Raw genomic sequence first — 60,948 nt, 5'->3', positions numbered from 1 at the left:
AATATCCAAAGACAAAGAAATTTATTTACTCAGTATTTTAAGTAAGGAACCCTCAGTATATCATCTTTAACTAGCCCCAACTCGTGCATAACCGGTTTTTCTTATCACAAGTCCTTAAGTACATACAATGCCAATAACTAAATTGGGCTATTTATTTTCAAACGTCCTTCAGCATAAACAAATATGTACATGTAGTTTAAATGCTTTTATGTTATTTAATACCTAATTAAGGTTGTTAAGAGCCACACATAATATTATTGATATTGCAGGTCATTGTTAGTGTATAATCAAATTCCACACGACTATGAAACTAAGCATGAAAGAACTTGCAGTCTTTAAATGGTAGCCACTGAACGCGCTCGCGTTTCACGTACCTTACTCTATACAAAACGTTATCGCGGCAATATAATTCTGCGAACAAAACGATATTTTAAATAAATATTATACATAGTGTTTTAGTAAAAACTTTTGTGTTAATAGTTATCAATTAAAATGACTAGTGTACTGAAAACACTGCAGGGTGTAAGAAGGAAGATGAAAGAGTCTGATAATCAATGCAGGACGCTGCAGGTGACCATGCCAAATCTTTCGCATACCCCAGCAGATATAGAGTTCAACATTACTCTGAAAGTGTCTCAAGGGATGATGTCTAAAAGTAAGTCGGTATATTTTTCCATTTTATTATTATATTCCTTGAATAGATTTCCTGCATGATCAAGTTTGATATAATGTGCAGTAGTTTTTTTTATATGCGCAATAATGCACATGCCTCTTTATAAGAACCCGTGTTTAGTAGGTATATTACGCATATTGTTTACTCGTGTAAGTTATATTCCATTCAAAAAAATTAATATTGTCCCTAAAATCCATAACAAAACAAAATTACTAAACACATACTTTCTATATATTAGAAACATATACTGATAAATATAGGAAAAGGCCTAAAATGTTTATAATTTATTTTTGAACTCCTCAAATCTGGTACATTTGTCGAAGTTTAGTGACACAGCAATTTTTATAATATTTTCGAGCAGGGTATTGTAGAAAATCAAAATGATAATTAAACAGGTCTACAAAATCTAACAATATAGATACTCTTGAATAAAACTATGACATAGAGTTTGTGTTCATTTTGAGTTCTTTCCATCGGTGATAGATAATAATCTTAATGAACGGGTTTAGGTAGCGAACTCTGAAAAAGGGCGAGCATAATAGATCTATATAGTTAGCATTGCTACAGGTCTAAGCACATGACAATAGCCCAAACACCCCAATAAAAAAATGAAGTTATTTATACAAAAAATATAATAATGACGGACATTTTAGTTATTTCTGCAAGCCAAGATCTCTGTATTAATATTTTTTTCCTTGCCGACGTAGAGTACAGTTATGTGTTCAAAACATGTTTGTAAAATTGTTTTCAAGATTCTTTATTTGTTTTAAATTTTATTTAGCGTTTTGGACAAAGGCTGTAAACAATGCATAAAACCTTTCCAAATTTATAACAACACCATTTGTTAATTGCTGTAATAATAGAACCCTGATAGATTAACGTTCGTACGTGCTTTCTAATAACAATTTTTTTGTTCTTAAGATTACGTATTGAAACCCTAAAAACACAGAATTAACTCTGTAATTGTAGTTGTAGTTGTTGTAACATAATTCTGAATGTATCCTTGAACATTAAAATTTATCTAATCTATTCATCTATTTTATCTGTTTGAAAATTTTTCCAGATTTTGTTTTTATTTGATGCATAGCAGGACTTTGATAAGATTACCTATCTCCCGATATATATATATATATACTAACCTATATGTATGATAATTGTAATTAAAATATAAATTTCGTATGTCCATACATTGTCATGTATAGAAGATAAAAAGAACTAAAATGAGGATGTTTTGTCGCAAAATACTATATATACATATATGTTTATAATTAATAATATTTATAAGGATAAATAAATATATATATATATATATATTAAGTGCATACATACAATACTTGCTGAATTATAACGCTATGAAAGAGACGAATCAGCACATCGAGATAGAGACACCGCGCCGGTTCCACCCACATACAAGTTTTTTTACTACAGACTTTTTTATACATAACAAATTTACTTTTAGTAATCAAAACAACATTCCGTAATTCACAGTCAATGATAATGATAAGCCGACAGGAACATTGTAGCTAATAAACCTGATGTCATCCGAAGGAACCGGTTGAATACAAGGATAGGGATGTTAATACAAAAAAATACTCGATACTGACGTTCCAAGTATTTTTGACTTCAAATCCATATTGCGATACTAAGAATATTAAGTAAAAAGAAACTTCATTATTTCGGAATAAAAAAATAAACCTTGTGTTTATTTTTTGTACTACTACCTAAAAAGTCATTGAAAATATAGTTAACCGGGTCTTAACAGATATATCGAGACCACGGCTACTGTAACCTAGTTGATATGTCGAGAGAGGTAATCTTTATTTACCATAAAATTATTTGTGTTCAGAGCGGCTTCTTTATATCAATAATTTATTAAGAACACGAAAGTTAATAATGATAGGACTCAATACCCAATTACGTAGACAGAGGTCATTCAAAATGCAAAATGACAGGATAATTGGATACCGTTTAATTCTTTTTATATTCCTATAAAGCAGTTCAAAAGGCATAGATATGAGTAAGTTATCGATACTTTCGGTGTACTCATCGAAATGTACTCATGTATTATCGAAAGATGATTTTAATACTACTTAAATACTTAATTACGGTACCGATACCTAGTATCGATACATCCCTAACACCAGACGGCGCTCGTCGATTTTACCGTTCTGTTTTACCAGAATCTCGTGCAAAAAAAAGGACGAATTCAGTACCTTGACCTTCAGGTAATTACGAGATTCGCGCCATGTGTATTATATTAATTGTAATCGATTGTTAAATTGACGATCATTGTCTCGATAATTGTATCAGTTAATGATCTTAACAAGTTGTTCGTTAACAACTAATGATTTGAGTCGTGGAGTGCATTCAGAAGACAGAATTCCTTAACACAGTGTGTAATTGCCAGTATATTCCTGATTCTGTGTTGTTAATGTATATCCTTATTTTGGGAAGGAACTGACTCCTGGTATACGGCTTATGTTAGCTTGTGAGTTAGGACTATACACTGTTGAAGGTTTAAATAAATAAATAACGGAATAGCCCGCCAGCGTAAACCGTTAATGCAAGCGGTGCATGTGCACTTGCACTAACGGTTTTGCTGGAGGGGCTGGACACCAGTGGAGGATGATAAGATGAACATGAGATCAGATCAGTTAGGTCATCGTAACAAATTCACCAGAATTTTCTCATTGATGAAGTATGGATTTGAAAGTATGGTGCTATCCGTATACGCATATGCGAGAACGCCATTGCCTTTTCCTGATACTAAGGATTATTGTCCCATAAGGTCAGTTATAAGACTACAGTAATTAAGAGAATTTGGACCCATGGGGAATTTTTTATAGATGATAATGGTGCACCCGACTGCGCTAACGGTTTACGCTAGCAGGTCACCAGTGGAGGATGTTAAGATCAATATGAAGTCAGTTAGGCCAAATTCACCAGAAAATCTAATAGGATGATTTCCAGAGGGAACCGCGTGGAAGTCAACCTGACATAACACATTGCTAGCATTGGACTCATCAGTCCACATCACTCAACAACCCCCTTCCCCCACCACACTAATATTATAAATTTGTGTGTACGTTTGTCAACTGGTTACCTTTTACCTACTAAACGGCTGAATGGATCTTATTGATATATGGCATGAAAATAGATCTATGAAAATACATGTATTACGGGGATGGACATAGGCAATCTTTTATCTCTAATATAAAAGGTATGCAATTTTGAAAAATCCTGATTTGATGGCAGACAATATTAATAAATCAATGAAATATATCGACAAACAAGTCGTAATATAACTTGTAAATACACAGGTATATTGTGTACAATATAGGTATAAAATTTTATTTATTGCAATACAAACAATGCAACGCAAGCAATTCTTTTAAGGTAATCAATTTTTGTTAGGTAATCTGTAATATACACCACATTACAGCGAATTACCTAACAGTAATTGATTAAATATAAAGAATTGATTATACGTTTTAGGTTTTACACAAATTTGAATACCTAATTCTTATTAATAATCATAATTAAATTTATTTATAATTATAATGATGTACCCGCGGTTTCACCCACGCGAAATTTATAGCCTATATTTTATTCTGATGTATAAGCTATATTATAGCAAAGTTTCATTAAAATCTATTCGGTGATTTTTACATGAATGAGTAACAAACATCCATCCGCACACAAACTTTCTCGTGTATAATATTAGTAAGTTTTTTCTCAATAACATAAAAGAAAAGATTGTGTGAACACACAGAACTGACCTTTTCGTTTTATTCTGGTAGGGACCCCTAAAAATTACTTGACGGAACAATATTTCTGATAATTATGTTAATATATCTAATCTGTACATTTTTCTGTCCGTCCGCGAATTTTCCGGATTTAGGTATGTTGATGAGCAAACAATGGATAAGATTACCTATCTGGTAATCTATTTACTTATACAAAAAAGTATGTTTTGTTTGTCGGTACATTATTTAATTTGCAAGAAAAACCAAGAATATATAATTAAAATAGTGCGCATTGTTTGTTAGGAATGTGGTATGCTTGTTGACATTGAACCTAAGGTAAATTTTTACTTGTATATTATATAGAGGAAAATTTGTAAGTTTGGATGTTCGGTCTATACTCCAGAACTCAGTAGTACCGGAGACGACCGATCCAATTGTCAAAATTCGTGTTCCTTAACACATTTATCCAAGGAAGTCTATAGGCTATACAACATCACGCTATGGTCAATAGGAGCGGAGCTGCAAAGAAAAATATTGTAGTAATTAGAAAATGTGACGAATAGTTAAGGTAGTAAATGTAAATTATACTAAAATCATATATAAAAAACTATCTATCTGTGTTATATGAAACAAACATACAAAAATGTTATGAAAAGCATTTGCTTTTATCGCCATCGTAATTATAAATACAAGTTAAATGATACGTACGATGACTAATATTATTAATAAATACTTTGTTATTTTTATGACTAAAAAAACTAATTATCGATCGTGATATATATTATTATATAATTTAGATATCGATCACCTTGACTTATGTTGAATGCAGCTCCTTATATAACTCGTAGTATTTTATGTTTATTTTTATTTGTATCGAAAAATCTGTCTCAGGTGATAACATCTTTTTTTAATAATTATAGGTGCTAGAAGTTCGTAAAATATAGAGAACAACACTATTTAATTCAATTTTTTTATTTCGTGGTATCTCTATTTACTTTGAAAATAATACTAATTCATTTTCGTGGGATTATGGTCTCTCTATTTATTTTGATTTTGTTACACTAATCGTTTCAGAATAAAATTGTTATTAAATGAAGTAGGTATATTATGTCACGCGATTCCTTGTGAGCAGTAAAATAAAGATTATTATAATATATTACTTACTAATTTGTCAGTAACATATTGTTAACACACACAGCCGATAATGAGGATATCAATATTATGTTTTAAAATTTGGAACTGGACTGCAAACCGGATGGTAGAACAAATCCTTCAGAATAAACTTCAACCAATGAGTGCCTGAAAACATTGTTTTGAGATTGCATTCTACATTAAACCGATCTCTAGGATTACAAAACCTATTAAACAATAGGTACTCAATATATCTAAATGATTTACTTCAATAATGCCCTTGTAACTATACTAGTTAAAGCGTACAATATTTGTGCAATGTAAATGCTCTTACTAATTAATATAAATATGTTATATATAATAATTATTAAATAATACGCATAAATTAATTTGTGCGTATTATTTATTGTATAATTTTATACTACCAAGATATCTTCATATTACTTCACATTTGTCTATATGACAAAGTTCATATTTCTATATTTATATAATACATAAACTGTATAAAAGAAATTAATTACTATCAAAATACAAAATAATATCAGTACAGTTATTGCAGGAGTACATTTCTATATACTTGTATACTTTTAAAATAATTACGCAGATATTTTTAGAACTTTAGATCAAGTATGTAGGTCACTAGAAGAAAACAGACTAATAAAAAATGCTGTCAGTAGAGGTCAAATTTAACGGCCTCGTTGGTTTAGCGATTTTGCACACCTCTTTATTCTCAATGGTCGCGGGTTCGATTCCTCGCACGGTACGAACATTTGAATTCATAAGTACGATTGTTTGTATTGGTCGGGGTATATTTAAAAAATATATATTTTGTGTATTTGTATCAGTTGTCTATACCTATAGTACCAATAAAAAAAAACTGTAGGTACTTGTCTAGATAACTCTGTATTTAATTATTATTATATTATATGAATTACTTTTCAGACCATGGAAACATCATATTTCCAATATATATATATATATATATATATATATATATATATATATATATATGATTTTATAGGTAGGTAATTGTTTAAAAAATGGACAGGATATTACGAAAATGTGATATGTGTATCCACATAATATGATAAAATATTATTTAAATACTAAAGTGAATTAATTTACTCTCATTATTATCAGCCCATTGCTGGACATGTGCTCAAGGCACGCTGGGCCCTTCAGCCGTTCTCGTCCAGTTACATGCAAACCTACGTATGTGTCGCCCCACCGAGCTGCAGGGCGTGTTTGTCAATTTGCCAACTTACTTTAGTCTGCACTTATTATCTATTTGTAGCTAACTGCGTTTCAGTTCGAATAATAAAAAAACCCTTAAAGTTCGTAGATTTAGAAATAAAACCGTCATTGACTTATAATGTTGTATTCGTTATCATAAAAAAATAATTATGTCTCAAGGACCTTTATGATTCCGGGTGTCAATATCAAATACGCCACGGTCATAATAAATAGGTAAATTATTTATTCTGATGCCAAGGCACTTTAATATTAAGAGCAATATGCCACAGGTAAATCTTTGAATATTCATTATTTGCTATGCTATAATCATCATACCTAATATTGATTATTTGGCATCGTTATCTAATAATTTCGTGGTAGATTTCAAAATAAGTCCATTTTTAATCCACATTTACCCGAATATCTAAATTTAATGATATTTTCTTTGAAAGTCTAGATACCAAAATAATGTTATGCTAATAATGAACACATTTATTATATTTTTGCAAAGTCGGATGACTCACAAGAACACGTGTAGAGTTAGTTCGCGCCACAACATTCGTATAGACGCGGCGCCACAGACGTTTTAATTTAATTAAAAACATGTTGCTAGTATACAACACAACATATTTACTATCATTATGACAGCATAAAATTCTATTTTTTCCGCAAAACGGCCAAGTGTGATCTGTATATATTTTAAATAGACCTCTGTCCGATATTTTTTTAAAAGATATGAATACGGATAATTTAAATAAACATGATTATTATTTTCTTTTTCAAGAATTCCATAAATTGCAATCTAAGAACGAAAATAATAACGTTTATTTCATAAAAACTGTAAATCAAAACATAAAATTAGTGTAGATTAAAAAAGCATTTCGAGAAATGCCGCGCTTTTTTACTTATAAGGTACTTATGATACGACGATATTTATAAAATTGGTAGCAACACTAAAATTCATAGTAGTCGATTAACGTAAAAAAATATTCTACATTTCTCAGTGTTTGCCGTTATGGTCTTATCTATAGATATTCTCATCTTCTACAATAAACCAGCAATGTATTATCCTTACAAATAATTTATTAATGCAGGGTAGGAAGGCAATTGTTAGTAATGTCACAGGTAAGATAATATTACATAGTAATGTGGACTAATAACACCAATATTAGCAATGCAGCATGTCAGATTGAACTCCACGCAGTCCCGCTAGGAAATCATCGTGCCAAATTACTGGTGAATTTACCTGGATGCAACAGCTCTTACCTCAACTTATCATCCTCCATTGTTGCCCTACCAGCATAAACCGCAGGCGGGTGCAATATTACATAGTTAATTTAAAATATATGTATATATATGTAGATGTCCTTGGTGTTGTTTATGTATATAGATGATATATTTATAAGCGACGTTCAATACTTTTCATCCAGGTGGGCCGTCAGCTTATTTATCAATCTCCGATAAGTATATCTACATTATTAATAAAACCGGTTAAGTGCTAGTTGTACTCACATACTAAGCTATGTATATTAAATTAATTCTTTATTGCACCTTACATGCTCGTAAAATTAGATGTAAAGACAATTAAACATTCGTTTATTTACATATACAATCATAAAGGACCATCCATAAATCAACGTCTTATATTAAAAGGAGCAAGAAGTCGACCGCGTGTGACTTTGTATGACAAGTGGTCAGAGCGTCACATTTCAAAATATGTGATGTCATACTCACTCCCGATTTAATTAAATGGGAAACTCTCTCAAAAAAGTCATATTTGTGACAAAGTTTGGGGGACGGGTCTAACGATCACGAGTGCCACAGTAAAAAGTTTTTTTTTAATTTTGGAGACGATTTCATACATGAAGGGCGCGAGTTCTACTCGCCCTTGACGAAATATTGTCTATTTTCGGTTGTAAGGTTACTAAATTGATTATTATACAAACAGCATGATCATAATATATTTAATCATAATCCATAATCACAGCTAATAACGGCTACTAGAAATGTAAATAATTATGACCAAACGATAACCTTTGACGTTAATGTATGAAACCAAGGGCGTAAAACTGTACTTACCCACCCAGGCTGTTTTGGACTTTAAATACCCATTTTATTCTTGATAACATTTATTCTTGTAAATTATCTGCGTACTAGTTATTTACTTTGTAAGCTGTGTTTCAATTAGAAGGACGCGATATTAAAATTACTAAACACGGAGGTAACATCTTAGACAGCAATGACAACAGGGAACATCTCCTCCGATTGATTTGCTGTCCATTCAAACGGGGATTGAAGTTACGATGGCCTGAGCCGAGGTTCGAAGCTTTAGTGGTACGCTCAGATTAATGTCATATCAGTTAGGCAAGAGTTGTCCTTCAGCCGGTCCATAAATCCTTCCGCGGGTTTGGAGCGCTATTCGCACTCGCACCCTACGCTAACATTATTAGAATAAAAAAGTCTCGTGATGAAATTTTAGTGGTGCTGTTTATATATCGGTTTCCATATTCCATTATCGACGATTCCAAGTTGATGATTTCTTTGTCGTATAAGTATATATAAAAGCGGGATGTAAAAATCCCGATTTACTTAGTTCGTGTAACCGGGAAAAAAAATCGACTTACGTACAAAGAAAATCTGTAGGGCACAGAGCACATACATCTTAGATTTTACCAGGACTATTTGACAGTACCAAAATAGTACTAGTATAATTTATTTCATCCATGCTGATAGGTATTATTATTGAGAAAGTACGTCTATCAGTCTACAAGAAACTGACTGAACAGACTGAAGAGTCTTTGTCGTGAAAAAAGCTTGTACATAACGAAAAGTACGTAGGCTATCTTTTCTCTCATAAAAAAGGCAACTTAGACAGGTAGTTAATAAATAAATATATATAAAAAAACGTAACAAAACCATTAGCGTATTGTTCACAGTTATATAAAAAAATGTCATATTCTAAATAGAGCCATTTGTTTATTTTTATACTTTTGCGAGGAATTTATACCTACAACCACGGTAGATGACCATTTTAAATACAACAACATTCACGGTTGATTTATTATTAAGGTTCCGTACTAAAAGAGTAAACAGAAACCCTTATGATGCGATTTTGTCCTTATGATGGTTTTGTTGTTGATTCATTAATTTATTACAACATAATTTTTCTTATTAAATTTTAGAAATAGAATAGATATATATATATATATATATATATATATATATATATATATATATATATAGATAAAGAGATAAAATACCTACTTTCGGTATCAAAACTTTTCGCATTGTCGTTGTTTATAGAAAAGTATGTCCTTTCAAAACGGAACAATTTAGCAACCTGAAAATTTACCAATAGTAAAATTTTCAGGACTCTTATACAACGCAGTTGCAATGGTATATTATTATAAATCAATTGAAATTAAAAGTATAGTGATTTTATACGAACGATTAGACGAATATATATTACGAATTGGAGTTGCAAAAGGTCCTTGCGGTACAAATTGTACTAAAACACTCTTTGCATCTGTTATCATCTGTGGTTCGAACATACCGGTCTATTTCCGATGGTCGCGAGTTCGGTTCTTCACAAGGTTCTTACATTTGTATTCAAAAATATGATTGTTTGTTTTCGTCGGGGTGTTTCTATGTATAATATGTATTACAAAAAAGTATATTTGTATCAGTTGTCGTGAACCCATAACACAAACTCTGCTTGTCTTGGGATTAGATGGCGCTGTGTGAGCTGTCCTGGGTTATTATAATTATTTATTTAATAATAATAATCTCAAGACAATTAACACAGCATCATCTAGACCCAAGTTAAGCTAGATAAAGCTTGTGTTATAGGTACTAGATAATTGTTACAAATACATAGATATATATTTTTTTCGTAAGTACATACATATTATGCATAGAAAACACCCAGACCGATGCAAATGATCATACTCATGAATAAAAATGTATGTGCCGTGCGAGGAATCGAACCCGCGACAATGTGTGCTAAACCGTTAGGTCACCGAGGCCGTCGAAATTTAGATACATATTATCCCTGTTGTAACTTTCGCTGTCTACACTTTAGTCTTTCTCTTGTCTTTACCTTCTCTACTCAAAGGTTATCTGGATTTCTATAGCGATAAGACCGTCTTTTGTACTAATTCATTTAAATTGATTGAATGCTTTTGTACTGTATCTAGTACAGAAAAGTGTATAAATAAAAGACTACATTTTACCACGGATAAAAGAATGTTTTAATATTATCTACGGTACCCTATAATTTGTACCTACCAGATAAAGTATGTCTGATATACTAACATTTTTTTGCTCGCAATCTGAGTCGACAAACTGGTTGGACGACAACATTGTATGCCTATAATTGTTTGTACTTTAATTATTATCACTAAGGTATGTAACTATACTAGTGCTTGTAGTAGTCATATTACAAACACTGAAGGTGTAAGTCAATGAAGGTATTATATTCATTGACTCTATGATACTATGAACATAATAACAGCACAAACGAGGGATAAGGTCTGATCTACTGAGATACAGGCTTCCTGTCTAGTTCAATTCCCAGACTATATATATATAGATACTTTTAAGACCCGCATATTGATTGTGGCCTAACAAAAAATATTAATCAACCTAGTAAAGATTATTAGGTTACATAATATTTTTTTTCAAAGATTTGAGGCCAATCAAAGGGGTACTTGTGGGGTTGAATTATTTATTTCCAAGATCCAATGGCGTTCTTTCCATCCACTATCAGACTAGATTGATGATTCCATGACAGTGAATTCACAAATCACGTTACAGATTATTTTTGTGTTAAATAACAATTAAATGGGATACCAGTGACAATTTTAAAATATTCGACCTAGTTTCAACCAAGCAATTAAGAAATACATTGTTTTCGTAGACAATCGAAGTTCAATAAAATCTGTGTTTGCGCCACAACTAGTTTAAATGCACATCTCGTGTAATAGACAAGGACAGACATACTCACGATCTAGGGCCGAAAGGAGCCGAGTACGCCCGCGCCATCGATGGAAAGAAAGATGGCGTTTCTTCTTCGTTTCCCGCTCGTGTCTGAGAAACGCCGCTCGCACATAATTACGTTTTATAATAATTGAATCACTACGATTTAATAAACTATTGAATTGTCAAGGTGTATATAGATAGTGTGCAATATTCAAGGTGTATATACACTAATTTCCGCCGCGCGTGTTGTGTGTGTGATCAGTTCATCGATCATCATCGTCGTCGATCATCGATTCCTGCACCAAGACGCCATAGCAGAAAGCCAGGTACGCTCGTAACTCCTTACTTTGCCCGTGATCTGTGACGACAGTCTTATCGAAGGAATATATCTCTCGGGATACATATCCCTAGGGAACCGCTTTAACATTTTTTGGCCCGTTGCGAACCGGATATTTTGCTATTTTTAAATTGAGTTATATTTAATAACGTACCCCTTTTGCTATTTATTCGCAAGGTCCTTCGTTTAATATTATTATTAAGAAACCGCTTTCAAAATTGATAATATAAAATCCGCTTATTTAGTCTTATATTACTTATTTGTTTCTCAGACATACCCGCGTAGCCATATAGGATTGCCTTGTTATTTCTTTATATTATACCGCAACCAAGCACCTATATGTGTAATAGTTTATTATTTATAAACATATTTATTATATACCGCTATAGAATACCATATGATATCCCGCATTCCTCTGTATTATCTCTTTAGATAATAAATATTTATATCACCGCATTTATAGTATAGTCTTAAAATTGTATCCTATAACTATATTATACATAATATACTTGTACATCCCGCACACCTATAATATACAAATATAAATGTCTATATCCCGCATTCCATTATATTTTATATAGTAATCTACGCAACACTTAACCGTGTTCTCGCTACATACCTACATATAATTTTTATTTTCGTTACTGTCCGCTTACGCTGTCTATTGACAGATCACTGTATAATTACCTATAGTTATATTGCGTTAAATCATTAGATATGTCACGTAAAGATAAAGATGCGCCTACCTTTTCACCTAGTCGTCAACTTATTATGTTAGAAGCTAAACGTAATGCTTTATTTCAACGAATACAAAGTATTTACGATAAGTCGAAGTCGGCTACGGAATCGGAAGAAAAAGACGTATGTTTCTTAGTTCATGTATAACCATCGATGACGTTCGTAATAAGTTTCAAGATGTACTTGATGAATATAATAGTAGGATGCTTGATGAGAATCCTTCTGCCGTACCTAATTTTCATGTATATGACTCATTTGAAGATTTGTTTTGTTCAATTAAACAGACATTTTCTGATCTTTCTTCTGCGCCCACGGGTGGGAATTCGTGTGGGATAGATGCACCTGTATCTAGGCCCAGGCTCCCCCCTGGAATTAGTCTCCTTCAGCGGCAATTATCAAGATTGGAATTTATTTTACGCTAGTTACAAATCTACTGTCCATGACAACTCCTCACTTACAAACTCAGAAAAACTGTATTATTTACTGGGTAAGTTATCACCCAAAGTACAATCGGTATTTGCAGGTATTACACCCTGCGCCGAAAACTATGAAATTATATTTAAGTCTCTGCTTGATAAGTATCAAGATTCACGTTCTCGGTTCTAATTACTTAGACCAGATTTTAAATCTTAAATTAGGCAAAATGCCTTCCGCCGCAAGTTTTCAATTATTTATAGATAAGTATGTCACCGCCGCTATGTCATTAAAGGGCTTAGGTATAAAACAATTATCTGATTTCATTTTATTATATATTGCAAAACGTAAATTCGATTCAGAAACATTACGCGCGTTCGAATTACACTCTTCTATAACAAAATCACGTGATTTTGACGGATTTATTAATTTTATAAAAACACAATGCCGCATATATGAAAATACACAACCCGCGCCCGCCACCAGTACAGAGTCAAATAAATACCGCCCGCCTACTAATAAATACCGCCCGCCTGCTAAGTACCCGGACCCGCAGTCTTATGTTTCAAGTGTAACACCTATAAAATGTTCACTTTGTAATAGTAATATGCATGATCATTTTTATAAATGTAGTGCATTCGAAAAATTGTCACCTCTCGATCGTTATAAACATATTAAAGCTAACAATTCATGCGTAAATTGTTTAAGTACCAAGCATAAGTCAGGTGTTTGTAGATCAAAATCTTCGTGTCGTGCATGTCAAAAGCGCCATCATTCTTTGCTACATTTTGTTACGGATCGGGGCTCGCTGCCCGCGCGCGATGCGCCCGCGCCCCGTAGTAGCATGGCCTCACCCCCGCTCCCGTCACACAGTGGCGAGGCCGTGGCCAAGCAGAGTGGTCTGTCACTTTGCGCGCTCAGTAACAAAACTGTGCTACTAGCAACTGCACGCGTTATTGTGTATGACGCATTAGGTAAACAACACTTAGTTCGATGTTTATTGGACAGTGCGTCCCAAAGTAATTTTATTACTGATGAATGTTGTGACCGCTTAGGTTTATTAAATGAATTAAAATATTCATCTACGATGGTAAAGGGTATTGGTGGCTCACAAAAAAACGTTAAGGGTTCAGTAGAATTTAATATATTTTCTCGTTTTAATTTTAATGTTCGCTTTAATATTTCCGCGCTTGTTGTTGACCGTATTACGGACAGTTTGCCTTCCGTTCCTGTCAATACCGCCGCATTTTCACACATTAAAAACCTACCGCTGGCAGACGGCGAGTTTGCCATTCCTAGTAATATAGACGTACTTATAGGTAGTTCTATATTCCCGCACTTGCTATTGCCGGGTATTGTGCATAGCAAGCATCGTAATATTCCGCCTGCGATACAAACCGTATTAGGGTTTGTAATCATGGGTTCCGTACCCACTTTTAATTCCGCATCGCCTAATTCCGCATTATTAAATACCGCATATACAACGTCATGTTGTTCCGTGATTCATGATCGTATGGACACTCTCTTCCAAAGTTTTTGGGAATTGGAGGAGATATCCGCGCCGCCCGCTCAGAGTGCAGATGATCTCGAGTGTGAACATTATTTTCGCGCCACCACTACTCGTGATGATAGTGGTAGATATATCGTATCCCTGCCGTTTCGAGAGGACGTGTTCTCCTTAGGCGACTCTTTCGCTGCCGCACATAGACGTTATTTATGTCTAGAACGTAAGTTGGAAGCGTCACCTCATTTTCGTTTTTCTTATAACGAAGTAATTCGCGCATATATTGATAAGGGCTATTTAAGTCCAGTTAAATCGCATCAAGACAATTCACTTATACCCTCGTACTCGTACTACATTCCACATCACGGAGTGCTACGAGAGGATAAGGTCACCACTAAATTGCGCGTGGTTTTAGATGCCAGTTGTAAAACGACATCTGGTCGTTCGTTAAATGATATATTGCATAGTGGTACCAACCTACAGGGTGATTTATTTAGTATTTTAATTAACTTTCGTCTTTTTAAAGTTTGTATTTCCGCCGACTGTTTTCAAATGTTTCATCAAATAGTTGTACGCGAACCCGATCGTAGGTTTCAGCGAATTTTGTACCGCTTCAGCACCGATGATCCTGTGACTGAATATGAATTTAATCGTGTATGCTTCGGACTGAGGTCGAGTCCATTTCTCGCGCTCCGCGTTGTTCAACAACTAGTTGAAGGTGAAGGGGATAAATTCCCTGCTGCTGCCGCTGTTGCTTCGTCTGCACTATATATGGATGATATCGTATCTTCTGTTATGACAGATGAACAGGCTATTACCATTAGCAACGAACTTATTGCACTTTTTAAAATGGCACAGTTTGATCTCGTAAAGTGGACGAGCAGCTCCCGCGACGTGCTTGCTCACATCCCGGATACACACAAAACCCTCAGTGACAAATCATTCGATAATTCCACCCCGCACAAGATCTTAGGTCTATTTTGGGATAACTCTAATGATTCTTTTAAGTTCAAGGTAATCACGCCAGACGCTATATGTACTAAGCGCGCTATTCTCTCCGCTGTTGCCCGTTTATGGGACATTTTAGGTTTCGTGGCTCCCGCTATTTTGTACGCCAAGCTCCTTATTAAGGAACTCTGGTTGTTGAAATGTGATTGGGATGCTCAACCCCCGCATCATATCATCGCAGCCTGGAGACAGTTCTGTTTAGAACTGCCCTCGCTTAATAGGCTTCGCATACCGCGACACTTAGGTGTGGTTGAGGATTGTCAATTGAATATTTTAGGATTTGCTGACGCTAGTGAACGTGCTTATGGCGGTGTAGTCTACCTACACATTCAGGTTGATAATAAATATTTTGTTCAATTATTATGCGCCAAGTCAAAGGTCTCGCCTGTAAAAATTGTATCCATCGCGAGATTAGAATTGTGCGCAGCCGTATTACTCGCAAAACTACTTCGTAAGGTTGTTGATACTATCGCACCACGGTATCCTGTGAATAATATATACGCCTTTAGTGATTCAAAAGTGGCTCTTTGTTGGATCCACTCTTCTCCGCACCGCTGGCAAACTTTCGTTGCCAATCGGGTAGTACAAATTATCGATAACGTCCCGGCAGACTGTTTCTATCACGTTGCTGGTTCCGACAATCCTGCAGACTGCCTGTCTCGTGGACTCACACCAGACAAGCTAGTAAACCATCCGCTATGGTACACCGGACCTTCATGGGTATTAAGTAACCCGGCCGAGTGGCCACTTGTTGTCAATCACGACTTATCGAATGAAGACATTCGCGAACAACGGACTGTTATACACACATTAATTTCAAATACCTCTGAATCACTACTTTACGCGCTATCTCAACGCTTTTCTGTATATTCTAAATTATTACGGACTATTGTATATATATATAAATTTATTAAACGCCTTCCTCGTAATACTGTTATTACGAGTGAAGACTTAGATTTTGCTGAAATAAAGTTAATCCGCGCCGTGCAAGAAGTATATTTTGCACATGAGTTTAATAATTTAAAAAATAATAAATATTGTTCTTCCGCTTTAAACAAGCTCCGACCATTTATAGACAAGGACGATGTCATCCGCGTCGGTGGTCGCTTGTCAAGTTCCGCTGAGGATTACTGCACTAAGTATCCTCTACTTTTACCGCGCCGCGATCATGTTATCGATATTCTTATCGACTTTTATCATAAGAAGCATCTTCATGCAGGACCAGAGTTACTTATGTCCTTACTCAGGCAGAAGTACTGGATCCTGTCCGCTCGCCGCTTAATACGTTATCGCATTCATAAATGTAACGCTTGTTTTAAAATAAAACCGCGCCCTACGTTTCCACTCATGGCCGATCTACCGAGCCACCGCGTCACTCAAGTTGATAAGGCATTTACGCATGTAGGCTGTGACTATGCCGGTCCCTTACAGTACACACCTATTCGTGGTCGGGGGGTTAAAGGCCGCAAAGCATGGCTATGTATTTTCACTTGTCTGACAACCCGTGCTACTCATATTGAAGTTGCTACTGATTTAAGCACGGTTAGTTTCTTATCCGCACTTAAACGATTCTTATCTCGCCGAGGCCCGATAAACTGTTTATATACGGACAATGGAACATGTTTCGTGGGTGCTCGCAAGTATCTTCGCGATTTATATAAGTTTCTTGATGAATATCGCCCGCATTTAGAATTAGAACTTTCAGAAAATCGCATTAGTATGAAATTTATTCCTCCCGCTGCTCCCCACTTCGGTGGAAGTTGGGAAAGCATCGTAAAAATAGTTAAAAATAATTTATTTAAGGTGATAGGATCACAAATTCTCTCTTATGAGGAACTTATAACAGTGCTTTCTCAGGTTGAGGCACTTATTAATTCGCGTCCACTCACAGCTAGAAGTAGTGACCCCGCTGAGCCGTCTGCTCTTACGCCGGCTCATTTTTTAAATACTGTCCCTCTTTCATCCATTCCTGCGCCAGAAGCTAACACGCACGATTTAAATCAACGCCATTCCCTTCTGGATAGCATTGTACAGTCTTTCTGGCGCCGGTGGCGAATGGAGTATCTGCATCAATTGCAGACACGCGCTAAATGGAATCTTCCATCAGTTCCCATTAAGGAGGGTACTGTTGTAATTTTAGTAATAGATAACGCACCGCCCTTTTCATGGCCATTAGCTGTCGTTGAAAAGGTACATCCTTCCAAAGACGGAACTACGCGAGTGGTCACTGTTAGGACTTCAAAGGGTAGCTACCTTCGCCCGGTAGTTCGTTTGTGCCCATTGCCGCATCAATAGTTATATATTTAATATAAGTAAAATTTAGATTTAGCTTAGTTATATATAACCTCAGATAACTTCCCGCTTATGATTAATCTTATACGCATTAATATACCGCTCATTTTATTTATATATATCTTCCGCATACTGCTATTCATTTCCCAGTGGTATATATATGTATATTTTTTTTAAAGGCAACCCTTTAAGGCCGGGGGAATGTTTGCGCCACAACTAGTTTAAATGCACATCTCGTGTAATAGACAAGGACAGACATACTCACGATCTAGGGCCGAAAGGAGCCGAGTACGCCCGCGCCATCGATGGAAAGAAAGATGGCGTTTCTTCTTCGTTTCCCGCTCGTGTCTGAGAAACGCCGCTCGCACATAATTACGTTTTATAATAATTGAATCACTACGATTTAATAAACTATTGAATTGTCAAGGTGTATATAGATAGTGTGCAATATTCAAGGTGTATATACACTAATTTCCGCCGCGCGTGTTGTGTGTGTGATCAGTTCATCGATCATCATCGTCGTCGATCATCGATTCCTGCACCAAGACGCCATAGCAGAAAGCCAGGTACGCTCGTAACTCCTTACTTTGCCCGTGATCTGTGACGACAGTCTTATCGAAGGAATATATCTCTCGGGATACATATCCCTAGGGAACCGCTTTAACAATCTGCATGAAATAGAAACAATCTTTATTCAAACAAACTTTATATTCATATTTAATCACTTTTGAATAGTCATATTTTTTTATTCTACCACTCATTCGAACGCAGACTCATCAGAAGAATGAACAAATTAAAATAAATGTTGTTCTAAAAAAGGATTAGACATCTTACTAATATTACAACCGCAAAAGTATATGAGTATGGATGGAATGCAAAAATTGACGGATCACGAAAAAATTACTGAACGGATTTTGTTAAAATTTATAATAATATAGCTTTTACATCAGAATGATATAGGCTATAATTTAAAAAGATACTGGGCGAAACACAACGATAAATATCAAGTAAGTGTCATGCCTATAAAATGTATTCTATTTCCTTTTTCTTTAGTTTCTTTCTAGTCACTTTATAAGGTAACTCAATTTTCCCAATAAGTAAATAACTGAGTATTTAATTACAGGACAATACTTATTTATACTTCACTTACATTAGTTATTTTAATGGTTTTTTATTGCTAAAACTCTTGCACTAACGGTATACCCATTTAGGGCACCAGCACATAATATATTGATAATTACTTCAGTTAGTGCATCTTGGCAAATTTACCAAGAAGTGCTCATTAATAATAATCTTTTTCCTCATTGCATTGGTTATAAAGGTTGAATTAAAATAGAATGACAAAAGATTTATCGAGCAACAATGGATGTCAGTAGATGTTTAGGTACTAGGCGAACGGACGTAATTCTCAATAAAAAAAAAAAAGACTGAAAGGTTTCTTCCAACAATATTACGTAATACGGTGCGTAGGTATCGTGAAATCTTTAAAAAATAGTTCCATAAAATACAATAATAATAATACTTAAATATAATTACAGAATAAAATTTTACATAAATGTGCTAAACAAAAGGCGGGCTTATCGCTTAAAGCAAACACTAACAGTGGACTATAATAAAAATATGATTAAAAAATGTTTTTTAATAAATTTGGTGTAATATTTGACTATCATTTTTTATATTACAATGAATTTACAATTATATTCTATTGGGTGAGAAGTTTTTCTTTAAACTTGGCATTACTCGCCGCTGAGGTGTTGTATGAAAAAACCCTCACTTGTAAACATACATAAGTATCTACTTGATATACTAACTAGTGAAGGCCACAGTCTGTGGTGATAGAAAAAAATATTATTTGATTATTACTCATGTAATTCCGGGATTTTAACCGATCTAACAAAGGAAGTTATATCTATAGTGTATGTAGTGTGCAATTACTATTCGCTGCTTACGCGACATCTTCGCTAAAGTACTAAAGTAAAACAATTTTAATGATAAAATAAATAAATGTTTTCATAACTATTATCTGTGCTGGAGTAGTCAAAGGCATTGTCAACTGTCACATTCCAGTTCACATGTTCACAGTTCTCTGAAAATGTTTGACTCTATTGTAGCAGACAACACATGCATGTATGTAGCACCTGAAGGAAAAATACAGGAGAATATCGAGTTTTTTAGTATACTTATCTCTATAGACATATATACAAAAACAAAATGATATTCTCCGATAGTTGTGCCTGCGGTTTCACAGCGCTTGAATTTATAGCCTATGTTTTTCTGATCTGTAAGCTGCATGCTGTAAAATTTCATCAAAATTTTGAGTGAAAGATTAACAAACATCCATTCATATATACTCACAAACTTTCTCGCGTATACTATTAGTAAGATTTGTTTTCGTATACTTGTACCTTTATTGCTGATCTTTATTGATTGATAAGCGCTAATCTCGAGAACTACTGAACCGATTTCGATAATTCTTTTTTTAGGATATTCCTTGAGGTACGAGGATGGTTCCTACGGAGAGAAAATTTTTAAAAAATGCCTAAAAACAACACTTTTCTGTAATCCCATAAAAACGATTCTTAATGATACTTAAAAGTCAATTTGAACTTTAATACCATATCATAAAGTTCAAATGTTAGTGGAGAGGTTCCGGGAAGAATCCCATACAAACGATTCATAATAATATTTAAAAGTCAATTTCAACTTTAATACCATACCACAAAGTTCAAGTGGTATTAGAGAGGTTCCGGGAAGACATGTGTCAATATTAGTCAAAAACAGATTGTCAGTGATAAAATGTCACTTGAAATGTAAATGTCTCATTGATGTGCATCTATAATATTATTACAAATCTAAAAGTCAAAAATTTTAAAGTGTTGTGTGTTTGTAACTCATTTATACTCGACAAGCCTCTTATAAGATATTCCTCGATAATCTTCAGCTGTCAAGTCTAAGGTCTGGAAGTTCTATTAATAAGGCGGCGAAAAAATTTAGATAAATGCCGAAATGCAACGAATCAAATGAATCGTGCTGCCCAGGAATATGAAGATGAAAGAATTCGAGTAAGACAGACACGTGAAGCGCTATATTCGACTAATAATGGTGCAAGTTTGAATTGAGCTGCTTTCTTCTGCGATAGGTCAATTGACAGTGATACTATTGGGGCTATGAACTCAGTTTACAATATTGTAAGGCATTGATATACAAAACTGGAGCTAATGGATTGTGTTGCCCATATGGAAAGGTGAAATTGATACCATTGCTTCCACCTCCAGAACCATTGTACTCATTGGTTTTAGAAATAGGAACAGATTTCATACACTTTTTAAACAATATTCACAAATACAACAATTGCTTTCAAATAATTTTATTTGGAGCAACAAAAGTAGTTTGGAAAAACTTCATGCCAATTTTTTAGGGTTGTAATTGTAGTTGTAATAGTATTTGCTATTGTATGTTAATTAATCACAACTATTATAATCTATATATATTTTTACAATACATTTTTTTTCCTTTACAAGGCGATGCGACGCCATCGATTTTGAAGTAATAGTTTATACTTCAAAATCGGGCCCCGCGCTCTGCGCACCTCAAGCACCCCGATAGTTTTACGTGTCGCCGATCGACCGCCAGGGCTCGCTCGCTCTCTCTGTACCACGATATCACGAACACGCGGCCGTGTCGCAATGTAACGCGTGAAACAGGTGGACGAAGCTTCGGTCCCCAATTGAACAAAACTATTACGGAGTCTTCCTGTTTGTTTATATAATTTATATTTATGAAGGCACATTGATATTTTAGAATTTACAATACAGTGGAACTAACTACGATACGAATTAATTAAAAAGATTCTTAAAGTAAAGAATTAAATAGAACTATTGAGGTAGAGTTACATATTCTCGTGATTATAATTAACGTAAACTAGTGCTTTTATTACTATCTTTGAAAGAAACACCAAAAAACAATCTTTGTGTTTTCCGTATATATTGTAATTGGTAATTACGATGTTTATTTATTTGCCAACGACATTTTATTGAAACAGCTAGATATTTTAATGTATACTACATTAACTCACTTACGTTAAATGAAATGTGAAAATATACGATATAGTATCAATATATAAATAATATAGTATCAATTAAAAAATCTATATATATTATATATTTGATACAATAAACCTAAGTTTAGCAATAATGTATGTAATTTTAATTTTATTTATTTGATACGCGTAGTGGACATTATTTCTTTATGTTTTAGAAAGTATATTTTTAAAAATGCATAAGTAATTTAACATTATATGTAAATAAAGTACGTAAAGATATACACTTTATGACAATATAGTAAAACTTTTACAGTAATTTATAAATTATTATAATAAATATTAAGTTTTAATTACATGTAAAAAGGACGTGAACAATTACAACCTAATAATAAAAGATCTATTAACTTCATACAAATGAAATTATTCAATAATTATAAGTTTGAACATGATTATTTATATTTTTATGCATAATTTAAATAAAAAAATATGACTATTCTGCAAACTTTCTCTATATAAACTATAAGTACGCGAAATTTTATACTCATCCGTCCGCGCTGGTTTTCGTAAAAAGGATACAAAGTGATTACTTTGCATATTAATACATACGTTTTAAATATAATACTTTTCATTATTTCCCTTTTTTATTTATTTATTTCCTTGGACCTACCAAGGAATCTTAATTTTACGGCAATATAATAAGACATATGGATAGTGGACATGTTTGCCATGAGTGAGCGAGACAGATAGTGACGCCACTTTTACCAAAGTCAACAAAAGTAAGTAAAATAATTAAAATAAAGAAAAATCTAAACCTAGTTTAGGTTTATTTAAATAAAATCTGACGCCGAAACTACACGCCACACAATTTTTTGGATGAACTAGGGATTTTCATTATGCCTCAGTACCATTATTCTACAAAATGAAATCCTTTCAGGATAATCTCGAGGAAGAAGACTTTGAACTCGTTGTACGTGAAACGGATGCATTTCGGGTCTTTGTAAATACGATGTGCTGTGCTATTCCCGTTCTTTCTTATTACACAAACGAAAATACTTTGGTCATCTGCGACCTTTTGCAACACTTCTTCCTCGTAAGGAAAGCGAGTTCTACCTCCAGCCCGTATTTGATTCGGGAAATGGCCGCCCTCCGTGAGTGTGGCCGGTACACATAAGCAAAAAAACGCGGTGATCTGGATAGCGCTCTAAATTTGGATAGCGCTCTAAATTTGGATATCTTTCACGATAAAGCCTAGCGGCGGCACTTGCGTCGCATCTGCATTCTCCATAAATGAGGTGCTTGTTCGCAATTTTTTGTGAAGTGTAGTGCCAACACAAAAGTCCAATTCAAAAAGTATTGTACATTTACAATCCTGATTAAATGTCTGAACTTTTAATGGCACTTGCCAAAGCACTTTAGTACATTTTTTTAAAAGAGGGCCATTCAAACTCGACAAATTATGAAAATTTTAAATTCATAGTTTAACAAATAGTCTTAATTCTAGGACAATTGTGTCATTATTTTTTACTGTGATTCTAGAAATGTTATTTGGGTTTATGGTTCCAAAGTTTAAATGAACAAAAATAATAAAAATTAACCACAATGACCGAATAATGGTTATAGTTTGACCAAATTTCTAAGTTTTTCTTTAATTTTCAAACTGCATGAGATAGATTTTTTTCTGATTTTTCTCATGATGGTTACAATAAATCCTGTCACTGCTTGATATTGAGTTCTGGGACAGCCGATATAATCGAAGCCAAATATTTCACCATTACTTTGTTTTGCTTTCCATAGCCACAAAGACAAGTGCTCACCTAGACTTACTACAGATAAAAAGTACTTATCGGGGAAAATAAGGTTGAAAATATGTCACAAATTTTTATGTGATACTCCAACATATAGTCGGACAGACAACAATGATTAATTAAATAATATTTTTGTGAAATTATTGACAATCAATAAGTTTTTTGATTACACTAAATATGTAGTAACATTGAGAAAAAAATACTTTATTTTGGATTCAATATTATATATTAATAGTATTAGTACGTATAACATTTATTCGTATATAGTGTAAAAAAAATGTAAAAAGGGTAACTAAATGATTACATTACTTGAAATAATAAAAGAATTAAGTTACAGCAATATTTAATTTTTGTATAAATTCATAGACGACTCCACGATTTTACTTTGTTATAATGAGTCAGTCGATTCTTTCTTTAGGTGTAGGGTTGTCACTTCGCCAATCCTAATAGCCGGACAGACCATCCAGTTTGGCGGGACATATTGGTAAAAAGGCCGGATACCCTACATTATTGAGGGTTTTGTGTCTCAATATCATGTAAATATTTATTACAAATAAAATATTGTAAATTATTATTAATAAGTGTTACTTTAGGTGCGACCCGTCAAAATATTTAAAATTTAAATTGGCTCGTTGATGAAAAAGGTTGCTCACCCCTGTTCTAGATAAACAGTTATCAACATTTTAAAATTCTTCTTAACGTCTAATGAAAGGTAATTGCATAAATAAGTTTTATTTACCTGTACCTGTTACTTCAGCAAGTAACGAAATAAAAAAACATCTAAGCAAAACAAAAGTTCTTGAGTTAAGAAATAAAAAATAAAATTAGTTTTACAATAAAAATAATGTAAAAGCCTACCAAACGGCGTACAAGACTATTTATTTTAGCCAGATACCGATTTTAGATATATGTCGGCTTTATCCGGATGCCTGGCCACCCTATTTATAATGTTGTTGATTTTTCACGCATACATATTTGACGTAACTGTACAGTAATGTAAGTCATACGAGTATACCAGAATAACACAATGACTGCAATTTAGAAATATCTGTATTGTGTAAAACAAAATAAAATAAATTTGATAAAATATTTTTAAACATTAGGGAATAAAATAATATAATTTGGTAGTTTATTTACAATCCACATTTCGTAATAGGTACATATATAAGACAAGACAATTGTACGTAAAAAATAATAATTGGGTTTTTATTAGTAACTAGCTGCACCCGCGACTTTGTCCGCGTGAAATATAACTTTATTTTTTTTAAATAAAAGTAGCCTAAGTTATGATAGAGATATTGAGTGGATTACATATATAGTAGTAAATATAATTTATTTCGTTCCGATTGCAGTTGCACGTTACATACAAACTGTTACTTAGCAACAATACTTATTTTAAATGTGATGGATTATACTTTTTCTACTTCAATCAATGTGCCTAATACGGTCCCTTAATCCATTACATTTAAGACATTCTACATCTCTACATTTAAATAACATACATAATATAAAACAATATACAGAAGAGTAAACAATAGAACTACTAGCAAAAAACATATCCAAAATTAAATCTGTTAAAATACTAATAATTTCTGTTGGACCTTAGCAACAATACTTATTTTAAATGTGATGGATTATACTTTTTCTACTTCAATCAATGTGCCTAATAAGTTACTCCTTATTACATCAGCTACCTGCCTGTTCCGGCTAATCTCTGAAATGGTTGCACTGATTTTAACGGGACTTTTTTTGGCAGGTAGCTGATGTAATAAGGATGCATATAAATATAAATATGTTACATATGTAACATATTTATATTTATATGCATGTAGTAAAAAACGGTTATTTCAATATTACCAACAAACACTCCAATTTTAATTATATGTATAGATAATGGGAGTGCCCCATTTTTGTTTATAAATAACTACGAAATAAAAATAATGTAAAATTTGTTTATACTTTCTTAACCATTTCATTGCATTATTCACTCAAATAAGTTTTCTTTTTAAAAATACTGAAAGTTTTTTTTTATTTTTAACAATTAATTGTCACTACCATGTGCGTTGTAGCATGGTACGGATGAATTTCATAAATGTTACGTGTCACTCTTAAAAGTTGCCGCGATTTACAAATTATGACTTAGTATTACATTCGTAATATGTATAATAAATCATTACTAACTGTATTAACTTAAATACAGTAATTGTTAAATGTAAAATTAGTAACTGTCACCCGCACCATACTATAGCGTACGCAGTATAGTATGACGAAATAATTTACGATATGATAGCGCGCGTTCTCAGGCGGGCTATCCGCGCTAAGCACAGGTCCACTTTATTACAATACCTGCATATTATCTTCTCTCTTAATCTCTCCATCCGTTTTTACGTAAGGTCCAAATGTAGATACATTGTTTTCAAAAATTATTAGTTTAAACAATTAACTGATAAGTAGTTGTCCTTAGAAGAATTGCGGAAACGAAAAACATTATAATCACAACCTCTGAGTGAGGTTATGTTATAATTTAGTTGTTACCGCATAGCTAAGTACTCACGAATTGAATCGATGAGCACAGTGCTTATATGATAAAATAATGAAATATATATATATATGCTAGCATAATAGCCCAAGTGACTAAGAAGCAGATTGCCTAAAATGAATGCTTCGCTACTGAAATTATACGTAAAACTACAGTGTATTCATCATCATCATCATCATCTGGATAAGTGACAATTTCAGTAATTATCAGGACAATAATTACTGAAATTGCCACTTAATGGATGTATGATAGGGATCATACCATCCCATAGAGTATGATGTAATAAAGTTGCAGTTCATCATATATCTATAAATTGTCTCTAATTAGCCTCAGCTACATTATACTTATTCTTCGTCTATGATATGGTCTAAGGTACAATAAGTAGCTATATATTTAAAGGCATCCTAGGTCGATATTAAGTAATTTCGCCTTGGCCATCACGCTGAAGTAGGTTTAAGTATATATGTACGTATTTACCTATATTCCTATTACACCTGTATTTATTTAATAAAATGAGTAGTAATACCAGTATAAAGTGTTTTCAAATGCGTTAATGATGATGAAGTTAGGTCAGTTAACCCATTGTCTTGTATTTATTGGATTTTACATAATTGATTCTAGGGTAGACTGGGTGGTGGGCGACCTGACAGCAATAGAGTTGACCTAGCTAAGGTCGGATCTAAGTAAACCTATACTCAATATTAGAAGCAGATTAGATGTAGATAATTTCATACGACATGGCGTTACATAAAATATTAGATTAATGACATATTGTAGCAGACACCGTGAGGCGGTGGAATTCGATCGTCTGCCACACTCTGGTATCACTGCAGGAGCGATCACAATAAATAAGAAGGATACGTGCACTTACTTGGATGGAGTCTTGTGCGACGTTCTGGTTCCACCTTAATTTCAACGAGATGCTTCGAAGAGTATTCTCCTGGATTTATCCTGGTTATTCGGTAATATCACGATTTGCGAGACGACAGACCGCGCGTATGTCAAGCCAAGTGCATGCGTGGGTTCACCGCGCAAACCAACTTACGATTGTGACCGCTCCAAACATTACGCGCGGTAAGCGAATAAAAAATGCACAATTTATGATTGGGACGGTACATAATTCCGCCCACCGAAATCCGATAGGCATTTCTTTAAATAAAAATATACATATAAAACGATACTAATAAAAAAAAAAAAACCATTATTAGAAATACAGATGAACTACTCACTAATGCTATAACTATACCTACGATGTAAAACTACGATGGCTAAATATAAATATTAAATATTAAAACGGTTCATTGGGTAATGGGCATAATTTGACCAAAGGTCTCTTGATCAAATTATCCTTATCTGTTCGTACGGTAGCCACGCGAACCAGACCATCTGGTCCAGGGTGTAATTCTACAACTCTCCCTATTTGCCAATGTAAAGGTGGATGATTATCATCTTTGATAATGACCATTGAGTTTAATTCTAATGGCTTCGACTCTTTTGTCCATTTAGCTCGCAAATTTAACGAGTGGAGATATTCGTTTCTCCATCGATTCCAAAACGATCGTTGGAACGACTGAATCAGTTGCCAGCGATCTAGCCTGTTGACATTAAGGTGAGTTACATCCACATCTGGAACAGATGTCAATGGTTCCAGAGTTAAAAAATGTCCTGGTGTTAAGACTTGGTAATCATTGGGATCTGAACTCATAGGATACAAAGGCCGCGAGTTCAGGACTGCTTCAATTTGACTAAAAAGTGTAGCTAGTTCCTCGAATGTCAACACCTGATCACCTACAACTCGATATAAATGCGTTTTTGCAGCTCGTATTTGAATTTCCCATACACCTCCGAAATGAGGTGCAGAGGGTGGGTTAAATTTAAATTCGATCCGTTCTGTCTCAGACGCGATTTTAGTGAGAGACACGAGTTGATTACGAGCACCGATAAAGTTTGTACCACAATCTGCGTGTATTGTGGAACATCTGCCTCTCCGAGCAACGAAACGACGTAAAGCAGCAATAAATCCGTCTGTAGAAAGACTGGAAACGGTCTCTAAATGTACAGCCTTAGTGGCTAAGCATACAAATAAACAAAGATAAGCCTTGTCTATTTTAGCTCCACGATATGGTCCAGTTTTAATACGAAACGGACCAGCATAATCTACTCCTACAATAGAGAAAGGTTTTACTTCATTTACACGATATTTTGGAAGGTCGCTCATAAACGGTTGTAACGGTTTAGGTTGGAGTCGATAACAATTAAGACATTTGGATAAACATCGTCTTATAACGCGCTTAGCCGATATAATCCAAAATTGTTGCAGTATTAAATATTGTGTAGTATTTACGCCACAATGACAGTTGCTCAAATGAACCGATTGTATTAATTTAGATGTGAAGGGATTATTCGATGATAATAACGCCGGATGCTTTTGTTCATACTCAAGCCCAGAACGAGAGATCCTGCCGCCCACCCTGAGTACAGCCTGGTCATCGATAAATACATTGAGTTTACGAAACGACTTTGGTAATGATTGACCAGAACGTATTCTTTCTAGTTCAGTAGGAAATGATAAAGTTTGAACGTATTTTACTAGAATATAAAGTGATTTGTACCGTTCTTCACTAGTCAAGACTGGATCCGAAGAAAATTCAGATTTTCGTAATATAGTGAAGCCTACCTTATCGACTATTGCATCCAGCGAGAGATCGCTATTGAGTAAATCCTCAAAAAAAGGATCGAGATTAGGATGTGCCATCTGTTGAGTTAACAGAGTCGCGGTTCGCCTAACTTCTGAAAGCACCGTACTGTCATTTGTTTCCTTAACAAATACAGGGGTTGATGGCCACTCGGTGTGTGGTTTACATAACCACGTGGGCCCCGCCCACCATAACGAATTGTTAATAAGTTGTCGAGGAAGCTGTCCTCGCGAACAAATATCTGCAGGGTTATCATTTGTAGGAACATGACGCCACCGTTCAATCGTTGCAATGCCTTGTATGTGACTAACTCGGTTTGCAACAAAAGTTGTCCACTTTGATGAATGTGATCTAAGCCAAGAGAGAACGACAGTCGAATCACTCCATAGAGTGACAGAGAAATTAATACGCGGAGCATATGCCTCTTCCACGAATTTGAGCAAATTCACCAATAATACTGCCGCACATAATTCTAGACGTGGTAAGCTGAGCTTCTTTAAAGGAGCTACGCGAGCCTTGGAGCATACAAAAAACGTGTGTACACGATCGCTACTATCAGTAACACGCAAATAGATCACAGCACCATAAGCCCTTTCTGAGCTATCACAAAATCCGTGAAGTTCATATGACACGGCGTGATCGATAGTACACCGACGAGGCACGAATAAATTTTGAATCGATGGTAATTGCTGAATATAGTCATTCCATGTGCGAACTATGTCATCCGGTGGTGTTTCATCCCAACCTATGCCAGCCACCCAAAGTTGTTGAATTAAAATTTTGGTGTGAATCGTCAACGGGGAAAGAAATCCCAAAGGATCAAACACCCGACTAACTTCACTCAGAATTGATCGTTTAGTGCACATTTTATTAAGAGGTTTTACATGAAAGACGAATACATCATGGGATGGATCCCATTTCAGTCCGAGAACCTTCAGTGTACATGGTTGTTCATTAGTAAACGATTTAGCTTCAACCAGGCAATGCTCAGTCAGTACATCGTCCAATAGCTCAGGTTTGTTACTAGCCCATTTTCTTAACTCGAAGTGCCCATAATTGAGTAATTCAACAACCTGTGACCTCACCTGTCGGGCTTCGATCATAGTGTTAGCACCAGTAACAATGTCATCGACATAGATATCGTATGTAATCGCCCTTTTTGCTAAAGGTAATGTGTCACCCTCATCGCATGCGAGCTGCTGAAGAGTTCGACAGGCGAGAAAGGGAGCCGATGAAACACCGTAAGTAACGGTGTTCAATTTGTACTCTGATACCGGTTGTCGTGAATCTGAACGCCACAAGATGCGCTGGTAGTCCCGATGTGTTGGACTAATAACAATCTGCCTGTACATTTGGCGTATGTCCGCCATAAAGACAATAGCGTGTTCTCGAAAACGTAAAAGAACTTTCGTGATATCAGTTTGACATTTTGGTCCAATTAGCAATGTATCATTTAATGACTGACCAAGATTATCCTTTGCGGAGGCATCAAATACCACACGCAATTGAGTGGTGGGACTGTCAGGCCGTACAACACAGTGATGCGGGATATAATATTTTCCGCGACGCTTTACTGAAGTGGGTACCAATGACATATGACCACTCTGAAGATAGTCAAACATAAATTCAACGTATTGACGCTTTAAATCAGGGTCACGCGATAATCTACGTTCGAGAGCATAAAACCGCCTCTCAGCAATATCACGAGATCCCGAGAACACGGGTTCACAAGAATTTTTGAACGGTAAGTGTACCACATAACGACCGTGCTCATTCCGATGTGTAGTTGCGATATATTCCTTCTCGCAAAGAATGTCATCTGGGGTAAATGAATTAGCTTGAGGAACGTTATCGATTTCCCAGAACTTCTCCACTAATTTTGTAAGATCATCATATTGGATCTTTGATTGCAGCGCAACCAATGACGAACCTGATAATGAAGTCTTTCCTAGTAATAGCCAACCAAATACTGAATTAAATGCAGGTGGTTGTGATGGACCGCCCTTAAGTCGTTCTGTAAGTAACGAATCCGCAAAAATATCTGCACCGAGCAACAGATCCACGGGTCCGGGTACATCAAACCCAGGGTCCGCGAAATCTAACGATTTGATATGTGACCAACCAGAAGTATTCAATCTCGCGATTGGTTGGTCACTACAGATCTTAGGAATGACGTGCATGTCAAGTTCAAATGATACGTTTGTATTATTTGTCGATAAGCTTCCTACGATACCACGCACTAAACCACTGATGGAAGCTGACACGTCACCCAAGCCGCTTATTGAAGAACAAGAAGAAAGCACATTAAGATTTAAACGATTTACTGCTTCTTCAGTAATAAAATTATTTTGACTGCCGGTGTCAAACAATGCTCGAAAAGTATTGTTATTCCCGAAACTGTCCTTTACCGTTACAAGAGCTGTTGCTAACAAGACAGTTGTGTTAACACTTGAATTTTGTGTTAACAGTGATGAAGTGTTACTGGAATTTGTTACTTCCCTATGTAACAATGTATGATGTCTACGCTTACATTTTTGACATGTGAATACAGAATTACAAGTTTTCAACTGATGCGACGATTTCAAACAGTTATAACACCACCTTTTCTCGTTTACAATTGCCATTCTTTCATCTACTGATTTTTCGAGAAACGATTTACATGAACCAATTGAATGTGATTGACTACAAAATGGACAACTAGACGACACTGATCTAACGACACTCGACGATGCACCAGTAACCATACCGGTTTTAGACTCATTAGTTGCTACGAGTGTATGCGAAACGTTCATGCGCCTTGTATGAGTACCGGCATGAACATTCGACAAGTCACGAGAATTTGAATGTGGCTTCTGTTCGGTAAAATGTGTATCACGACTATGCGCTTCACACTTAGAATGCAAAAATTCACTAACTAATTTATATGAAGGAATTTCGATATTCGAATATTTTTCTTCGAACTCACGACGCATCTTTGTGTCAAGTTTTGACAACAAATGGTAAATAAGAATAAAATCCCACTGTTGAATTGGCAAATTCACTTGTTTTAATATATTCAAGTTTTCATCAATCATATCCAGCGACCGACGAAAATCTTTAACATTATTAATTTTAAATTCAACATTTAAAATTTCGCGCCAACATGTAAATGCTAAGTCACGCTTATTTTTATAACGATTAACGAGTGCGCTATATGCATCGTGATAATATTCACCGGTTACCGGGTACGAACGTATTAACGCTAAAGCTTCGCCTGAAAGGGATGATCTTAAGTAATGGAATTTTTCCAAATTATTTAAAGACGGACAATCATTAATTAATGAATTAAAAATATCGATATATTCAGCCCACTCCTTTATATGTCCTGAGTACGTTCTTAATGAAATTTTTGGAAGTTTTATATGAGAAGAGGTCTTTTGCTCCGATTTCGACGGTAAATTTGAATTTGTATAATTGCGTTGCAAAGCCAAAATGTTAAAATAGATATCATCAAAACTTTCACGGACACCCTCATCATCCGACTCAGGATCATCCTGTAATTCTAAAATAAGAAGATGCGCATTTTCGAAATCGGTAGTAATTTTTTGTAATTCATCACAATACGATAAAAATAGATCTAACTTTGTTGCATCCAACTTCGCGTCATTACCTATTTGTAATGCTTTAGATAAACGGTTAAATGCAATAGTTCGTTTTCGTCGCAAGGAAGGCAAATCACGAGTTGTATATTCGTCATGTTTCGATTTAGTTCGTTTTGACAGGCTAAGTTTACGTTTAGTAGTGAGCGACATCTTTAACAAAGAAAAGATTTATTTCTATTTATAAACTAATGGAAACGAATAGATAACAGCTCACAAGTAATGTTCGAGAATATTCAAACAAAAAAAAAAAAACAAATAATTTTGAGGGTAGTAATGAATAGAACGTATGATGACCTAAATTATCACGTAAACAACTCTCTTTAACTGAAGGACTAAATTATATGTACGTCGCGATAACTGTTACCGTGAAATTAATAACAAATGTAAAACCTTACAAATGTTTTACTATTATAGGATAGTTAAATGTTATGCCAGAGAAAAAAAAAATGTTTTTATTACTTCTCACTATTACGAAAGGTACATAAGAAATATAATAAATATTTCTATTAGTAATGATTACTTTTGTCACTACTAATACAATTAAGAATTTGTCTGTCTTGTTTGTATGGGATATATAATTTTATTATAAGTAAAATAATTACGATATCATTCGATAGTTTACATTCAACAATTATGTGAACCGATACTAATATATAAACACCGATTAAATATAAGATTGTTTATATGATTCCACACAATTGTTAAATATAACGATTTTGTAATAATAACCAGATTGGGAATTTTATATTTAATGTTTATGCAAGCCGAATTCTATTTATAAAAACATCAATATGAATAAGATTGTTTTTATGATTTTACAAAAACATAAAATATCGATATGACAAAACCAGGTGAAACTATTAGTTAATTCTTCAAACCAAACCTACTCATTACAATGGCAAACAGAGAGTTACAACTGCGTCCGTATACCCACTTATTTTAGGAATAATGGATACCGAATTCGTATAATGAAATTTAATGATATTTAACGATTTATAAATAATTGTATTTAGTAAATATATACATATATATGTATATAATTCTATGTTTAATCGAAATATGTAACGTCCCAGTGCAATATAACTTATACAGCTGATCTGAACTATGAACTTTCGTTTGGTCGGGTTTTAATTCGACCGACGATTATCCCGGGTTTCGGCACCAAAAAAGAGATGTAGCAGACACCGTGAGGCGGTGGAATTCGATCGTCTGCCACACTCTGGTATCACTGCAGGAGCGATCACAATAAATAAGAAGGATACGTGCACTTACTTGGATGGAGTCTTGTGCGACGTTCTGGTTCCACCTTAATTTCAACGAGATGCTTCGAAGAGTATTCTCCTGGATTTATCCTGGTTATTCGGTAATATCACGATTTGCGAGACGACAGACCGCGCGTATGTCAAGCCAAGTGCATGCGTGGGTTCACCGCGCAAACCAACTTACGATTGTGACCGCTCCAAACATTACGCGCGGTAAGCGAATAAAAAATGCACAATTTATGATTGGGACGGTACACATATGTATATAGCATTGTATTATATTTTTACTATTAATAAATAAATTACGTACTATTAAGCACTAAGAAATATTTTTTAAACTTCGACAAATCAACAACTAAACATTAGCACTCGGACAAAGCGACGGGAAATAGCTAGATAATAATAAAGTGATAATAATTAAATTAATTTGTACTTCATACATTGTTATATTTTCCCCCTACTAAGAATGATAAGATAAACTGTGATAATCTCTGACATAAGAGACTTTCACATACATGGCTAATTTTAATATCAGTCTCATATTTATAAGTTCTTAGGATTCCGTATCAAAAGAAATAAAATATAATTATTAGGTGCTTTTTTTATTCTACCATCACAATGCTAAATTACTTATGATATCAATTTGGAATAGTATTTTAGATACTGTTAGATCATTCTCATTAATAAAATATGGTTAAGAAAAGATATTTTTATGCAGGTAGGTATTTACTTTCCGAGATAGCGATTAGATTTTCAGGCAGATCTTAAAATGAGAGTATGGTAACTTTAGGTTGATTTGAATATTTCAAACTCACTTTTTATTAGTACATGTATAAAAAAGATTATTGGGGGGTTTGGACTACTATCAAGTGCTCAGACCTGTGACACTGCGACATGCATAGATCAACTGTGCTCGCCCTTTTTCAAAGTCCCTTGCCTACCCATGAGGGACAGGAATTGAAGGATATTCTTAGGCCCAATGGTTTTCATTTCCTCAGGATAGAGTGTATACTTTCCTAAGGTGATATTTTATGCATGAGTGGGCTACAATCTCATAGGATGTGGCGTTTCCTCTTCTGGCCTATATATACATAATATGATTGCAGAAGACTGTATTTTTCATTCCGCATTATATGACAAAGTACTTATAAAAGTGTTTACATATTTATTTCACCTGACATAAATACGTACTGATTGCACTTGTGTATATAATACAAAATTATATTTTTATCGCGCTATCTATCAAGATTGTGATTTAATATGTGTACAAGAAAACACGTTTTATCACCAAATGTGTTGTGACTTCCGATAATTATAGTACACTTGTTCATACTGAATGATAAACATCTGTTATTTAAATACAAAGTACCATTTTATTTTGTTATGATCTTTAACCGATTTGAAAAGGTTTTGTGATCCAATTGTATTTTTTTTGTACGTTAATATCGATATCTTTGCCTATTATGAATTAATTACCTAAAGATACAATGATACACTTGCATATTTACTGACCGAGTCATATATTATTGTGTCTTAGTATAATTTTAATCTTTACTAATATTATAAATGCGAAAGTAACTCTGCCTGTCTGTCTGTCTCGCTTTTACGCCAAAACTACTGACCCGATTTACATGGAATTTGGCACGCAGATAGTCTAGACTCCGAAGAAGGACATATGCTACTTTTTAATGCGAAAAAAGGGTTGTAAGTGGTTGAAAATGGAAATACAAGGTTATCTTTATGCGGTTGAATAAATATAAATGCGTTGTACATATATGTCATTTGTATAAGCAGCGCGCATACGAAGTTGCCAATTCGTTGTCTCCTTATAAATTTAAATATATAAACGTTTGCTCTGCAAATTTATTTTATAAATACATAAATATAAACCTGGTACAGCCTATAACTGGTGACTCCGCTCTTGGACAAGAACGTAAGAACATATTATTAATAGTTTTGAAGAATAAAACGACATATAATATTAACTATTTTGTCGATATATATGAACATGTCCTTGGAGGAAACAACACCTACTGTCCCATATGAGCTATTCATTGTCGGAATACGCGTTCCTCCCTTATGGCCAGAAGAGTCGGAGATATGGTTCGCGCAAGTAGAGGGACAGTTTGCAATTTCGAAAATCTCATCTATTGATTTAACAAAATTTTATTATGTTATTGGCCAACTGGACCACCAATTATCAAAAGAAGTTAAAAAAATTTTTAGACTGTTTATTAAATATAAATAAATATGACATTTAAAATTTGTAAAAATGTTACCATTCAAGGAGTAAAATAAAATAGTAGATAAAAGTTTTTATGGAAATTCATCATATTTGAACCTAGAACGATGAAACTTTTTTCTTTCGCTTTTTTGGGTTAGTTTAATAAATACCTTACGAATATTATGAATGTGAAAGTGACTCTGTCTGTCTGTCTGTCTCACTTACATGCCAAAACTACTGAACTGATTTAAATTAAATTTTGCACACAGATAGTCTAGATCCTGAGAAAGGACTTAGGTTACTTTTTAATGCGAAAAAGGATTGTAAGAGATTGATTTGTAGGAGATTGAAGAGGAGGCTGTATAGAAGTATCGTCATTTTTAAAGGTTGAAACTTGAATCTAAATTTTTTGGCTATTGATTAAATGTAATGAAGGAAAATTGGAGTTGAAATGTTGTATGCAGGTATTAACATTTTTAAAGCTAGAAGCTTGAAAGTTATTTTTAGGCTATTGAAAAAATATAAATAAAGAAAAAGGGTTGTAAGGGGATGAAAGGGGAGATGTAAGGTAGTGTGAAAGTATCGTCAGTTTTAAAGCTAGAAGTTTGAAACTTATTTTTTAGGCTTTTGATTGAATTGTATAGAATTCTGTATGGAAATTTTTATTTTTGAAGCTGGAGCGATGAAACTTTTTTATTGGGTTAGATTACTAAATATATACATTATTTGGTCAAGGACATTATTTTACGTGAACGAAGTCGCGGGTCCAGCTAGTTTTATATAAAGATAATAGAAACTATCTTTTAAGTTAAAACCAGTTAGTCGTAGGTACACAAGATGTTCGTAAAAAAATAGTTAAGTAGTTTCCTTCGAAACAAATATCATAACGAGAGATAGGTGTAAGTATTTATTTATTTAATAGGACGAATTTAATATTTCTTTACTTTGTTTAAGATCTATTGATTAGCAAATACAATAGGATACAAATGGCGCACTTGATAAGCGTTATTTATGAGAATGGACCAATACTTTTTATTTTGGTTTTGCTATTAATGTCAATGACAGTATGTATTACTCTAAAGAATTATTACAATAAGTAAAAAATATATTATAGAATTATTAGCTGTCCCGGTAACCGTTGATTGCCACCTGGTGTATAACAAGACTAATTCTCAAACCTAATATATATATATACGCCAATTTTTTCATAAAAACTGTCGGTTGACAATTGTTTCAGATGATAGCAAATACTGTGTCATAAAATTTTATATATTTATATATTAGATTAGATTTATAATTAAATTTTTTCTGCGTTAGATTTTCGCCGTTATTGCAACAATTTTCATTGCAGCTCTACTCCTACTAGTCGTAACGTGGTGCTATAGTATATTATAGTGTAGGCTATATGCTTATAACTTTCGTCGATAAATAAAGTATCCAACACTAAAAGAACTATTAAAATCGGTTCAGTAGATCTAGATATTACCCCCTGCAAACTCACAAACTTTAGTCTATAATAATATTAGTATAGATTATCGCTCTGCTACTGTTTCATATTCCAAGATCATTAGATAGATATCTTAATTATCTTGACATATAAAAATTGTATGAAGCTAATTAATTTCTTGGCAGTTATTCTTGTTTAACACTAGATATTTTCTTAAGTGGTAAAAAATAAAAACAAACACCGGTTTGGTTGGAGATTTAAAACAGAGACTTTTGTCCGGATAATATCAGTACAAAAAGACTGTTGCTTAATAAAAAGATGGAGAAAGGTTATAAGCAAATGAAGTCAGACACATTAAAACCAATACAAGAACTTTGAAATTTTCAGTTTCATATTGAACCCACTTGCAAAGAAAATAAGAACATCTTTAATTTTCTTCATTTCTAATAACATTGGATCAGCAACAGATATCTAATACCATTCCAAATTTAAAATTGGGTTATGGTAGTTTCTGAAATATGATGAAGAGAATCATGAATAATGATAATGAATGATAGAGAAATATATTTCAGATAGAGAATTATATTTCAGAAACTACCATATACGAACGACGAACGAATGGGGATGAACGATAAGGGTTTCTTTTTGTACAGGACCAAAAAACTAGATTATTATAGATCCATGTATTGGTGTACATTATTTTTGGTTTTAAATTAGTTATTGAAAAGAAGGTCAGGGTCGGTGACCCCGGAACATTTTATAATCGCAAATGAAAATGACCTTAATAACAGAAGCCAAGAGAATATTTTTTGAAAACATGTTATTATAATTATTTGGTATCACAAAAAGTCTAAAATAATCTAGCAGTTTAATAATAAAAATGTAGCAGACACGGTTAGTTTACATTATTTTAGTGGGCAGAGTTTCGTTATTACCTAATGATAAAATGACATATTTTAATCGACTATCTTGATATAAGAACCAAACTACTGAAACCGACTCTGATGATCTAAACTAATATGAAAAGTATCCTTTAAAAAAAATTCAGTTTGCTTTATCAATAACAGAGTTCTAAGGCAACAAACATAAAAAACACAACGTTATTAACAATGCCCTTTTTGAAATCAGTTAAAAATAAGAATTAAGTAATTATCTCAGTTCGAAATAAGAGGATTGATCCAACGAATTTCATTAGTGGAAGTGGAAGTTATATAATCTGTTATAATGTTTTAACTTCAAAAAGATCGAATCTATATTTCTTGCCACTACGTTTTTTGTTTAATTGCTAGAGCTATTTGTTCGTTAATCCATCCGTAAGAAAAGTAAATCCGTAAGAAGTAATATTCAAAAGTCCAAAATTCAAAATCCCAAAAAAATTGTTGATATTATTTAATCAATGTATAGACACGAATGACGCCAGTTTTTCATTGTTACAAGTAGGTAATTCATTCTAGTAAAAAACCCCAGACCGCAGGGATTTTTTTTCATTATGAATTGATAACAAAAGCTATTAGTAAACCTATTCACAAATCTGAATAAAAAAATGTGCTGTTTTTGTAGAAGCATTTGAAGTGAATCACATGTTTTATCACATTTTTATGATATTATAGAAAATATTTTGAGTAGTAGGTAAAGTACGTACCTATAATTTTTTTCTAGTTTCACATAAATATTTATTTGGAATTGTATTATCCAAGTATACCTGTACAATACATGGTCTAAAAAAATATAATAGGGATCTACTCTTATCACAATTTGATTTATAAATCTACATATTATCTGACATAACACTGTTGTTATTATATAATGCCTGACAGAAGGGAGAAGAGTGTGCCAATTTTCACTTGTTTCAGTCAAGTATAGGTTTTACATGAAACAACTACAATTTATCTGTTTAGAAAATGTTTTTATATAGGCATATTCATAAAATATGTTTTAATACACAAACTAGGTAACCCAGTCCAGCATTTTACGATTAAATATTCACAGTAAGGTAATCTAGAATAAGTAATATAGGTCGCTGGTTTAAATCCAGCTCGAAAGACCAAATTTTGTGTCCATCTCAACTAGGTCCATGAATAGACCGATGGTAAAACCACATCGTCCGGATTAACTTGTAATTATATTTTATATTGAATAATAATTCGAATACAATTAGCGGAGTAAAAAAGGGTGTCCAAAAAAACGATCGCACGAGAACATAAAGAGTTCTCTGTTTGAAAAACAAAATAAATTTGTAAAAAAGTTATCATTGCTATTTCTGTTGTAGTTATCAAAATATTTCATACACCACAATTCCGAAATAGCATCGAAATTACCATGTATATATAATTTTCTAAAATACTGAAATACACATTTGATATATTTTGTTCAATAATGATATATATTATTGTACCAATTTTCATCATTTAGTTCCGCAAAGTTAGGAGTGGTTTTTCTAAGAAACCTTTCCTAAACAGATGTTTATGTTATTAGTTCATGGAAAACCTACTTGACTGAAACGAATGAAAATTAGCACACACACATTTGTGCTAAATATGTGTGTGCTAACTTACATGTGTTTAAAAATATTAAATAAAAAGCATATATAATTGACATAATCTACGTACCTTACTCAGCAGTTTTGAATCAATTTTAAATTAATTAACATTAGCATATAATTATTAGCATATTGGGAAACTGTAAAGCTCACTTAGTGTGACGTAAATAAATAAATAAATAAATAATTAAGACTGCACATCCTAATTATGTCAATTATGTATAAATCTTAATTTAGTTAATAGATATATTTGTACAGCTGTATTCAAACAAACATAAAGTTTTAATTCTATGCATAACTCTAGCATTAACTAATTAAGTATGTATAAGTATTATGTCTATTTCATTATGTATGACTGTTTTGTAATGTATTTTAGTGAATACCTATTAATATTTACCATAATATTGTTCTAATAACTTTGTTTGTCTGTAATTATTTAATTTGCTAATGAATATTATGATATTTACATAATATTGTAAATCAGTAATAAACAAATATGCATTCTCTTCGTCACTGTACTTAAATTTATTTATATCATACTAGCCAGTTTCGGGTAATAGTAACCTAATTGGTATTATTAGGAGGAAAGGAATTTTTGAAACGCGAAAGTGTGGATGTTTATTGCTCTTTCACGTAAGAACGAAATGTATTTTTAATGAAAATTCACAATTGTATTGTATATTATACCGCTTATATATACACACAGCTTATGTAATATATCAAAATAACGTATATCTAATCTATAAATTTCACTCGGGTGCAGCTAGTTATACATACATATGTTAAGAAAAGAAGATAATAACGTATTAATTAAACTAATTAAGTGTAATAACAACGACGAAAAGAAATAATTAAATATTATTAAGGACACCATATCTTAATTAAACCGTTGTTTCTAAGATAAGCGACGGTTATGCACTTGAACTAAATACATCCAATGTAATTTAATAAATATTTATATTATTATAAAACATAATTGAAAAAACATTTCATTCTGATAGTGTTATCTGTTATAAGTTCTAGTAATAGTAATAAGATAATATAAAAATAGTTGTTTCCAAAGTTAGGTTAATTTTTTTATCTGAATCTCCCACACATTAATATTATTATATATGGCATTACATAAATTTCGACATTATGTTATCTGTTATTTTATACAAAAATTTTTTTATCCTGAGTGATGCAAGCCAGATCGCATATTACTAAAATAAGTCCGATATTTAAAATCTTCTTTATAAAGACTTTAGATACAAGGAGATTCTGATTATCAATTTTGACGATGCTTTAACATGACAAGAGATAAACTACAGTTTCCACTTATTTAATTAGTTAATAGACCTTTAAAACATTACAATTATGATAATAAGGGTAAATAATAACGTATTTATGAATTGTAATAAGTTGCAAATAAAATCCGGTTCATAATTACCTCTTTTACCTATTCATATTTATCAAGTCTCTTAATTCTGCGATAATAATTAGGGTGATTTAATTATGTGATTACGATATATTTTGTTATTGATAGAATAACAAAAGTAAATAAATACAATGTCATGCAGAGCAATCTATTCCCATAAATTATCTTTAATTATATTTCAATGCAATTTATTCTTTTTTTTCTATATAAAAATCACAGATAACATAATATTACATAATAAAAATAATACGTGGGTTACTTTTATTCGGATTCATAGGAGGATATAAGTAGTGTTATATCTTATAATATATAGTATAATAATCTATACGGACCCAGTCTGTACAGGCCACCGAACAGTAGATAACGAAATTTTACAGATTATATATTTAATATGTAATTGGTCATTATTAATTGAAAATTATATGATAACGTCAAAACAGCTTAATGAGCCATTCATTGGTCTGATATTGAAATCCATATCCCACCAACGTGCATAGAACCAACTTCAAAAATAAGATGTTCGACTATTTCTTTAATACAATGTTGACAAACAGATATACGGCATGTCTAGTGGCAAACAGTACTTAACCAATACTTATATTACGATCTACAAATGAGACAAATGTACAAGCATGCCAAGTTGACATCAGTAGTTAAACTATATTTTGGTGCATGTATGTACTTAACTACGTACCTTACTCAGCAGTTTTGAATCAATTTTAAATTAATTAACATTAATTATAAATCTACTAGTACAAATTGTTTTTTTAATTAAAAGCGGGTTTTTGTCATTACTTTATAATTTACAATTTAAAAAACCAATTACAAATTTTACTAATTATTACCTTTGTATCTTGATTGAAAACGTTTTTCCCAGGAACACGTGTCGAAGTTAATATGAAATTTAGGAAATTTTATAACCTTACTAAACTACAGAGCCGTGATACATTTATTTGAAGCTTTAATGTTTACCTACCTCAATTGCAATCAACTATAATTTTTTTAGACTGACAGTCATAGTTTGCAAATCCTTACTAATATTATAAATGCGAAAGTAACTCTATCTGTCTGTCTGTCTGTCTCACTATCACGCCGAAACCACTGAACCGATTTAAATGAAATTTGGTACACAGATACTCTAGACCCTGAGAAAGGACATAGACTACTTTTTAATGAAATACGAGGGTTGCAAAGGGTTGAAAGGTTATATGGAAATATCGTCATTTTACGCGGACGAAGTCGAGGGCGCAGCCAGTTATTAATAAACCATTAAACAATTGCAGATGGGAACTTTAGTTGTTAAATAGTTAATAAATAATTGTAAATCTGTCAACAAATATATATTTTAAATGAGAATATTTCTATAGAAAAAATTAAGTAAGTATTAGTGAAATCGGATATATTAGTTAGCATATACTACGAAGAGATTCACACTATATTTTGAAGCGTATATTACATACTTACCAGAAATAGAAACACATTTATAAATATCAAACTGAAATTTATCCATGTTTATTATTTGCAATCGTATTATATAGGTTTTATGATTTAAATACTTCTGTTTATTTTGCGAATACTATGTTAATAAATACATAATTAGCATACATATGAAAATTATATATATGTACATAAGTTGCCATAATAAGTAAACAAGTAAACCTTTTGCAAAGTGTGTACAATTTATATTATGCCTGACTTGATTTATGTAAATTTAAAAAATATAGCTCCCGAATGTCGAGACTAAATAGGAAAGTTAATAGAATTAGCTTGCAGATAGGAATCACATTTATTTATGCTAATATTAAAATATGTAGACTAAGGATTTGAATGGATAAACTCAATAAGTAGGTATATAAACATTTTTAAAATTCTTTCACCTAGAGAAAACTATATAATTTGTCACCAAGTTTTATAGGTTATCTTGTACTATGTCCATTTTCTAAACGCAGTAGTTGCCTAAAATAAACTTAATAAAACGATGTAATATTATGTTATCTGTGATAAAACTAACAATCTAAATTAATATATAGCTTTAGATATTAGTAATACATCGGTAAAGGGATTATAAAAGTCTTCTCCAAAAAGATATAGGCAAATGCATATAACTCCTATAATTTTAGATAATATCACTGTATCTCTTTTGTTACAGAAAAAACAATCCTGAAAGATGTGTCTGGGCTGTTTAAGTCAGGAGAACTCACAGCTATTATGGGTCCATCAGGAGCAGGAAAAACTTCTTTATTAAATGCTCTCACTGGGTTCGCGTAAGTAATTTACCTTATACTTTTGGTTAATGTAGAAAATAGTATGAAAGAAAACTTGTACGCAATGAAAATACAATATAGGCTACTTTTTTTCGGACTACTCTAATGCTGTTGGCCGCAGCTGGCCTTTACAGCTTCACCGGACGAGTATGTAGAGTGCTGAAATTTTTAATTTACACACCGTAACTGCAAGTATAGATTTATTACTAAAACTACGATCAAAATCTATCTACTCGAATTTGCATTGAAAGTCAACCAAATCGAATATATAGTATACTAACTATAACTATACATATAGATATAGAAATCCGACAGATATTCGGATATAAATCTATACAGTAGAGTAGTGTTATATATAATATATAAAACAATAATTAAGGTCATCATAATTACAGGACCCATGGCGTAACAGGCACAATACGCAGCGGCGATAAACTATGCGAATTGGGAGATAAAAACTCAACGGCTGCTTTAAAAGAATACAGAAAAAAAACGTGCTACATCTTGCAAGATGACAGACTAAACCCGCTGTTCACAGTCGAGGAGCACATGTGGTTCGCTGCTGACTTGAAACTTGGTAACTGTCTCACCGAGAAGCTAAAGCTGTCTGTGGTATGTTCACTGATCGTGAATCCGAATGATCGAGTATTTAATTCTACATCCTAATTATGATATTCACATAAAGCCATTTAGTCAAAGGATCTTGTAATATAGTAATCTGTTATAAATACTTTTTTTGTTAATAAATAGTAAACACCCAGGCAAATACAAACAATTATATTTATGAATCCAAATGTTTGTATCGTGCGAGGTATCGAATACGGACCTGGTAATTGCAACAAGGTAATTCAACATTGTAGGGGGTGAACTTATCACGTCACCGGTCACTGAAAAATCAGCCATAAATATAAACTACCAAAGTTTTAATAAGACAAGCAATAAGTAGTAATTATCGAATACTTCGACTAAACCCAAAAGATATAATGTATACTGAATACAATATTCAATAAAAAAATATTCAGAACAATAAGATATATAGATTCAATATATTTTATTTATCTTAACGCTGCTCGTTTGAAATTGAACGTTATTTACAGATTGACGGTATCCTGGATACCTTGGGTCTGGCACATACGAAGAACACCAAATCTAGCCGCCTCTCAGGGGGTCAGAGGAAGCGATTGTCTATAGCACTGGAACTCATAGACAATCCTCCCGTAGTATTTCTGGACGAGCCGACCACGTTAGTGTTTTTTTTTTATATTACGAGAATACATATAATGCAGGGCACTCTTAATTATTGCGAATTTAGTCGTTTTAATTTGTTTGTTAAATATTTGTAAGAAGAAACTGTCCAAGAACGTCCTTAATATAAACTAGTTTACTCGGTTGTAATAATGTAATTCACGCATTAAACTTATCTTTTTCGCTATATTGTTCAAATACTTATGTAACCTGTAATTAAAAAACATAGGTGCATATTACTTGCTTGTACAAAATACCCAGATACTTAAATGTTGTGTAAAGACTTAAATACAAGAAACATTTATACCAGAATTACTAATATAGTGAAATTCAACTCAGCCTCCTTTCACCCTGGAAAGGGTCATGGCTCTGTCCAGGGCGGAAATGAGGCCACGCCATACCAACTGGGGTGCTGGATCATGTTAATCTGAAATATATCAATTTTAATTTGATTATCAACAGACGAAGGTTGACTGTCGTTTTTTTTTTATTTGGGATTCGTTGATAATATATACTAATTCATTAATTTATGCTTTCTTTTTTTTGGAATTTTTTGAAAATTTTTGTTTTTAAAACATAGCGTAATGTTTTTTTTCATTACAGAGGTTTAGACAGCTTGACAACGACACAGTGTGTAGAAATGTTAAAGAGCCTGGCGCAAGGTGGTCGTACTATAGTCTGTACTATACATCAACCTACTGCTACAATATACTCCATGTTTGATCAGGTCAGTTATACAAATATATTAGCACATTCGTTCAATTTCAAAATTTTTCAAATTAATTCTTTTTTTGTTTGTAACTTCACACTTAATTATATCATTAGGAGAGTATTCACAAGTACAATAAGCTCTAGCTTTGTTTTATAAACATTAACTTCCTTTATTAAAACTGTATCTAAAATTTTATTTTAGAAATATTAGTACAATACTAAAATAACATATCGTTCTAAAGATATAAAATTAAGTTTATTCCAATAAGGATAATTTCTATTTCTAGGCTATATATCAAACGCTACAAGAGCCAAAGGAACATGTATGTCATTGATTCATATAGTAAAATTTCGGCAGGTGTATTTATTAGCAGAGGGCATGTGTATATACGACGGTTCAAGTGGTGACACGGTGCCGTACCTCGCATCTGCCGGCCTGCAGTGCCCAAAGTACCACAACCCTGCAGACTATAGTATGTACTCTATATTTATTATTTCCTTATTATAACACACGTTGTTTTGCCATATAAATTTAAACCGCTATTAAATATTGGCCTTGGTGATAGAAGGGTGAAAATTTAGGGCTATATGTATTTTTAACATAATAAAAAAAAAAAAAGTTGTACAAATTTTTTTTTTAATTTTACGCGTGGACACTTATCACTTAGGGGTATGAAGCTCCTAAGAATATAGTTTAATACTTGTCCCTGACGGTTCTAGGTAGCGAACTCTGAAAAAGGCTGAGCACAATAGATTTATGTAGGTCGCAGTGCTACAGGTCCAATCACCTGACAATAGTCCAAACAAGGCAATAATAATAGAGGTATGAAAAATATGTGATACGATAAATTTACATATAAGATTATTTATTTCAGTTTTAGAAGTAGCCAGTGGTGACTATGGAAATTTCAACGAGATTCTCGCAGAGAAACGTGAACAGGCTGAAAAAGTAGCTCCTGTGGTTAATACTAACGAAACCAAAGTGCAAAGCCTCTCTTGTGGCAAAATTGACATCATTCTCAATCCTCCACACGAGTTATATAAGTTCTTCATTCTCTTTACACGATGTATAATTCAACTACACAGAGATTGGGTATGTATATAAATACTATTATAAACAAACTAACAGTTTCGTCTGATTTAAAACATAAAGCATAACCTATATTCGTCTTTGTGATTTTCTTTTGATGATTGATATCTCATAAATATATTAGTTTTATTTAAGATGACGACTAAATGGTTAAATTTATCTATTTAGTCGTTAAAATATAACAAACAGACATACTTTCGCTTTATAATATTAGTAATATTGATTATTTTGACAGTTTATTGTAAAGAACTTTATTTGACGGGTTCGTATTTTTAACATACATGTATAAAACATTTAGAGCTGTCTAAGTCAAGTTTATTTTAATATATCAAACAAAATATGTACATAATCTCCAAAAAATTTTTTTAAATTTAGAATTTTTAATTAAGAACGACAATTAAATTTATTATTTAAAATGTATTTAATCTATACGCTTCGAATTACCGTTTAATTTGCAAATACTCAGTTGCTCAAGCTTGGCGGGTGAAATATATGGAGACTGAGCGGACGACTATTTACGACGACAAAGTCTATCTCAGTATAAAAAAAATGTATACTAATTTCTTTAACAATATACAATCATATCACTAAATTGACGGCCGCAGTGGTATAGCTTTTTAACACACTGCCTTACTTCCGATGGTCGCGGGTTCGATTCCTCGCACAAACATATGTATTCATGAGTATGATTGTTTGTATCGGCCTGGATGTTCTTTATATATAATATTTACGAAAACATCTGTGTATTTCTCAGTTATCTAGTACCCATAACACAAGTTTTAGGTAGCTTATCTTGGGACTAGTTGGCGCTGTGTGAATTGTCCTGAGATTATTATTATTATATCACTAAAAGCAATCTCTTACAGACAATCTGGATTACTATTTATGCATGCTACCTATAAAATATTCATATATTCGCCATTTATAACAACCTATAAAAGCAATGTAATTAACTCGTGTACTTATATTAATAGTTTCAACACATTTACCTATATTATTTCCGCAGTCAGTCACCTATTTAAAACTATTACTTCACGTACTTATTGGGATATTCGTGGGCCTCTTGTTCCAAGACGCAGGCAGCGATGGTTCTAAAACCATCAACAATATGGGCTACCTACTCGCTTCGATGACATACCTTACCTACACGTCTCTTATGCCTGCTGTACTTAGATGTGAGTTGATACTTCATTTTTCTATATAAATATTATTTTGACGGTCTTTGTTTACCTATTAGCTCGACGCCTTACCTTACTTACGAAAGTCGCGGTACAAATGGTTGATTGGTACAATGGTTTGAATCGAACCCGTAACCATTTGTATTCTTAAGTATGATCAGTATTATGACATATATAGTTAAGAACCTATAAAAAAAATATATTTACGTAGTTTTATTAAATGTCTTGTACCCATACCTTGGTCTGCTTAGCTTAGATCTAGAGGGCTCTGTCTAAATTCTTCAGCGTCATTATTTGTTGTTATCTACAGGGTTAGTCGTAGGTATACGAAGTCTAAAAACCCTCCAATCGACCGCCTATCCTATCCTCACACAATCCCAAACACAATGATAAAGAATTAATCAAATACACCTATTTGTAGTGATGCATTTACATAAATACAGCAATTGTTTATTCCAAGTATTCTGTTTTATTTTCAGTTCCCACAGAATTGGCGGTTCTCAAGAAAGAAAACTTTAACAATTGGTATAGCTTGAAAACATATTATATTGCCGTACTAATCACCAGCATACCTTTGCAGGTAATAAACAAATGTAATAGATATGAAATTATTTTAATTTATTCTTCTCCTACACTTCGAATTATTTCTGTTAACACATGAGACTATTCCATTAGTTTACGTCTGCACTATAACACATATTTAAATTCAGTGTAAAACCAGTCCACGTTTCGACTCTGAGTTTTTTCCTTGCGTCTTTGACGTGCGTTTTTGCTGTAAATCCGTATTACTTTCTATTTTCAAATTTTCATATTGTTTTGCTCTTGCTCGTAAAATGGATTTAATTTCACCGATTTTTTATATATAAAGCAGCTCATAAAACACGCGTGCGTTATAAACACAAATAGTTAAGTTATAATCCATAAACGCACTACTTGCAAATTTTTTATCAAATTTCGATGTGATCGCCACACGGTATCTCCAGCCAGTTGGCAGCGTGCTGATTAAAAAAGTAAAACGGCTGAAAGCAACAACGTGAAGTTTTATGTTTGAGTTTATTTGAAATCAAGTGTATTGAAACATGTTGTACGTGCATATTTATCACGCTCGGCTCATTTCACCCTCGCCTACGGCTCGGGCTGAATTTCCGCCGGGTGTGTTATAACCATCATAACACACTTATATCGTAATATACTATTAAAATATTTAAAACCATCGATATATAAATTTATGTTTTAAACAAATAAAAATAAATGAAGTTTCAATTTCAAATTAATGTTTAAAATAAGAACCTAGCGATATTAATTTACTAAATAAAAAAGTAAATTACATACATTGTAATAAAGAATGACATTTATTTCAGATTTGCTACAGTTTTGTGTATACTGCGCCTTCGTACTATCTGACTGGACAACCTCAGGAGTTATATCGATTTGCTATGTTCGCTCTGGTGTTGGCAATCGTGACGGTACTAGCCGATGCTATTGGCAACGTTATAGGAAGCTGTACTGATCCTGTGGTAACGTATCTAACTTTATCTTTTTATATAATTGGAATGGCAATGAAGCCGACAATCAATATGATGGTAAATGGTAAAAGGCCCCTGTAACAGCACTAAGGAAATAATATTATCGTGTGACTAAGACTGCCTTTAGTCGAAACACAAGTAACAAAACAATTTGCGTCTCGGCTGAAATAAGTAATACTGAGATGCAGAACATTTTTGTATAAAAGCTTCCTCAATCGAAGTGAGTACCTGCTTTTTTATATACAGATAAGAGTACAAGCAAAGCAAAAAGGATAGAAGCCTATAACTTTCTTTTCATATAAAATTACTCGTAGAGTATAAAAACAACTTTAAATGTGATTGAAAATATTATGATTACCATTATTAAAACTACTAATACAGTATTATGAATATTATACAGATCTATATACGAAAGTATAATTATATATGTAGGTACATATGTTTTTGTTTATGTGATAGTAATGGTCAGCCCCGGATCTAGGAGGCAACACGGGACCCATGTCCCGGGTGGCAAGTCCTAGGGGCGGCAAAATCAAACTTGTTGACCAAATTTTTGACGCACCTTTGACAACTTGACCACTGACATACGGACGTCAAGTAAATTGTGTTCAAAGCATTTGAAAATGAAGATACAACTGTTAAAAAAACATCAATACTAACTGGACAAATTGTATGTTAATATGTAAATTGCTAAAATATTGGCACGAGGGATAAAGCGGCGAAGTATTAGGGTGCTGCTAATAATCCGCAATTAGTCGAGACTGCAACAAACGCGGTGTTTCATTGTTTGTTAATCAACGTGTGCTTGTAGAAACGTTTGCATCGATTTGCCATGTACAAGGACATATTTATATACTTGGATGCAATCACGCGATCCTCCTAATTGTATTAACTTTGTAACACAATAGTATAAAGAGTGTTAAAGTTATAGTCACAGACACGCTAACTTGGCATTCAATCTTCATATAACATACTGTCACAATCTAATATATTATAATTAAATTTATCGATACATCTATTTATAGTGTGTATACGACAAACCATTTAAAAGGAATAAATAATTAGAGCTTATTCACACTGAAAATTTAACAAAATATGCGAATAGTGAATTGTGTACAACTAAACGTGTCTAGTCTAGAGATGCAACATCGTTCAAAAAAAACATCGTTGTTTTTAATATTTTGAGCCTCTTGAAAATGTGTTTTAAAAGAAGAGTGAGATCTGTCAACGAGAATACAGGATAACAGGCATGATTGATGATGCATCATTTTTATTAGGATTGGCAATGCATATGCTCTATATGTATATATACTATTTTAAATTTGACTCGGTCATTATTTATACGTATTTAGTAAAAATTGCGGGGTCTAATCCGAATCCCGATATTAAACCCCAGTTTACCCGTCATCATGGCGGTTGAAACACTACTGAAATATCGAAAACTCGGTAAATAAAACTGGCTAAAATCCCGCGATATTATGTATATAGGCGAACATTACTACTTACCATCAGATAGACTATCGACCATCAGAGTAAATGCTCTTCCTTTATCAAAAAAAAATTACATATGTTGACACTTTACTTACGGTATGGTCTATTAAAACATAGAGAGAAAAAAAGTATATCCATAGGCTATGCTAACCGTTAATACAGATGAGCAATATGATCGATTGCCAAAACTGTAATAAAAAAAAATTCCAGAACGGCACATTCTTCGGTGCTGTATTGACGGCGGCTATGATCCTGTACTCTGGTTATGTGGTCCTGTTCTCGGATATGAGCGCTACAATGCGCGCTGTCTCCCACATCTCATTCATGAAGTATGGATTTGAAAGTATGGTGCTATCCGTATACGCATATGGGAGACCGCCATTACCTTGTCCTGAAACTAAAGATTATTGTCCTATAAGGTGAGTTCATAAGGCTTTAGTAATCAAGAGAAATTGGATCCATGGGGTGAATTTATTTCGTATGATAAGGGAATGGTGCACCCGCCTGCGCAAACAGTTTACGCTGTTTTCGCCAATGGAGGATGATAAGTTTAGCATGAAGTCAGGTCAGTTAGCCCATCGTGATAAATTCAACATGAATTTAGCTAGCAATGGAGTTATTTGTTCACATTACCAATATAGTCACTTAGCTTGGCGAGACTTCGCTTCGCTTTGTGTGTTCTACAGATTATACAACGGAATGTGTTCTGAGGAATTGTTCGACATGATGCCGACGGCCACCTTTTCACCATCGACAGGGAATTCATCCCCACGCGCTGGAACCTAAGTGGTCCCGAACAGTGCGGTTTCAGAGGCTTCCTCCCGCGTACACTTAGATTGTGGAATTAACTTCCTGCCGAGGTTTTCCCACGAGACTACAGCGTAGGGTTTTTCAAGAAGGGCATGTTAAGGTTTTTTAAGGGTAGGCAACGCGCACGTAATACCCCCCCTGGTATTTCAGGCGTTCATAGGCTACGGTAACCATTTACCATCAGATGGGCCGTATGCTTGATTGCCACCATCGTAGTTTAAAAAAAAATCTACTCCACCTTGAAGGAGCAAATAATGACTATTCATGGAGCATATTATATTATCTGTGTATAGAGCAAGAATTATGTTTAAGGACAGACAAGAATTATGCTCATGTTTAAATTCTGTGTTATTTAATTTATTACAGACATCCTACAGAACTAATGAAGATATTCAGCTTCGATAAGGACAACTACTGGTCGGACATAGCTGTGTTGTTTGTGGCAAACATTATCATCAGAATTATAGCGTACCTAACATTGAAACGGACAATTAAAAGTACTGTAAGAGCATAAATTCAATGTTTAGGTATATCAGTGCATGCATTTATATGGTGACACCAAAACTTAAATTTAGAAAAAAAAAAAACCAAAACTTATTCTTGTCATTCCATTAGGTTTATTTGTAGCAATTATTTGTAGATATATTGCAATCTTTGTATTATAAGTAACATCTATTTCCAGCCGCATAAAAGTATAATTTGATGTTGTATGTATAAATATTATTTAAGAAACGAATGTATCATTGTAGTGATCATAGATATATTTATTGTACACCAATACCTTGCCCTTAGCTTGTATATGTTAACTTAATACATAGTCGTGGAATGTACGTTTGACACAGTAAAACTATTTCTCTAATGGGTGCATAAAATTCGCCCTCTCTTATTTGTTATATCTTGTAATGTTAGTATAGAAAACCATATAGTATCTTATACCGGAACTCCCACCTAATGTTTCTTTTATTTATTACTAGCTACTCGCCCCGGCTTCGCACATGTGTACATGTATTATATATATAAATCTTCCTCTTGAGTCACACTATATATTTAACAAAAAACCGCTTCAAAATCCGTTGCGTAGTTTTAAAGATTTAAGCATAGATACATAGGGACAGACAGCGACAGCGACTTTCTTTTATACTATGATAATGATTGTAATGAAGTGCAAATATTTAATTAATGCGTCTTCATTTATTACACCTATAAGTTATTGGAGTTCAAGCGATGAAGCTGTAAAAGTCAGTCAAAAATCAAAATTATTTATTATATGCATGTAATTTATTTATCACTATCCCCACCGGTCCAATTGGCTATTTCAATTGAGAAAATCGTGTAAGAAACTAGACTACCTACATTTTAATATTTTTTATCTTATTCATTAACAAAATTTCTAATTATAAGACGATGTTCCTCTACCAATTCTCTACCAATAACTTCTTAAGAAAACTGGTAATATATTAGTTGTATTTGCCTTGACGTAATATCAGCTATTACCTATCCTAGGAGAGTTAAGTACAGGTTAGCGATCTATGGATAAAATTATAACCCTTAATCAACACTAGACTTGAACTTTTTTGGGTTGTGTCGTTATTTCGTCATGACACGAAGAAATTAAAGAATAAAATAATTAACAAGAACTGAATTGTTATTACATTTAATTGACATTATAATTCTTAATATTTATATATTTAATAGGTTTAATTTGAAATTTTTAAATAATTCTACACATTAATTAATGACTGAATAAACTTAGTTAGCGTTTATTGGAAAGAAAGTAAGTTACAGGACCTAACTGCCTAACTGTACTGCACTTTTCCTCTTGGATTATGTTGCGTAAGCAATGTTGCCGACCTTAAAACATATAGCCTCGTACGATAAAGTAAAAAATGTTATACATACTCGTATACTCACTCGATTTGGCTTTCTAACATCGTACATAATTTTGACCGATTTTCGTAAATCAAGATCTCGTACAATTTTGTACGACGATCTAAATTTACTCTTACCGAAAATTAAATTCACATACATGTACCTACAATGATCACCGTAAGATTGGCATTCCTGCTTTTAAGTATACATACTTTATAATATTAAATAATACAGGAAATAAGAGTGCTTAAAGAAAATTTGCAGTTATAACATTTTTTAATAATAATAAATGAGGTTTATGTGACCATATGCCTAATACGCCAAGTAAAATAAGCCAAAGATGCGGATGAGTAAAGCTTAATTTATTATTTTATACAATGTATGTTTGAATGTACCACTGGAGTTGTTAAAATGCTATTGATACAAAAAGAAGCGCTTACATAATATTTTAACGCTTTATGCGAAGGTTGAATAAACATTTTACTGTTATGTTGTTTGTGTAAAAAATTAAGAATTAAAAAAATACAGGCCGTCGTGTCCGTATATGGTTGTATTCATAGCGATTAATCGATCATTTACGAACTTCTTATGTTAGAATTATTGGTAAAAACGCATTTTTTAAATTTTTTTATGTAAAAATGAGGTACTTAGATATGTATTTCCTGTTTATACTGGAACAGAAAAACAGGAAACATGCACTAGTTCAATGTCAGGACCTTATCCTGACATTGAACCAGTTCATGTTTGTATGTCATAATATTTTAAGCCTCTGGAATTGCGTGATACCATTGATATATTTTTCTCGTTGTTTCGTTCCCCCACATAAATTATAACTTTTTCATTAATGTTTCTTTTTATTTCAAATTTTAATTTAGTAGTCAGACAATATTATATACCATTTTTCGAATAGAGTTTCAAGCTTTAAGTACGTATTTAAAAGCTCGAAACTGTATTCGAAAAATGCATTGTTTTTTCTTACGTAAGTATATCGCAGTATCAAATTAGCAGAAAATAGCAATAAAAAAACCTGACAAGCTACACAACTACCATAGGACTCTACTCTTTAAATAGCAAAAAGAAACATAATCATAGCTATATATAGTGTTGAAGTTTCTTTGAGCAAGGTCCCAGTTTCGATTATCGATGAGACTATTTTAGAAAATAAACTTTTGTAGATTAGCACTGATCTGTGTTCTAGGCTGTGCCTCTAGATATTTGTATTATAATGTTTTATAAAATTAACACAGGGTATCTTAGTTATAAGACATTTGTATAATTGTGGAAAAAAATAAACTAGTACAACTGCAACATACCTAAAGGTAATCAACTTTTTTATACGTAGTATATAGTAAACAATCTTAGCATTATATGTAAAATAATAGTGCATTATATAATATGCCATAAACGACTAAAAAGGATTTCATGATAGTTAACTATATATTATTTATTATTGTATAATATTTTTTATTTGTTTTCCTTTTAAGTATTATTTAAATATAGAATAAGTAGGGAGTAAATGATAAAATTACTGTAAATACAGGTATCGGTCGGTAGGTACTTAGTTGTAATATTTTTTTAATAATAAGATAATATTGATATAAATCAATTGCTTTTATATAAAATAAAGGAACACAATACAGTCTTGGTGTTTTATTGTTAATTTGAACTGGACGAGCAGGAAAATCTAGTAGGAACCTAACTTAGAATAAATCACTGTACGTGACTCATATTAAGAACTTTTACCTACTGCTACATAAAATGGAGTCACCAGCTTGTACACCATTAGCGTAGGTAGGATTATTATTTCCCCGTCATCTAAAAACCCACATATCCAGCGTAACGTGCTATGTTGCGAGTAGAAAGTAAATTGTGCTTGTGACAAATACAATTATTTTTTCTTTTTTTTTTAACCGTACTTTACAACAACAATTATAAGAAAATAAAGTCAAATTCATAAATTACATTGTCTTATAAATAATGGATTAAATTCACTTTACTATAACCCTATTATCACAACGCTATATAGTTCAGTCTTCTTAAACAAAAATATTAAAATGTCGCTTCGTAATGAGCTGATATACAAGGCTTGCATCCGTCCCATCCTCACAAACACTAATCCCGTCCTCACCTATACCTATAACTCTTAGCCAAATAAATCAACTGTAAATGCCACAAAATACGCAATAGCATATGTTAATCTGCCCACCATCAAACACTTCATGAAGGAAGCGTCTTGGTGCTACTTTAAGTGCTCCCAATTGCTCCCAAACTCGCTTATACAGACAGTATGATTTACTATGCAACGAGGAGACATATCATTGCCCCGACAACGTCGCCCGAGGTATGTTCTGGTTGAGCGACCCCATTACGCAGCTAAACTACTGGTGCAATAGTTCCGTCCCTAGCACGCTATCACAGGGAGGGAAGGTGATTGTTAGTAATGTGGACTGTTGACCCCATTGCTAGCAATGCACCATGTCAGGTTGACCTTCACGCGGTTCTCCCTGGAAACCATCATGACAAATTCTTGGTGAATATGTCACGATGGGCTAACTGACCTGACCTCATGCTCATCTTATCATCCTCCACTGGTGCCCCGCCAGCGTAAACCGTTAGCACAGGCGGGTGCACTATTCCATTATCAAACATAAAAAAAAAAACACGCTATCACACAAAAACACGAAACCATCCTCGCCGGCGAAGATGACGACCTCTACCACACCATACAGCGCAAGAGTGCTCCACACCGGCGCCTCCGGTCGTCCCAGTCCAATTCAACTGGGGATGGAAATTAGACAAAGTTCAAAACCCTAGTGGTGCCCTCAGACTAAAGTTAGGTTGGGAGTTGGGATTTGGGAATGCCATCTGCACTAGTACCCTAACGTTAGGTAAAGCTGTATATAGCTGCTGCCCACAGCAATGCAATAGTTAAAAAAGAACTTCACAATTTCACTTTGACAATACTGTCTGTTATGTTTTTTTTTCATATTCGTCCATATACTGTCAGTTCTATTTGACAAGATTTTTTGCTAGTGTTTCCAACTTAATATTTATTAAGCTAAAAAAAAAATCTTCTCATTGAACAGCTAACAAGGAAAAACTATGAATTCAAAAAAAAAATCTCTCGTTAGTATATATATTTAAAATTATTCACTTTATAATACAACTTGCGCATGAATTCATGAATAGTATAGCAATTTAATTAAAAATTTGAATAAAAAAATAGTGAAATAAAATATTCAACCAATATTGATATACAATGTGGACTATATTTGTTTAAATTAGATATTTGTAATAAATTATTCAAATAATTAAATGGGTGATTATCGAAACGTACACAATTATAATTATAATTTTTCATGTACTCTACTACAATAATTCTCTGTTAATTATATTAAATATAAGTCTAGTCTTATTTTAATGCGGTTTAGCCTGACTATCTGAAAGCAAGTTCGCAACACTGGCACCCACGCAAAAAGTAAACAAATTCTGTTATCTTCGAGATAATTCTGTTTTAATAAAATAATTTAGTCTGAATGTTTTATCGTCACCTAATTAAATTGTGTGTTGAGTATACACGCTAGATAAGTATAGTTACCGAAACTTAAACAAAAAGTAGACTGCTGCTAAGAAATTGAGGAGAAAAATGTAAGAGATTACTGTCCTTTGCAGTACATAGATTTATATTTAAAAACTTACATCCTTTAATTATATTTATACTACTTAAAATGAATTATTATATATTAAACTAAACATTTTATTTCAGGTTCAAACTACTCATAGTAAGTTTAGCTGTAATTGGAACAGTTAACCTAAGCGATGTTAATTACTACCAAATTTTAGGTGTATCTAAACAGTCATCAACTCAAGAAATTAGACAAGCTTATAAAAAATTAGCTATAAAATTTCATCCAGACAAAAACTCGGTAAGTGCATTAATTAATATTACTTATAATATATATATTTGCCAGTTATTTTCAATGTATATTATTACTGTTATTAAACTTCACCTACACTTTAGTCGCCCTCTCATTCCATAAACGTAAGTACTTTCATTTGTATACTATGTAACCCCGAGTCGGACATTTTAATAATAATCAGTAGCACACAAGAATTGACTTCATTCCTAGTCTCAATTTTTTTATTTGGCTCTAGCTATCATTATTTAATTATTTTGTCCATAAAAACTCTTATAATTTTATCTTTAAATATGTTTTATGTATTATTATTGTATAGTATATAAATAAGTCAAATACTTCAATATATTTCATAAAGCAAAATTATATATTATATATATATATAATAAAATAATCTGCTAACAGTTTCTTTTTAAATTTAGAATAAAGGAGAACAAGAGAAAGTTATTAAAATCACAGAGGCATATGAAACCCTAAAAGATCCAGAAAAGCGACGCAATTATGACCTTTACGGAACATTCTCTTCGTACACAAGAAAGCATGACTATCGATCACAGGCTGAGTATAATAATTTGTTCTATAATGGTTTGTACCATGATGATCCCAATGTGGATACATTGTCAGGACATAATTTCTGTGAGTACATTCTTATTTATTTATTCATTCTTTTTAGTTTACTTCATTCATTCTTTTTAGATTCTTTTTATATTACCTATGCATTGTAAATAAACTGGCTTTTAAAAAAAAGTAATTCAATTGAGTTTGTTGCCAGTTCTTCTCAATTGGATCTATATACCGAACTGGACAGTAGGGGAAAAAAATTATAATGTAAAAACTTTACATTCATAAGCGGCTAAAATGTCCTACATGAATAAATGATTTTTTAATTTACTTTAAATCCCTATATATTTGCCTCCCTAGTTGATGACCAGTGGCAGATAATAAGCTGAAGATGAAGTCAGCTCATTTAACCAATTATTACAAATTCTCTATATTTACTACAATAATATTATGAATATTGCTGTTTTTTTAACATAAGTCAAGATTTTTATGACAATTATCCATAATTATAATTGACATTGAATGTTAACATTATACAATTATAATATTGTTAGTTAGAAGAAAATTTACAATTAGTTTTGCTTTATTTGAAGGGAGACTGGAATCCTCATCTGTGAGGATAGAGAGAGGTGACTTATAAAACCTTGCAATATCTCAGATAATTCTGTGGCATATTTATTGACTTTTGATATTCGAATAATCATTCGAAATAATATTACTGTTTATTTCTTACAGATAATTATCTAAATGAAGGCTTCTATTTCATTAATTTCTACTCACCATTTTGCCCGCCATGTCAGAATTTAGTAGATCACTGGAAAAAACTAGCAGAAATATATAAGGGTGTTGTAAGTATGCATTACTATTGTACAAAATTATTTATACACTAATTGAAATCTAAATAATATTTTTTTTTATTCTGTCACTCTGAATGCAGATGCAGTGAAGAACGTATCTAGTTCACTCTTTTATACAGATGAGTGTTCATCTTTATGGTATTAAGATTTTGTGTGTTATAAACTAACTAATGACATCAGAAACTAACAAATACTAAAATATAAAATAAGTTGTTAAAACAAAATATTCATGATGATCGGAGCACACCAGTCTCTACAAGTAGCACCGATTCACATGTAGGTATATAATAATTTACATGTTTTATACACAAATTTATATATATAAAAATTATGTGCCACAGTTGTGTGTGCGATGGACTCCTAAATTACTGAACTGATTGCAAATTTGACTTGCACTTTGTGTGCAATTTGATACAACTTAAAAGATAGGATAGCTTACATCTCCATTTATATTATTTTATTCAACAACCTTAGCCATAGCAACGCATGGCCATTTCTGCTAGTCTTACATATATCAACATTTAATGTGGTGTGTGTGTGATACATCAATATCGGTAAATTTGTGAATGATGATGAAATATTTAAAAATAACTAACAGTTGACAGTAAATACTTTACCTTTAAAAATCATACTTTTTTATTTGGTAAATTTTGCCCTAATTTGTGATTTAAACATACATAGGACAAAATAAGTTGAGTAGTAAGAATACTTATTTTGTTCTGTGGTTTTAGATTATAGCCATTATTATTAGCCATATAGTTTTAAGTAGTTAATAACTATAACTAATAATTGTTTATGTTTTTTTATTTATTAACATATTTATATTTATTTAAGTAGAATTTCTAATCAAGTCATCTGCATATCTATTTCAGCCTAGTGCAGCTTGTATTGTGAACTGTGTTTCGGTTGTAGGGTTCATATTTGGCAGTGAAATGAAAGTGAAATTACAGGATAAGAGGTATGACGTCTTAGTCCTGTGTAGTGCTGTCACGAGTATCACGTTATAACACGATGTCCATAGTCTTGTTCATGAATATAGGTGTTTGCCATTCCAATTAAAAAAATATATTATTGACATTAGCTACACTCTCTCTTGCATCTTTTTTTTTATTAAATTTGGGGCTTTTTTCTATTTGTGGTACGTCAATTCCATCATACCTCTCTTATGCATGCTCATAGACAACCATTATAAATATTTTTATTGTTACAGGTAAAAGTAGCATCTGTAAATTGCAAATACCATAATTCATTCTGTTACAACTCAATGAGAATAGGCAGTTATCCATCACTGCTATTTTATCCAAATGTAAGTAATAGAGGGTTTACAGAATAAAATGAGGCACAATAGGTTGTGAAATATGAGGGACATAAGTACAGGAAGTGAATTCTATTGATATTAATGTTTACAATTTTCTGTTACTGTATTTATTGGATTAAGTCTTTTTAATTATATTAACAGATCTTATAATTAACTGTTGTTAATATAAACTAGACATATAGTCTAGCTTTCTGTTTTCTGTGTTTAGATCTGCCAATTTTATTTTATAATAAATTAAAAATGAATGGGATAAAGACAAGGCAATGATGAATTAATTAAAAAATAGGCTATTAATGTGGCTGCCTGTGGACTGGCTATTATTTTTTAATTGGACAATTTTTTTTATATTTCTCAATTAAAAACTTACATAAAATTAGGTTTTACTTCTTTGTGGTAGTAATATAGACGAATGCTTGTCTGTTTTAGGGTAAGCACGGTAATTA

The 60,948-nt window shown here is 32.8% G+C and overlaps 2 protein-coding genes across 2 annotated transcripts in view; both read left to right on the top strand.

Annotated features, from left to right (window-relative positions):
• The first annotated feature begins 496 nt into the window (after positions 1-496).
• On the top strand, positions 497-52,534 carry LOC131844665 (ATP-binding cassette sub-family G member 4-like). Its single transcript, XM_059193601.1, has 12 exons — positions 497-655; positions 43,818-43,932; positions 44,328-44,544; positions 45,030-45,175; positions 45,781-45,904; positions 46,247-46,361; positions 46,764-46,981; positions 47,985-48,153; positions 48,636-48,736; positions 49,518-49,673; positions 51,384-51,592; positions 52,350-52,534. The coding sequence occupies exons 1-12, from the start codon at positions 535-537 to the stop codon at positions 52,495-52,497; spliced, it is 1,839 nt and encodes a 612-aa protein (XP_059049584.1). The 5' UTR covers positions 497-534; the 3' UTR covers positions 52,498-52,534.
• Positions 52,535-57,325: 4,791 nt separating this feature from the next.
• The window catches only part of LOC131844697 (dnaJ homolog subfamily C member 10-like), a 10,822-nt gene continuing 7,199 nt past the window's right edge, over positions 57,326-60,948 (top strand). Inside the window, exons 1-6 of the mRNA XM_059193638.1 lie at positions 57,326-57,500; positions 57,619-57,778; positions 58,192-58,405; positions 59,066-59,178; positions 60,398-60,493; positions 60,932-60,948. The exon at positions 60,932-60,948 is cut by the window's right edge and continues 181 nt beyond it. Coding sequence (XP_059049621.1) covers positions 57,499-57,500; positions 57,619-57,778; positions 58,192-58,405; positions 59,066-59,178; positions 60,398-60,493; positions 60,932-60,948 — 602 coding nt within the window. The 5' untranslated portion in view covers positions 57,326-57,498. The remainder of the gene's footprint in view (positions 57,501-57,618; positions 57,779-58,191; positions 58,406-59,065; positions 59,179-60,397; positions 60,494-60,931) is intronic.

This window comes from Achroia grisella, unplaced genomic scaffold, assembly GCF_030625045.1.
Source record: "Achroia grisella isolate CSIRO2021 unplaced genomic scaffold, CSIRO_AGI_Agris_v1 utg4116, whole genome shotgun sequence".
Lineage (NCBI taxonomy): Eukaryota > Metazoa > Arthropoda > Insecta > Lepidoptera > Pyralidae > Achroia > Achroia grisella.
Note: the sequence above shows the minus strand (reverse complement) of the source record. Positions and strands in the feature narration are given on the sequence as shown.

Bases quoted from the DNA above. Each gene is read 5' to 3' on its own strand.
- LOC131844665 (XM_059193601.1), top strand. From the start codon at position 535: ATGAAAGAGTCTGATAATCAATGCAGGACGCTGCAGGTGACCATGCCA. The intron at 44,545-45,029 runs GTATGTTCACTG...CGTTATTTACAG, and splicing joins AGAAGCTAAAGCTGTCTGTG to ATTGACGGTATCCTGGATAC. The intron at 45,905-46,246 runs GTCAGTTATACA...AAATTTCGGCAG, and splicing joins TATACTCCATGTTTGATCAG to GTGTATTTATTAGCAGAGGG.